We start from the raw sequence: 72,089 nt of genomic DNA, 5'->3' as shown, positions 1-72,089 counted from the left end.
GGCAGATGAAATATAATGTGGGAAAATGTGAAGTCATCCACTTTGGGAGGAAAAATAAAAAAGCAAAATATTATTTGAATGGGGAAATACTACAAAATGCTGCAGTACAGAGGGATCTGGGTGTCCTCGTACATGAAACACAGTAAGTCAACATACAGGTGCAGCAGGTAATCTGGAAGGCAAACGGAATATTGGCCTTTATTTCCAGGGGGATGGAGTATAAAAGCAGGGCAGTCATGCTACAACTGTACAGGGTGCTGGTGAGACCACTCCTGGAGTACTGCGTACAGTACAGCATTGGAGGCAGTTCAGAGAAGGTTCACTCGGTTGATTCCGGGTATGGAAGGGTTGTCTTTTGAGGAAAGATTGAACAGGTTGGGTCTAAACTCATTGGATTTTAGAAGAATGAGAGGAGATCTTATTGAAACATATATGATTCTGAGGGGACTCGATAGGTTAGATGCTGAGAGGATGTTACCCCTCATGGGGGAATCTAAAACTAGGGGACATAGTCTCAGAATAAGGGGTCGCCCGTTTAAGACGGAAATTAGGAGGAATTTCTTTTCCCAGAGGGTCATGAATCTTTGGAATTCTTTACCCCAAAAAGCTGTGGAGGCTGAGTCATTGAATACATTCAAGGCTGAGTTGGACAAATTTTTGATCAGCAAGGGAGTCAAAGGATATGGGGAAAAGGCAGGAAAGTGGAGTTGAGGTAAAAATCAGATCAGCCATGATCTCATTAAATGGCGGAGCAGGCTTGAGGGGCCGAATGGCCTACTCCTACTCCTGCTCCTATCTCTTATGGTCTCTTATGGTCCTATGGTCATCGCTCCCCTCCTCAAAAACCCACCCCTCTATCCTTGCAAACCACCACCCCATCTCCAACCTCCCTTTCTTCAAAATGTCATCACCTCCCAAATCCGTGCCCATCATTCCTGCAACTCCATGTTTGAATCCCTCCAACCAGGTTTCCTCCCCTGCCACAGGACTGAAACGGCATGAAGCAAAGTCGCAAATGCCGTCCTATGTGACTGCGACCATGGTAAACTATCCCTCCTCATCGTGTCTGCGGCCTTTGACACGTTTGACCACACCATCCTCCACCAACGCCTCTCCTCCGTCGTCCAGCTGGGTGGGACTGTGCTCGCCTGGTTCCATTCTTATTTATCCAGTTGTAGCCAGAGAATCACCTGCAATGACTTCTCTTCCCGCTCCCGCACCGTTACCTCAGGAGTCCCCCAAGGATCTATCCTTGGCCCCTCCTTTTTCTCATCTACATGCTGTCCCTTTGCGACATCATCCGAAAACACGTCAGGTTCCACAAGTACGCTGATGACACCCAGTTCGACCGCACCACCACCTCCCTCGACCCCCCCACTGTCTCTGATTTGTCACACTGCTTGTCCGGCTGAATGAGCAAAAATTTCCTCCAACTAAATATTGGGAAGACTGAAGCCACAAACTCCGCTCCCGAGCCGCCAACTCCATCCCTCTCCCTAGCCACTGTCTGATGCTGAAACAGACTGTTCGCAACCTATTTGACCGTGAGATGAGCTTCCAACCACATACGCGCTCCATCACTAAGACCACCTCCTTCCACCTCCATGACATCACCTGTCTCCGCCCCTGCCTCAGCTCATCTGCTGCTGAAACCCTCATTCATGCCTTTCTTACCTCTGGACTTGAGGTCTTGAATTCCCTATTCCAATGCTCTCTTGGCTGGCCTCCCATCTTCCACCCTCCATGAACTTGAGTTCATCCACAACTCTGCTGCCCGTATTGTAACTTGCGCCAAGTCCTGTTCACCCATCGCCCCTGTGCTCGCTGACCTACATTGGACGCTGGTCTGGGAATGGCTCGATTTTAAAATTCTCATCCTTGTTTTCAAATCCCTCCGTGGCCTCGCCCCTGCCTTTCTTTGTAACCTCCTGCAACCCTACAAACCTCCAATTCTGGCCTCTTGCACATCCCCAATTTTAATCGCGGCACCATTGGCTGCCGTGCCTTCAGCTGCCTCGGCCCTAAGGTCTGGAATTCCCTCCCTAAACCTCTCGGCTCTCTACCTCTCTCTTCTCCTTTAAGATGCTCCATAAACCTACCTCTTTGACCAAGCTTTTGGTCACCTGTCCTAATACCTCTTTATGTGGCTTGATGTCAAATTTTGTTTGATAATGCGCCTTGGAAAGTTTTACTGTGTTAAAGGCGCTATATAAATGCAAGTTGTTGTTGTTTAAATTAAGGGTTTAAAATAATGTGGAAGGTGAGGGATTACTTTTAATCTAAAGGTAGTATTTTTTTTATTCGTTCATGGGACGTGGACATCGCTGGCAAGGCCAGCATTTGTTGCCCATCCTTAATTTCCCTTGAGAAGGTGGTGGTGAGCCGCCTTTATGAACCACTGCAGTCCGTGTGGTGAAGGTTCTCCCACAGTGCTGTTAGGTAGGGAGTTCCAGGATTTTGACCCAGCGACGATGAAGAAATGGCAATATATTTTCAAGTCGGAACGGTGTGCGACTTGGAGGGGAACGTGCAGGTGGTATTGTTCCCATGTGACTGCTGCTCTTGTCCTTCTAGGTGGTAAAGGTCGCAGGTTTGGGAGGTGCTGCTTGGTGAGTTGTTGCAGTGCATCCTGTGGATGGTACACACTGCAGCCACAGTGCGCCGGTGGTGAAGGGAGTGAATGTTTAGGGTGGTGGATGGGGTGCCAATCAAGCGGGCTGCTTTGTCCTGGATGGTGTCGAGCTTCTTGAGTGTTGTTGGAGCTGCACTCATCCAAGCAAGTGGAGAGTATTCCATCACACTCCTGACTTGTGCCTTGTAGATGGTGGAAAGGCATTGGGGAGTCAGGAAGTGAGTCACTCGCCGCAGAATACCCAGCCTCTGACCTGCTCTTGTAGCCACAGTGTTTATGTGGCTGGTCCAGTTAAGTTTCTGGTCAATGGTGACCCCCAGGATGTTGATTGTGGGGAATTTGGCAATGGTAATGCCATTGAATATCAAGGGGAGGTGGTTAGAAATGCATTGAGAATTTCTCTTATCCATGAGATAATGGTCAGGAAATTTGTTTTTCACTGGAAACTGGCGCAAAGCGGGTGGGTTCTCAATGATAAGGCTTTCCGGGAATTGGACCTCATCTACACAACACCGGCAACCTGCGGACGCCAATCAGACGGTGCCCTGGGATCTTTTACGTCAATCTGAGGGGGCAAACGGGGCCTCAGTTTAACGTCTCATCCGAAAGACGGCACCTCCGATGGTGCAGCACTCCCTCAGTACTGCACTAGATGTGTCAGCCTAGATTTTGTGCTGAAATCTCTGAATTGGGAGTTGAACCAACGACCTTCTGACTCAGAGGCCAGAGTGCTACCACTGAGCCGGTGCTGACACCTTCTTATTCTACATTCGGGAGTATTCTTTATTTTGTCATTGTATAAACAGTCACGGTGGAGGTCCTCTATGTTGGGTTTACTGAATTGCAGAAAACCGTAAGAGTGACCAGACCTCTGACCTTTGGAGTTGGATTTAAAGGCCAAGACTGGACCTGGAAGCATAACCACTCAATTCAATGACAATCGAACAGCCATGTAGACATCTGAATATGTATCAAGTGGCTCTCTTTTTCCAACATGTTGCTCCTACACTAAAATAATAGAGAAGATCTTCTCTTCAACATCCTCAATCGCTTTTTTCTTAGGTGGAAAGGTATACATTATTGTATTAGGACAGAGGTTACCTGAGTTTAATTAAGAAGTAATGTAAAAAGGGAAAAATACACAAATTCAGAGAAGCTCCATACCAAACCAATCTGCAAATTGGAAGATTAGAAGAGCACACAGTTTCGTAATTAATTTTTTTTTGATCATTTCACCTGCAATGTTGATAACCAGTTTCAAAGTGTATGTTGTCTGGGTACAATTGTTAACTGCTTTGGAATGATTGATAGAGTTTCATTGGCATCTGATGGTTCCTGACAATGCTCGATGTTGGCTCCGCAGTTGGTGACAGAGACTTCGGCCTTGATTTTAAAGTGGGGGGGAGGGCGGTGCATGCCAGTCCCATTGCGGGCGACGTATCCGGGGAGCCCGGGGATGTCAACATCAGCGTATTTAAAGAAGACCCCGCTTACTTTCTGCGGGTGTCTCGCTCACCTGCTCAAAAGAACAGCTTAAGAACGGGACACGGTGGGAAGGGATCAGAAGGGGTAAGTGACTGGCTTCATTTTAACTCCCTCCGCCTGGCGGAAACCAGGCTGCGGGGGGACGGGGGTTGGGGGGGCATTTAAACTCGGGGCCTTCTGTTCTCTAACATCTGCACTCTCGAAACCTCCCCCGCCCTCCGAACTCCTCCTCCTTGTTAGCTCTCTCTCCCTTCCTTATCTTCTCCTACTTCCTGCTCAGTAGGTTCTGCCCCACTGTAGAACACTTTGGGATGTTCCATTATGTGAAAGGTTCTATATAAGTGCAAGTTGTTGCTGGGTACCTGAAGCTCTCACAAGTAAGTTGTCACTTATGCACGAAACACTTAGAAAGAATGAATGTCCTAAAGTGTTTCATGGCCAGTTCATTATTATTTTTTTGACGTGTTGTAACGTGGGGACATGTGCACAGTGAGGCTGCACAAGCAGCAATGAGCTGAATGACCAGTTAATTTGTTTTTGGTGGTGTTGGCTCAGGGATTGGTGGCCTGGACACCAGGAAAACTATACTGCTCTTGTTCAAATAGTGCCAAGGGATCTTTTACGCTCACCTGAGAGAGCAGACGGGGCCTCGGTTTAACATTCAATCGAAAAGACAGCACCTCTGACAGTGCAGCACTCCCTCAGTACTCCACTGGAATGCCAGCCTAGATTGTGTGTCCAAGTCCTGGATGCCAGTCAATATGGATACGGCACTGATGACCAGTGCAACTGAAATGTATTCAAAACAGAACTTCCTTGAATGATCTGCAAATGAATCTGAACGAATAACGCTACAAAAAAATAACTTTGAAACAAGCATCTGTTGCACAAAACAAAACAGCAACTCGACAAACAGGAAACACCGATGTTGAGGGTTCAGCTTCAATTTTTTTTCCAAATTCAATTTTTCATTATCAGGGAGATGGTTTTCAGTTTTGGCCTAGCTGGTGAGTGAGCTGTGCTCAACAGGAGCTAGTGAACTGCGGGAGAGGTTGGGAGTGTTGATCTGACAGCTTGTTATTTTAAAGCAGGAGACCAGCCACAGGGAAGTACAGATTTCTATTTGATGTAGAACTGGTTGTTTTTCCTCTCCAGTATATTGTTTTCCAAATTTGTCCACCTTTGCAGCCTCAAAATCAGTTCTCCTGAAATCTGCAGTATTCATTTTCTGTGTCTCCCCACTCCCTGGTACTCTCATTGGTGCTCCGCTGTTCCCCAGCCGCGGTGGGTTCCAGTCCCACTCCAGAGACTTCAGGAAATAATCCGGGCTGACGCTCCCAGTGCAGTACTGAGGGAGTGCTGCACTGTCGGAGGTGCCGTCTTTATGAGGAGACGTTAAACTGAGGCCCCGTCTGCCCTCTCAGGTGGACGGTAAAAGATCCCATGGCGCCATTTGTAAGAAGAGCAGGGGAGTTCTCTCCGGTGGGGTTAGAAAAAGGTCAGAGCACTACCACTGAGCTAAGTTCGATACCTTTGCGGTATTTATTACACGGATAAATCTGATGACATGGAATTTAACCGTTCAATTTAATACAAATTGAGTCCGTGGAATCATTAACAAATGGGGAGGGAGCCACCTCCTCCAACCATGTATCATGTCCCGTAATCTCTGCTCTCTGATATCAGATTCCTTCTCGTTCCTGGGTCTCTCTACCAGCCATTCTTTAAGGCACTAATGTACCCCGCACTCTGGAACATTCTCCCTAAATCGCTCTATCTTTCCATCTCCCTCACTGCTTTCGAAAGCTTTCTAAAAAAAACATTAGCTGGGAGATTTTAACTCTGCCCACCGAGGGGGCTGGAGGTTAAAATTTGCTCATGGGACTCACTTGCCAATGTGCCACTTTCTTCCCTCACGTTATCCGATTTTGACCTGCTCTTCTGAGCAAGCAAGAAGGACACCTCCCGGAAACCAGCTGCGTCCTTCTTTAAATATGCAGATTGGGCTCCGATGACATCATCGAGGCCTGACTGCTATTTTAACCATGAGCCTGCGTGAAGAAGCGGTTGTGGCTTTCCCACCAGGCCAACCCTAGCGGGAAGAGGAGCCGGGGCCAGAAGAGGTCCAAAGAGGTCGTTTTTCTTTTACTTATTGGACTTTCCCTCCGGGCACCACAAGGAAATTTTAGGCCTCCCCTGCCCCAGGTTTGCCTCCCCCCCCGCCGACCCCCACCGATCACGAGGCCCTCTTGAAACACCCCCTCTCTGCAACGTACCGCGGACCGATGCTGCGACATTGCTAGCGAGCTGCTGTTTCCCACCGGTTTTGGATGGGAAACCAACCAGGGACAAGCAAATGAGGCTTGGAAGTTAAAATTGTGGGGGGGGGGGTGGGGATGTCGCATGCCATGGTCCCTGTCCGTCCTACTCCCGTCTCGAGTTAAAATTGGGGCTATTCTCTTTGTCTCTACTTTCGCTAACCACACCTCCCCTACCCCCACTCTATTCTGTTTCCCTCCTGCTCAGTGTCTAATTTTTATCCTCCACCATATCAAGTACTTTGAGACGTCTTTCTGTACATATGGAACATAGTAGAAATGTTCACCTTTCTAAATGAGTCTAATATTGTTTCTGCTGGTGGGGAAAAGGGAAATGGGAAAGTCATATATTGGAGGGGGGGGAAGAGTCAAAATGAATCTCCTAATGACAGAAAGAAGTTCTCAAACAGAGCAAATTGAGGCTGCACATGCAGATGTGCCTCGATAGTGTTTTGCAGCCTGGCTAGAATTCGTCAATAAAATGAATTCAGCCTCCCGGAGACAGTCAGGGATGGAGTTGACAGCAGGCAACATCTAAAGTACGTCGAGGGGGCTGCCGAGGCAGAATATCTGGTACAGGGGGATGTTGCTACATGCTGCTGGAGGGAATTGTCATTATCAAAAGCATTTGCGCCCATGGAGAAGCTGGTGGCGGAGCTCCTCGGGATTGAAGGTGCAGAAGGTAGAAAGAGCCCAGCTCCAGTCGGCCTGAGGATTCTGGTGAGTCTTTCAATTTAAAGGCGTAGGCACACCTTTAAAAAATAATTGCCGTGAGTTAGAATGAAAAGCACAGCATTTATCACCATGTAAATATGAAATTAGATGCTTTTCTGGGTAATGTAATAATCCATCACATAACTAATATATTTTGCTTTTCTTCATAATCTTTTTCAAAATAGATAAATGCCAATGATTGACTTACATAGTTTTGTAGATGTTGCAGAATAGTCTGTCATCACAAGGTAGCTTCAAATGGCCCATTTCATCTCTTCCATCCAGAATACTAATTCTACCATTTTCCAATTAAAGTATCTAGCTGCTTTTGGCCTTTTATGTATCACCCTTTCCCCTTCGTCTCCCCATTAGTGCCAGCGTGATCGGCTGCTTCGACCCCACTCTCTGGAACTCCTTTCCTAAATGCCTTCCACGCTCCATTTCTTTCTCCATCTTTAAAATCCTTCTCAAAGGCCGTCTTGCCTCACTCTCACCTCTGAGTCAGAAGGTTGTGGTTTCAAACCATACTCCCGAGACTTGTGAGCATAATCTGTCAAAGGTGCTGTCTTTCAGATCAGACGTTAAACCGAGGTGAAGTCTGCCCTCTCAGGTGGACGTAAAGGATCCCATGGCACTATTCGAAGAAGTTTCCTGGTGTCCTGGACAATATTTAGCCCCCAACCAACATCTGAAACACATGATCTGGTCATTTATTTTATTGCTCTTTGTGGGACCTTGCTGTGTGCAAAATGGCTGCCATGTTTCCTACATTACAACAGTGACTAGACTTCAAAGGTACTCCATTGATTGTAAAGTCTTTTGGGATGTCCTGAGTTTGTGAAAGGCACTATATAAATGCAAGTTCTTTCTTTTCAACCAAGGCTGCTGCTCCTAAGCCCTCTCTCCGTGGCTTTGTGTCCGTTCCCCGACCACTTGTGAAGCACTTTCAGATGTTATTTTCGGTGATGGCGCTATATAAATGCAATGTGTTGTTGTTTCGTAAACGAGTTTGGTGTTTGGCCTCAACCACCCTTCCTGACAACTCGTTCCAGTTGTTGATCACCCTTTGTGTGAAGAAATACTTCCTGTTGAGGGTCTTAACTTGTAAATCTGTGCCTTCTTGTCTTTTTGTGCTAGAAGATCTGTAAGAATTGTTACAAGTTTAATGTCGTTTCTGTGCTAACCATCTTATATCCCTCTGTAAGATTATAGAATATTACAGCACAGAAGGAGGCCATTCGGCCCAACGTTTCTGTGCCGGCTCTTTGAAAGAGCTATCCAATTAGTCCCACTCCCCCGCTCTATCCCCATAACCCTGCAATGTTTTTTCTTTTCAAGTATTTATCCAATTCCCTTTTGAAAGTTACTATTGAATCTGCTTCCACCACCCTTTCAGGCAGTGCATTCCAGATCATAACAACTCGTTGCATAAAAAAAAATGTTTGGGTCCCCTCTGAGACATCCCTTTTCAAGAACGAAGAGAGTCAGTGCTCCAATCTGCTCTGTGTTTTTAGGCCTCTTGACGTTCCTCATGTCACACCGTAACACCAACAGCTGCAACGAGCCGCAAGGAATCCACCACTGATGACCACCACCGACCTGGGCAGAACAAGATTCCTCCGGTACTCACACAGCCTGCAAGTTGCAACTAGACAGTCTCCAGGAAATGACATAAGGCAAGCAAACCACAAGCACAAGGATTATTTCATGGTACAACGAGAAAGGAGTACTTCAGCCAACATTGTAACAACAGCTTGCATTCATATAGCACCGTTAACGTAGAAAATGTCCCAAAGTGCTTCAACAGAGGCGTAATCAGAAATAATCAGACTGCAACTCAAAGAAGGAGATCTTAGGAGGGGTGACCGAAAGCTTGGCTAAAGAGATGGGTTTAAGGAGGGTCTTAAGGGAGTAGAGGGAGGGGGAGAGGTCCAAAGCATGGAGCCTAGGTGGGTGAAGGTATGGTCGCCAATGGTGGAGTAAAGGGAGTCGGAGCTGTAGAACAGGCCAGAGTCAGAGCAACAGAATTTTGGGAGGGGGCATGGGTGGTGGTATGATTGGATAGGTAAGAGAGGAACCAGCTGGATAATGGGGGAGAGGTATTGCAGGAGGGTGGTATGGTTGATCATGTCATTGGTGGCAGAGAGGACAAGGAGGATGAGGAGGATTAATGTACCATGGTTACAGACTACAGAGGATGTCATTTGTCACTTTGGCTAGGGCCATTTCGACGGAAACCTGGTTGGAGAAATTAAAATATCGAGTTGTGGGAAAGATGGGCATGGATTTTGGAGGTGACAACACAAGGAAATCATGGCCTCCCATGCCCCCAGTGTTTGATCCCCCTCCACTGACCGTGATCCCCTTTGGAACCCCAACCACTTACTTTAGTGTCAGTGACCATTCCCTCGGGTCCCCTCCTGCCGCCGGATTTGGACTGGAGTCAGACATCCAACATGGAAATGAGGCCAGGGAGTTAAAACCGTCCGGGTTTCATGCCGCCGAAATCATGAGGCTTTTCCGCCCACCCAATTCGTGCCCCGTGTTAAAATCAGGGCTTCTGTGTCTGTACATACACAGCAATGTTCCAAGACACAGCAGAAAGGTATAGTGGCCAGTGCGAGTTATTCGGTGTGCTTGACATCTGCTGACCAGCTTAGTGTAACAAGGACATAGGACCATTCTGGAGGCTTAAGTCTTGCTTTGAGTCGGTCTAAATGTTGTCAGTGTTTAATGCTGAAATTTATGACTGAAAATTGCATCTTGACATTTTTTTTCCCTGTCATCCAGTTCTTAATTATTAGTTTAATTGGTTTTTAATGATTCTGGTGGTAACGATTATTGTCAGGCACTCGTGCTGAGTGGAATCTCAGAACCATGGATAATTACACTGCAAGGATATTTCCTATGCAAATTTCTTTTTCTCCAACTCCCATTAAGTTGACCGCAAGGAAAATCTAGGGCTTGGCCTTCTTCCCCAGTTAGGAATCAGTCCCAACTTTACTCTCCTTCTGGCTGATCTGTCCACTTTCCATTTTAATTCAAGGTAATTAAAATCACTTACCAGTTACCTTTCTTTAATGTACTTCAGTAATGACTTGCACTCATACTGTGCAGGAAGATGTCTCAAAGCACTTAACGAGATGGAGGAATGGGGGCTGTCGTCAACACGTGGAATCGATGCAGTTATATTACAGATTGCCTTGCTGGACTTTCTCTTTCTCCAAACTTGTGGCTTTCTCTTCCACCTCAGAGGGCATGTATCATGGGAGGGTTCCACTTATCTGATCGAACCCACCTGCTTTCCCATCTATTGATTTAAATGAACAGGCAATTTGGGTGGACTCCACTAGACACGCATGATCCTTTCCTCCTGATTTTCCTCTGTGTAAGAAAGTTATACTAAACCTTTATAAATCACTGGTTAGACCTCAGCTCGTTCTGGACACCACGCTTTAGAAAGGACGCAAGAACCCCGGAGAGGGTGCAGTGGAGATTTACTGGAAATGATACCAGCGACGAGGAGTTTCAGTTTTCTGGAGAGACTGGAGAAGCTGGGATTGTTCTCCTTAGACCAGAGAAGGTTAAGCAGAGATTTGATAGAAGTGTTCAAAATCATGAGGGGTTTTGATAGAGTAGATAGGGAGAAACTGTTTCCACTGGCAGAAGGGTCAGTAACCAGAGGACACAGGTTTAAGGTGATTGGCAAAAAAGCCAAGGGTGGGGGGGACGGGGAATATGAGGAGAATTTTTTTTACTCAGCGAGTTGTAATGATCTGGAATGCACTGCCTGACAGGGTGGTGGAAACAGATTCAATAGTAACTTTCAAAAGAGAATTGGAGCGCGACTTAAAAAGGAAATATTTTCAGGGCTAGGGGAAAGAGCGGGGCGGGGCGGGGGGGTCTAATTGGTGGCTCTTTCAAAGAGGCCAAACGGCCTCCTTCTTTGCTTTATATGATTCTATATTGCGCTCCCAGGTGGTTTATTCACACCCAAGCAATTTACTTTTATTTAAGATGAATTTGCGTCTTCTTTGAAATAGTACAGATTGAAATTTAATGTGAGTTAAAAGTAAGTCACAGAGGGCATCAAATCCTCAGGAGATCTCATTTTAACTGTGATCATTCCTCACCAATGTAAAATGTTCCATATTAATCAGATCAATATCACTTTAGATTTATTTCTCACTTATGTTCTGCCAAGGGGAAAGAACGGGGGAGTGCGACTAATTTGATGGCTCTTTCAAAGAGCCATCACAGGCACAAAGGGGCCAAATGGCCTCCTTCTGTGCTGTATAATTCTAAGTAATACGTTCGGTTAACTGAGGTCTACAGATCCAAAGGTCCCAAGTTGGATCCCTGGTCTGTGCTTAATTCACAGACTGGGATGATAACTGACCTCAGGGCTCCTGGGTTAGGGAGGAGAAAATTAGTCAGGGCTCCCACTCTATCCCTATCACAGTGACCTCATTGGAGAGTCATTATGTGTAGAAATCGGGTGAGGACAAGATAAGGCTTGATCAAAAAATTAATTCTCGCTCCCACCCCTCCACCCCCCAAATCCCCCACCAATTGTTTAGTAAGTAGAGGCACCACTAGATGTAATACTGACCCATACAGACCAGAAAGGTCCCAGATTTGGTTCCTGCTTGGTGCAGAGTTGGCTGATCTCAGCCAGGACAATAGTTCAGCCACTACAATTGGCCTAATTGTCTCCGACAAGGGAGGAGAAAATTCAACCAAGGTTCTCACCCCTGACTCCTGTCCACTAGCTCGTGCTCGTGGGTACAAGGGTGGGCATTGGGTTGCAATGTCCTTCCTGGTCAAAAACACTTCTGTCCCAACTCACGCACGAAGGATTATTAATTGGGAGAAGTGCAGGGTGCTGGAACCATGCACCACTGCAAGGCAACTTCTCAGGCGAAGACAAAGGAGGAGACGAAGGGAAAATTAGGATGGAGATAAGTTCTTCTCTTACTTTGAATCTTGTGCATTGGACCAAGGATACAGGGAGAATCTCTCTCCCAGGACGAGGAGAAACTTGGTTGCCCGCTCAAGTCATCATGTGTCAGCCTGATTACTGAAAAGGGCAGACTTGACTGCTCAGGTTATACAACTGCAAATGAAGCCTTTGTGGGATCAGTCAACCTGGAGATTCACAGCAGCAAATTGATGGGATTTGCTATTTGTTTCCGGATATAGGAAATTGATCCACTCTATATGGTTTCAGGCATCTTGACAGAGGCGACTAAATGAAGAACTGAAACTTAAATCCATCGAGCTTCATGCAGTAACTCAATTACTATTTCATTCCCTAGCTACTCTGTTAGGCAGCACCGTTTATTGTTCCTATAAACTTATGGTTCCCAGTAACTAATATTGTTTTCAAAAAAAAATCAGCCAGGTTTCCAGCTCCAGCTGTGCATGGACTCCACCGAGAGAACACATCTGCATAGGCATGGAGGACAAGATCAGGCTCGGCTGTGATACCAAGCTACCTGTCAACGCCCGCTGTCCCACCGCTGAGCTCAGCACGGGCCAGGGTTCGGGCCTCAGACCTTCTTGCTCTGCCTGGCTCATTACCGCAGCACACGATGCATTGTCAGTTACCTTGCCAGCGACCTTGAGTGTCCACTTGGCCCAGTTAGTTGCACTCTTGCTGCATCTCCAACCTCCCTTTCCTTTCCTTGAATGTGTTGGATGCCTCCCAGATCCGTGCCCATCTTTCCCGCTAATTCCATGTTTGAACCTCTCCAATCAAGTTTCCACCCCTGCCACAGCACCGAAACGGCCCAAATCAAAGTCTCAAAAGACATCCTCTGTGACTGTGACTGTGGTGCACTATCCCTCCTCATCCTCTCGACCTGTCAGTAGCCATTAACAAGATTGACCACACCATTCTCCTCCAATGCCTCTCCTCCATTGTCCAACTGAGTCAGAATGCCCGCCACTGGTTCCACTTTTGCCCATTCAGTCGTAGCCAAAAAAAACTGCTCAAATGGCACCATCCCACCCCCGCATCGTTACCTCTGGTATCCCCCAAGGATCTATCCTTGGTACCCTCCCATTTCTCATCTACTGGCTGCCACTCGGCAACATCATCATCCGAAAACACAACTCTACCTCACCATCACCTCTCTCAACCCCTCCACTGCCCCTGTGTTGTTAGACTATTTGCCCGACATCCAGTCTTGGATGAGCCAAAATTTCCTCCAATTAAATGCATAGAATGTACAGCACAGAAACAGGTCATTCGACCCAACATGTCCTTGCCAGTGATTATGCTCCACACGAGCCTCCTCCCTCCCTACTTCATCTAACCCTATCACCATACCCTTCTATTCATAGAAACATAGAAAGTTACAGCACTGAAGGAGGCCGTTCGGCCTATCATGTCCATGCCGGCTGAAAAAGAACTATCCAGCTGAATCTCACTTTCCAGCACTTGGTCCGTAGCCCTCTAGGTTACGGCACTTCAAGTGCTCATCCAAGTACTTTTTAGATGAGTTGAGGGTTTCTGCCTCTACCACCCTTTCAGGCAGTGAGTTCTAGACCCCACCAACCTCTGAGTGAAAAAATTTCTCCTCAGCTCCCGTCTAATCCTTCTACCAATTACTTTAAATCTATGCCCCCTGGTCACTTTTTTAAAATTTGTTCATGGGATGTGGGCGTCGCTGGCGAGGCCGGTATTTATTGCCCATCCCTAATTGCCCTTGAGAAGGTGGTGGTGAGCCGCCTTCTTGAACCGCTGCAGTCCGTGTGGTGAAGGTTCGCCCACAGTGCTGTTAGGAAGGGAGTTCCAGGATTTTGACCCAGCGACGATGAAGGAACGGCGATATATTTCCAAGTCGGGATGGTGTGTCACTTGGAGGGGAACGTGAAGGTGGTGTGGTTCCCATGTGCCTGCTGCCCTTGTCCTTCTAGATGGTAGAGGTCGCAGGTTTGGGAGGTGCTGTTGAAGAAGCCTTGGCGAGTTGCTGCAGTGCATCCTGTGGATGGTACACACTGCAGCCACGGTGCGCCGGTGGTGAAGGGAGTGAATGTTTACGGTGGTGGATGGGGTGCCAATCAAGCGGGCTGCTTTGTCCTGGATGGTGTCTAGGTTCTTGAGTGTTGTTGGAGCTGCACTCATCCAGGCAAGTGGAGAGTATTCCATCACACTTCTGACTTGTGCCTTGTAGATCGTGGAAAGGCTTTGGGGAGTCAGGGGGTGAGTCACTTGCCGCAGAAGACTCAGCCTCTGACCTGCTCTTGTAGCCACAGTACTTATGTGGCTGGTCCAGTTAAGTTTCTGGTCAGTGGTAACCCCCAGGATGTTGATTGTGGGGGATTCGTTGATGGTAATGCCATTGAATGTCAGGGGGAGGTGGTTAGACTCTCTCTTGTTGGAGATGGTCATTGCCTGGCACTTGTCTGGCGCGAATAAGTATCAGCCCAAGCCTGGATGTTGTCCAGGTCTTGCTGCATGCCGGCTCAGCCTGCTTCATTATTTGAGGGGTTGCAAATGGAACTGAACACTGTGCAATCATCAGCGAACATCCCCATTTCTGACCTTATGATGGAGGGAAGGTCATTGATGAAGCAGCTGAAGATGGTTGGGCCCTGGACACTGCTCTGAAGGAACTTCTGCAGCAATGTCCTGGGGCTGAGATGTTTGGCCTCCAACAACCACTACCATCTTCCTTTGTGCCAGGTATGACTCCAGCCACTGGAGAGTTTTCCCCCTGATTCCCATTGACTTCAATTGTACTCGGGCTCCTTGGTGCCACACTCGGTCAAATGCTGCCTTGATGTCAAGGGCAGTCACTCTCATCTTACCTCTGGAATTCAGCTCTTTTGTCCATGTTTGGACCAAGGCTGTAATGAGGTCTGGAGCCGAGTGGTCCTGGCAGAACCCAAACTGAGCATTGGCGAGCAGGTTATTGGTGAGTAAGTGCCGCTTGATAGCACTGTCAACGACACCTTCCATCACTTTGCTGATGATTGAGAGCAGGCTGATCGGGCGGTTATTGGCCGGATTGGATTTTTCCTGCTTTTTGTGGACAGGACATACCTGGGCAATTTTCTACATTGTCGGGTAAATGCCAGTGTTGTAGCTGTACTGGAAAAGTTTGGCTAGAGGTGCGGTTAGTTCTGGAGCACTAGTCTTCAGCACTGCTGTCGGGGCCCATAGCCTTTGTTGTATCCAGTGCACTCAGCCATTTCTTGATATCACGTGGAGTGAATCGAATTGGCTGAAGACTGGCTTCTGTGACGGTGGGGATATCGGGAGGAGGCCGAGATGGTTCATCCACTGAGCACTTCTGGCTGAAGATGGGTTCAAACGCTTCAGCCTTGTGTTTTACACTCACGTGCTGGACTCCGCCATCATTGAGGATGGGGATGTTTACAGAGCCTCCTCCTCCCGTTAGTTGTTTAATAGTCCACCACCATTCACGACTGGATGTGGCAGGACTGCAGAGCTTTGATCTGATCCATTGGTTGTGGAATCGCTTTGCTCTGTCTATAGCATATTGCTTCCACTGTTTAGCAAGCATGTTGTCCTGAGTTGTAGCTTCACCAGGTTGGCACCTCATTTTTAGATACGTCTGGTGCTGCTCCTGGCATGCTCTTCTACACTCCTCATTGAACCAGGATTGATCCCCTGGCTTGTTGGATAATGGTAGAGTGAGGAATATGCCGGGCCATGAGGTTACAGATTGTGCTGGAATACAATTCTGCTGCTGCTGCCCACAATGCCTCATGGATGCCCAGTTTTGAGCTGCAAGATCTATTCTGAATCTATCCAATTTAGCACGGTGGTAGTGCCACACAACACAATGGTGTCCTCAGATGCGAGGACGGAACTTCATCTCCACGAGGACTGTGCGGTGGTCAGTCCTACTGATACTGTCATGGACAGATGCATTTGCAACAGGTAGATTGGTGAGGATGAGGTCAAGTAGGTTTTTCCCTCGTGTTGGTTCGCTCACCACCTGCCGCAGGCCCAGTCCGGCAACTATGTCCTTCAGGACTTGACCAGCAGTGGTACAACTGGAGCCACTCTTGGTGATGGACATTGAAGTCCCCCACCCAGAGTACATTCTGTGCCGTTGCTACCCTCAGTGCTTCTCCACATGGAGGAGGACTGATTCATCAGCTGAGGGAGGACGGTAGGTGGTAATCAGCAGGAGGTTTCCTTGCCCATGTTTGACCTGATGCCATGAGATTTCATGGGGTCCAGAGTCAATGTTGAGGACTCCCAGGGCCACTCCCTCCTGACTGTATATCACTGTACCGCCACCTCTGGTGGGTCTGTCCTGCCGGTGGGACAGGACATACCCAGGGATGGTGATGGAAGAGTCTGGGATGTTGGCTGAAAGGTATGATTCTGTGAGTATGGCTATGTCAGGCTGTTGCTCGACAGCTCTCCCTATTTTGGTACAAGTCCCCAGATATTAGTGAGGAGGACTTTGCAGGGTTGACTGGGCTTGGTTTGCCTTTGTCATGTCTGGTGCCTAGTGGCCCGATGGTTCATCCGGTTTTATTCTTATTATGACTTTTTTTTAAAGCGAGAAACTGAGTGGCTTGCTCGGCCATTAAGAATTAACCACATTGCTGTGGGTCTAGAGTCAAATATAGGCCAGACTGGGTGAGGACAGCAGGTCTCCTTCCCTAAAGGGCATTAGTGAACCAGATGGGTGTTTACTACAATCTGGTAGTTTCATAGCCACCATTACTGATACTAGTATTTTAATTCCAGATTGTATTTAATTAATTGAATTTAAATTCCCCAGCTACCGTGGCGGGATTTGAACTGCGGATTATTAGTCTAGGCTTCTAGATTATCAGTCCTGTAACTTAACTATGATGCTATCGTATCCTGACCCCTCTGGTAAGGGAAATAGGTCCTCCCTATCCACTCTAACTAGTCCCGTTATAATTTTATTATACCTCAATTAAATCTCCCCTCAGCCTCCTTTGTTCCAAAGAAAACAACTCCAGCCTATCCAATCTTTTTTCATGGTTAAAATTCTCCAGCCCTAGAAACATCCTCGTAAATCTCCCCTGTACCCTCTCTAGTGCAATCACATCTTTCCTGTAATGCGGTGACCAGAACTGTACGCAGTACTCAAGCTGAGGCCTCACCAATATTTTATACAGTTCTAGCATAACCTCCCTGCTCTTATATTCTATGCCTCAGCTAATAAAGGAAACTATCCTGTATGCCTTTTTAACCACCTTATCTACCTGTCCTACTACCTTCAGGGATCTAATCCTTTCTCCCTCATGTGTTTATCTAGCTTCCCTTTAAATGCATCTATGCTAGTCGCCTCAGCTACACCTTGTGGTAGCGAATTCCACATTCTAACCACTCACTGGGCAAAGAAGTTTCGCCTGAATTCCCTATTGGATTTATTAATGACTATCTTATATTTATGGCCCCTAGTTCTGGTCTCCCCTGCAAGTGGAAACATCTTGTCTGCGCCTACCCTATCAAACCCTTTCATAATCTTAAAGACCTCTATCAGGTCATCCCTCAGTCTTCTCTTTTCCAGAGAAAAGAGCCCCAGCCTATTCATTCTTTCCTGATAGGTATAACCTCTCAGTTCTGGTATCATCCTAGTACATCCTTGTTGCACCTTCTCAGTACTCCAAGTGTGGTCTAATCAAGGTTCTATACAAGTTTAACATAACTTCCCAGTTAAACATTGGGAAGACTAAAGCCATTGTCTTCGGCCTTTGCAATGAACTCCATTTCCCCGCCACCGATTCCATCCCTCTCCCTGGCCACTGTCTCAGGTTGAACAAGACAGTTTGCAACCTCAGCATAGAAACATAGAAACATAGAAAATAGGAGCAAGAGTAGGCCATTCGGCCCTTCGGGCCTGCTCCGCCATTCAAAATGATCATGGCTGATCGTCTAACTCACTACCCTGTTCCCACTTTGTTCCCATATCCCTTGATCCCTTTAGCATTAAGAAATATATCTATCTCCTTCTTGAATATATTTAATGACTTGGCCTCCACTGCCTTCTGTGGTAGAGAATTCCACAGGTTCACCACCCTCTCAGTGAAGAAATTTCTCCTCATCTCGGTTCTAAATGGCATACCCCGTATCCTGAGACCGTGGCCCCTGGTTCTGGACTCCCCAGCCATCGAGAACATCCTTCCTGCATCTAGTCTGTCTAGTCCTGTTAGAATTTTATATGTTTTGATGAGATTACCTCTCATTCTTCTAAACTCTAGTGAATATCGCCTTAGTCGACCCAATCTCTCCTCATACGTCAGTCCTGCCATCCCAGGAATCAGTCTGGTAAAACTTCGTTGCACTCCTTCCATGGCAAGGACATCCTTCCTCAGATAAGGTGACCAAAACTGCACACAATACTCCAGATGTGGTCTCACCAAGGCCCTGTATAACTGCAATAAGACATCCCTGCTACTGTACTCAAATCCTCTTGCAATGAAGGCCAACATACCATTTGCCTTCCTAATTGCTTGCTGCTCCTGAATGCTCGCTTTCAGCGACTGGTGTACAAGGACACCCAGGTCTCGTTGCACCTCCCCTTTTCCCAATCTATCACCATTCAGATAATAATCTGCCTTTCTGTTTTTACAACCAAAGTGGATAACCTCACATTTATCCATGTTATACTGCATCTGCCGTGTTCTTGCCCACTCACCCAACTTGTCTAAATCACATTGGAGCCTCTTTTCCTCCTCCTATTTGACCGACATTGGAGCCTATTTCATCCTATTTGACCGAGCTGAACTTCCGACCTCCTATCCTCTTCATCACCAAGAACTCCTACTTCCATCTCTGTAACATCACCCATCTCCACCCTTGCCTCAGCCCATCTGCTGCTGAAACCCTTATCCATACATTTGTTACCTCTAGACTTGACTATTCCAATGCTCTCCTGACCGGCCTCCCATCTTCCAGCCTCCATAAATTTGATCTCATTCAAAACTCTGCTGTCCGTATCCTAATTCACACCAAGTCCCGTTCACCCATCACCCCTGTGCTCGTTGACCTACATTGGTTCCCGGTCCAGCGACGCCTCGATTTTAAAACTCTCATCCCTGTTTTCAAATCCCTCCGTGGCCTCGGCCCTCCCTATCTCTGTAACCTCCTCCAACCCAACAACTCTCCGAGAACTCTGCGTTCCTCCAATTCTAGCCTCTTGTGCATCCCCCACTTCCTTGATCCCACCATTGGTGGCTGTGTCTTCAGCCATCTAGGCCCTAAGCTCTGGAATTCCCTGCGCATGAGGTCAATATTTATCCCTCAACCAACATCACTAAAAAATAGATTACCTTGTCATAATCTCATTGCTGTTTGTGGGACCTTGCTGTGTGCAAATTGGCTGCCGCGTTTTCGTACATTACAACAGTGATTACAATTCAAAAGTACTTCATTGGCTGTAAAACGTTTTGGGACATCCTGAGATTGTGAAAAGTGCTTTTTAATTGCAAGTCTTTCTTTCTTTCTTTCATTGTTGTTTATGGGATTTGGCTGGCACAAAATGGCTACTGCAATAGTCACTGCACTCCAAAAAGTAATTCACTCTGGGAAGCACCTTGGGACATTTCAGCAATGTGATAAGGCACTGGATAAATACTTCCTTTTTGTATTTCTTTTAAGAATCCATTGATCAAATTGAAGGATTAACTCTGAATGGTGAAATACCACAGGCCCTTGATTGTGTTGCTGTGTGGTAGCACATTCCAGCTTGTGTTGTCTTACATATACGGAACATGAGACAGAACAAGTACATCAAATAGTTGGCATCATGTATATTAGCAAAGAAAGTGAGAACAGCGGATTACGATTCCACCAACAGAAATAGCTGTCTCTTTGATCCATTTATATCATAGTGTTTGAGGTTGGCTATGATCTCACTTTAAACTGGCAATGAAAGGATCTCATTATGGGTGTGTCCTAATTGGCTCTAGATAACTATGAATGTAATAACTTGTGAATTGTAACTCAGTTTATTGAAGGCAAAACATTTAAATATAGAAATTCTTCCTTCATGCTACTGAGAGTCCTCAGTTTCCCACGACGACACCAGGAGTGTAGCGGTTGTGCTGTGTCTCTGCAGTTCCTGGGAGTTTCCTGGTTTGCCTTGTAAGGGGCAACAACCTCCATCTGCAGGAGATGACAGGAGGCCCGGAGCCATGGGCGGGGATACCCTAATTCGGGAGTTCCTGTTCCTGAACCTCGGTCAGGACCCTGCACTGTAGTGGTCGGCCAATACGGCGAGAGAGTGGAGGCTTGCTGGCTCCCACAAGGGCCTATGTGGGTCCCACCAGTGGGCGGCGAGGCCAGGCAAATGGCCTGGACCACAGAAGAGGCAAGATTGGCCCCCCCTTACTCAAGGGGATGACAGGACCAGTGCTGGGCTGGGGTGGGGGGGGGAAATGGTTCCTGGGCAATTTCCCCCCTCCCCATGGGTGGGGGCAGAATTTCCTACAAGGTTTGCCAGGCAGGCGCCAGAGAAGTGCCCCAAGTGGCATTTACACCCGTTTGACTTACACAAATGAGGTCCCCTCCCACTGACACCTGAACTGCTGGGGTCAGCGTTTGGAGGCCACTGTTCGGCATGGTCGCATCGTAAGTATTTTCCTTTTGTATTTTTTTCAGATGCCATCGATAAAATTGATTGGTGAATGATAGTATCACAGGCCCTTCATAATGTTACCGAGTGAAGTTACCCTTTGGTATCTCAACCATTTTTAATGTATGAGCCTGGACAATGGGCGTCAGCAGACTATTCAACCATAAGGGGTATCACAGTCATTCTAGTCTTCGTCTAATGTTCTCAAACACCCACCAACTTCCAGTAGGAGTCCCAGCATAGTAATCAGGAGCAGATCCTTGAAAAGTTTGCCCCTCCCTAACCCAGGGCAGGTGAAGTCATTTGTAGTGCATCAACTGAGATCAGCATAGCACCAGGAATCCAACTGCGGACCATCTAGATGTCTGTAGCTCAAATACAGTGGCCTAGAAATTTTTGTCCGCTGTTCGGACTACTTAGGCCCCATTATAGCAGGCAGGGCAGGAAGCTTGCACACATTTCGGGCCAGATGTGCGCCACCTGCTATATTGGGCAAGGACAAAAAATATGCATCCTTTAGATAAGGTAGCGCATTGTAGACTCAAGACGAAGGTCAGAACATGTGGAGTTAGGGGACAGTTAGCAGAATGGATAGCAAGCTGGCTACAAAACAGCAAACAGAGTGTTGGGGTTAAGGGTAGCTACTCAGGCTGGCAAAAGGTGGGAAGTGGTGTTCCACAGGGATCAGTGTTGTTTACAAATTACATTAATAATTTGGACTCGGGAATCGGAAGTGCAATTTCAAAATTTGCGGACGACACCAAATTGGGGGGTATAGTTAATACTGAGGAGGATTGTGTCAAAATGCAAGAAGACATTAATAAACTTGCAGAACAGGCGTGTAATTGGCAAATGAATTTCAATATAGATAATTGTGAGGTGGTGCATTTTGGTAGGAAGAATAAGGAGGCCACATACTGCTTGGATAATGAATCTAAATGGGGTAGAGGAGCAAAGGGATCTCGGGTTACAGATACACAAATCACTAAAAGTAGTGATGCAGGTTAATAAGACTATAAAAAAGACAAACCAAACACTGGGGTTCATTTCGAGAGGGATAGAATTGAAAAGCAGAGAAGTTATGTTAAACTTGTACAGAACCTTGGTTAGACCACACTTGAAGTAATGTGAACAGTTCTAGGGTCCATATAATAAAAAGGATATGGAGGCACTGGAGAAGGTGGAAAAAAGATTCACTAGGATGATACCAGAACTGAGAGGTTATACTTATCAGGAAAGGCTGAACAGGCTGGGCCTCTTTCCTCTAGAAAAGAGAAGGTTGTGGGGTGATAGAGATAGACGTCTTTAAGAAAATGAAAGGGTTTGATGGGGTAGGCGTGGAGAAGATGTTTCCACTTGTGGGATAGTCCAAAACCAGAGGTGATAAATATAAGATAGTCACTAATAAATCCAATAGGGAATTCAGGAGAAACTTCTTTACCCAAAGAGTGGTGAGAATGTGGAATGTGCTACCACAAGGAGTAGTTGAGGCAAATAGCATAGATACATTTAAAGGGAAGTTAGATAAGCACATAAGGGAGAAAGGAATAGAAGGATATGCTGATAGGGTTTGATGAAGTAGGGAGGGAGGAGGCTCGTGTGGAGCATAAATGCCGGCATAGACCAGTTGGGCCGAATGGCCTGTTTCTGTGCTGTAGACTTAACGTAACTTCACCCACGCCTGAAACAAGAGTTAAGCCCTTTGCATATGTACATAAGGGGGCTTAACGCCTGTTTCAGGCTCCAAGATTGGTTTGCCCTGAGGAAACCAGGCCTAGGATTCGCCTGCTCGGCCCAACCAAGGAGGTAAGTAACTTACCTGAATGTGGAGCTGGGAGGAGCAGGAGCGATCCTCCTATCCCCACATTAAAGGAAGTGATTGCCGCCACTCCTGGGCCCGACTCACAATCTCCCCTGCTCCCAGGCCCGACCCACAATCTCCCCTGCTCCCGGGCCCGACCCTTGATCTCCCTCCTACGACCCCTGGCTCCCCAGGATTCATGAACCCCCCCAATCCCAATCCCATGATATCCAGCCCCGTGACCCCAACCTGACCCCCGGACCCGACTTCGACTCGAAACCCAACCCTGACCCTGACCTGCTCCCCGGATCTGACCCCCGGCCCCTAACCCCTGACCCTGATTCCCCAACCCGAGCCCCAGTCCTGGGGGACGTGGTGCGGCATCGGCTCCAATTATAATGAGGCCTGAAGCCCAATATCAGCGGAGCCTCGAGCCTCATCCTGCAACTCCCACCGTTCCCAAAAATGGGCGTGCCCGAATTTCAGGGCCAGTGTGCCTTTACTAACTGAACAATCAGGGGAAACGGCCAAGACATTTCTTGATCACTCTTTGAGTATTTACTTCTTCACAGTTAATAACCGATCTCAAAGTAACATTTTGAAAGCCAACACAAAATATATTACACTTGACAGATGCTCAGGTTCTTCCGACTTGCAGAGATAATGGCTCCCACATCCTGAATAAATGACGAGGTGGGCAGTTAAGATTGTGCAGGAGGTTTTGCTGAGTAAAATTGGTGGCTTGGATGTATACCATTATCAAGTTATGGGTTTCAGATTTACGAGGTTAGAGATAGCCAAGGATTTGCCTGATGCATTTAATAATTTGCTGGCTTTATTGTGCTATCAGAATTACTAGAGACCTGTTGTACTTTTCATTTATAACCATAGAATGATGCAGCACAGAAGGAGGCCCATCGTGCCTGTGAAAGAGCTATCCAATTAGTCCCACTCCCCTTCTCTTTCCCCATAGCCCTGCAAATTTTCCCCTTCAAGTATTTATCCAAATCCATTTTGAAAGTTACTGTTGAATCTGCTTCCAATACTGCTTTCAGGCAGTGCATTCCAGATCAGAACAACTCACTGCGTAAAAACATGTCCCCTCATCTCGCCTCTGGTTCTTTTGCCATTTAACTTAATTCTGTGACGTCTGGTTACCGATCCTTCTGCCACTGGAAATGGTTTCTCCTTAATTACTCTATCAAAACCCTTCATGATTTTGAACACCTCTATCAAATCTGCCCTTAAACTTCTCTGTTCTAAGGAGAACAACCTCAGCTTCTCCCCGTAACTGAAGTCCCGCATCCCTGGTACCATTCTAGTGAATCTCCTCTGCATTTGGTTAACAGAATTGGATTACAAAGTCATTTTATAAATTTATATGTTTATTTATTTTACGTGGTGATCGTGTTGGGAGATGGAACATTTTTCCAAATGTGGTACCTAGCATCAGTGTCAGGCATAGTAAAGCTCCCCTCTATTCTGCTCTGACTTTGTGGCTGAATCCTAATTTCAAAGAGGCACTCTCCACTACAGGGTGTTTCCATTTCCCACACAGCTTATGGCCTCTCTGAGTAGGTGGTCGATCAGCTAGCAATTGGGTTGAGATTGTGAAAGATCATTTGAAGCTTGACCTTGCCAGCTAGCAGAAGTAAGAGCCTTTCTTCCTAACCGTCTTCACTGGATTGAAAACCACATCTCAATGATATCAATACAGTGTGCAAACTCATTGTGCCATACAGTCTGTCATTTCTTTTCTGCCTGATTAGATCATTCAGGTAGTGCATAGTCAGTAAGTGGGAGTTCCTGTCAATCAATCAATTTTTAAGCGTTCACCCGCTAATTAATGATGGGACTTTGGCTCATTAGTAGAACTCTTGCCTCTGGGTCAGAAGGTTGTGGGTTCATTTATTGCTCCATGGATGTCCAGCACATAATCTAGGCTAACACTGCGGTGCAGTACTGAGAGAGTGCTGCAATGTCAGAGCGCTGTCTTGCGGCTGAGACGTTAAACCAAGGCCCCATCTGCCCTCTCAGGTGGATGTAAGAGAGCCCATATCACTACTTCGAAGAAGAGCAGGGGAGTTCTCCCTGGTGTCCTGTACAATATTTATCCCTCAACCAACTTCACTAAAAAACAGATTATCTGGTCATTTATCACACTGCTGTTGGTGGGATCTTGCTGTGTGCAAATTGGCTGCTGCGTTTGCCTACATTACAACAGTGACCATCTCCAACAAGAGAGAGTCTAACCACCCCCCTTGACATTCAACAACATTACCATTGCCGAATCCCCCACCATCAACATCCTGGGGGTCACCATTGAACAGAAACTTAACTGGACCAGCCATATAAATATTATGGCAACAAGAGCAGGTCAGAGGCTGGCTCACCTCCTGACTCCCCAAAGCCTTTCCACCATTTACAAGGCACAAGTCAGGAGTGCGATGGAATACTCTCCACTTGCCTGGATGAGTGCAGCACCAACAACACTCAAGAAGCTCGACACCATCCAGGACAAAGCAGCCCGCTTGATTGGCACCCCATCCACCACCCTAAACATTCACTCCCTTCACCACCGGCGCACCGTGGCTGCAGTGTGTACCATCCACAGGATGCACTGCAGCAACTCACCAAGGCTTCTTCAACAGCACCTCCCAAACCCACAACCTCTACCACCTAGAAGGACAAGGGCAGCAGGCACACGGGAACAACACCACCTGCACGTTCCCCTCCAAGTCACACACCATCCCGACTTGGAAATATATCGCCGTTCCTTCATTGTCGCTGGGTCAAAATCCTGGAACTCCCTTCCTAATAGCATTGTAGGAGAATCTTCACCACACGGACTGCAGCGGTTCAAGAAGGCGGCTCACCACCACCTTCTCAAGGGCAATTAGGGATGGGCAATAAATGCCGGCCTCGCCAGCGACGCCCACATCCCATGAACGAATAAAAAAAAAACACTTCAAAAAAGTACTTCATTGGCTGTGAAGTACTTTGGGACATCCTGAGGTCAAGAAAAGTGTCAAATAAATTTTCTTTTTGAGGAAGGCCATTTGACCCACCTGCTAGTCCATCCAGAAGAACATACAGTCGCCCTATCACAGCATCCAATTGTCTCCAGTGAACGATTCCAAGGTTTCCGCCTCCACTATCCCTTTCTAAGAAGAACTAAAAAGAACAGATTTTACAATGAGTGTTCTTTCTGAAATAAAAAAAAAACTCCCCACTGGATTCAAAGAAAACATCTTAAAAAGAAATGAAATTTAAGGAAGAGCTGACTGGCCTCTTGGTTGGTGCTGTCTGTCGCCATTTGTATGGCTGGCTGCTGAGAGTGCCACGATACCTCATTAATAAAGCTTTCACTCTGAAGAGAGGAGCACGCTTTATTTTTTAAAAAACGATGTTAGATTATGCCAGTGAATGTAGGGTATTTTGGAGGGGAGGCCAACTGGCTTCTTCTCAAGTTGCTCAATCCAAGTTGGCTGCGCCTCCCTCTCTTCAGCAGAGTGACAGATGCTAGAACCTATCACATCTGTTGGTTTACATGGTCCCCTGTAACATGGAGGAGGTATTTTATATACCCACATGTGCTGTGACCTGATCAGTTGGGCTCAAATGAACATTAAAGCTGCTTTTAAATCTCATCTGATCTCTGAATTTCTTCCAGTTTATCTGGAATGGTGTCGGACGTATTTCATGCGCCTTTGGGGACATAGCGCCCGCCCCCCCCGATATTGGACCTTTCTGCCCCCAATTTACGCTTGAAAAATGAGTGCAAAGAGCCCAATTTCCCCCATGCCCACAATCTCTGAGTGGTTAGTGCAGTGCAATAACCACTTCAATACCAGTATTCTGATTGCTGCTACAGTGTATAAGGTTTCTTTTCTTGTTCTCTGACCCTCTCGTTGCTGTTTTCAATGATACACATCTATTAATGTTGCAGCTTCATATACTGCACCACATTGCACAAGGTCATCACTGAGTCTTCATATGTTCTGGGCAATTAATGAAGCAAACAGTAAGGTGAGGTGAGCCGCAGTGGAAATGTACGTGTAACGTGATAAAAGGGTAAAATAAAGAGAGCGTACATTTTCAGTTTGAGGGATGATCGTAAGAAGATTACTTGCAATTGTTCAGTTATTAAGTTGCTAATGAATCGATTGGATTTGGAGAGTGACCTTGAGCCTTGTCGGTTTGGGCTCAACTGTGGTGTTTGCCGCTCACCATCCAGACCCATATATAGAGATTGCACCTTGGGGTGAGGCGCTGAAGGGATGTGGGTGACTGTGGAATGGAGCTTCATAAAACCTTCAGGAAAGAAGGGGAGAAAAGTGATTGGAAGACAAACAGAGAGAGACTTACATTTATGGTGCGCTTTATTGGGTCTCTTAAAAAGCTTCAAGTACACCGAAGTGTTCTGAAATGCAGTGGCAGCAGCCCATTTTGTGCACAGGAAAATTCAAGAAACAATGAGACAAATGGCCAATTAATCTGATTTTGGTGGTGGTAGTTGAGGGAGGAATGTTGGCCAAGTCACCTGGAGAATTCTCTGCGCTTCCTTCAACACTGCTGAACAGGCACTCGGTTTAGCATCTCACTTGAAGACTAGCACCTCCAACGCCGCTGCACACCTTAAGTACGTTGCTGAAATGTCAGCAGAAATTATGTGGCCAAGTCCTGAGTGCCTTTAAGGTAGTAAAACATCCCAAGACGCTTCATAATAGCGATTTTCAAACAAAATTTGACACCGAGACACATAAGGAGATATTAGGACAGGTGACCAAAAGCTTGGTCAAAGAGGTAGGTTTTAAGGAGCGTGGAGGGGTTCAGGGAGGTAATTCCAGAACTTAGGGCCAAGGCAGCTGAAGGCACAGCCACCAATGGTGGAGCGATTAAAATCGGGGATGCGCAAGAGACAAGAATTGGAGGAGCGCAGAGACCTCGGAGGGTTGTAGGGCTGGGGGAGGTTACAGAGATAGGGAGGGGTGAGGCTATGGAGGGATTTGAAAACAAGGATGAGAATTTTATAATCAAGGCGTTCCTGGACCGGGACCCAACGTAGGTCAGCGAGCACTGGGGTGATGGGAGAACGGGACTTGGTGCAATTTAGGATACGGGCAGCAGAGTTTTGGATGAGCTCAAGTTTATGGAGGGTGGAAGATGGGTGGAGAGCATTGGAATAGTCAAGTCTAGAGGTAACAAAGGCATAGATGAGGGTTTCAGCAGCAGATGAGCTGAGGCAGGGGCGGAGACAGGAGATGTTAAGGAGGTGGAAGTAATCGGTCTTGGTGATAGAGTGGCTATGTGGTCAGTAGCTCATCTCAGGGCCAAACCCACCACCTTCTAACTCAGTGGCGAGAGTGCTGTCAACCGAGCCACAGCTAACACTGTAGGGAATTCCTTATATCCTGTGATTCTTGGACACTCGACCAATAGTCAAGCAAACAAAGTCACCCTCACTCACAGTGGTTTCGTTAATCAAAAGTAATTATTTAATGATGTTATCATTCATAGAAGCATTCATGAAGCAAATTTAAACCATACATATGACTTTTCTCTATAAAATCCCATTATATACTTCACAATAATTCACAACGTTATTATGTAATGATTTAACAATTCATACACACATCAGGCAAATCATTAATACATATACAACCTTTAAACCAAGGCTTTTGTTCATTGGGCCTGAAGGTTGATCAGCTCTTCAGTCCTTGAGCTCTTCTTTTTCTTACATGATATTCGACTGCAGTGTGCGTTTCTTGTGACTGCCACGTGGTGAAGAGACTGTTCTTTTCTCAAAGTCTTCTTTTTATATTGTTTTTTTACCAATAGGATGTAGGATTGGGGAGTGTCATTCTTTTTGTCCAATCGCTCCCTGTTGCTATGCCTCAATCATTAACATACCTCAATGATTGACAGTTTAGGCTTTGATCATGTGACTGGAGGCCCGTTGATGTAGAAAAGACCATGTGCTCGAACCATGGAATGTAAAAGGCCCCTTTACTGTCTCTGTTTATGGCCTTTCATGTAGAGACAGTCCCTTTTGTTTCTATGCACAGACATTCTTAATGATCCTCACGTCTCCAATTTTGATTGCTCCAGTAGCTTCAAATCCATTCCTCATACCATTTGACCATATGCTGGATGCAATAATAGTTGATGTTTTACAAATTCCAGCTCTTTGAACAGACTACCAGATAGGAATGAAAGGGCCAATGCCTTTTCACACCTATCATTGCTTTCTCGATCCAAAGCCTTTGATGTGTGCCTTTTCTTACATTACCCTCTGCTGTGTTAAAAAGCTTATGTTTCCAAAAGCCTATGGGGGAAAAAAAAATTGGATAGGGCCTATTATTGGGCGGGGGTGGTGCGATCCGCTATTACCCCCGTGCCCAATGGCCCCTGCGCAGGCGGGACAAGACTTTCGTGAGGCCTGAGGATTTACCTTTAAGCAACGTTCCGAATCAGTGTTGACATGAGGATTCAATTCAATTTGCACTTTCCACCAGGAGGGGGAGCCCCAATCTCTTAAAGCCAGGCTGTCTCTTAAAAATCTCTTAAAGGTAGTTGGTACCTGTTATTTGCTGAAAATAACAGTCTGCTGTCTCCACGAACGGAAATCAGACATTGCATATGCAAAACACAGATGCAACTCCCGTCCCTATATTTACAAACTGATGAGTTATGTTAAGACATTGAATAAAGGTTGAGCACTACTAAATCCCACATCCTCCAATCTGCAGGCCAGATCTCACCAATCTGCCGATCTGAGTTTGTACCTGGCCTGCAAGAGTCCGTGCACCAAGGTTCTCTGCTGATGCACTAGACGCCTTGGTGCAAGAGGTGGACAGAAGGAGGGACATCCTATATCCACAGGGGGGGTGGGGGGGGGCAAGAGGCCCTCCAGACATATATCCAAAAGGCAGTGGGAGGCAGCGGGGGACGAAGTCAATGCCGGCGCACAGCATCATGAACATGGATATGGTGCAGGAAGAAGTTCAATGCTTTGAGTGGTCTAGGTGAGTGAGGTCAACTGTCAAGTGGCATCTCCTACCAACTGCACCAAGCACTACACCTCCCATCCCCCACCTACCAATAAACTCTTTTCATCAGTCTGAACTCTTCCAATCAGATGCTTCCTCTCACCCTAACACATTACCACTGTTTCAAGCCGCCCACCCACAATTCACAGGCCATATACACTGGCAGCTATTCAACCATGACAGGTACATCATCCAGACACAGGTCCCGCTTTCTTGCAGGAGAAGGTGGCGCATATCAGGAGGCAGCAAGTGGCCGTGGCATTTAGCCCCTCGAGCATGTCCGCCATTCAATGAGATCATGATGGACCTGTGACCTAACTCCATATACCCACCTTAGCCCCATATAGCCCCTTAATACCCTTGGTTCACAGAAATCTATCAATCTCAGATTTAGAATTCATAATTGAGCTAGCATCAGCTGTCGTCTGCAGAACAGTGTTCCAAGCTTCTCCCACCCTTTGTGTGTAGAAGCATTTTCTAACTTCACTCCTGCACGTCCTGTCTCTAAATGTTAGGCTATGTCCCCGCGTCCTAGTTTTCAAGTACAGGAGACCTCCACAAACAGTTACAAATGTCTCGGCAGCCAGAAGCAATAATCCAGCCACTAACCTGTAAATCCTGCATGGTCCCTTTAAATAGTACTGGTGGGGGTCCTCCAGGCACTCTAAGACACGTTCAGATGGTCGGGCTTATTACTATGCGTTAAGTTGAGCGTTAAGTCCCAAAATGGTGTCTATCACTTTAAAGCAGCGTTGCACACTGATTGTATCCATTTTCTCCTTACTTTACATGCTTCTGGCGTTCGGTATTTACACATGCGCTTACTCCTATACCAAGATGGCGTCCAGCGCACGTCACGCTGAAAACGTGCATGCGCAGCCAAGACGCCATCTTGGATGTTGGCGAGGCCATGTAGCGCCAAAACAACGGCCCAATTTAGTGCCCACGGTGTTCTGAAAGCTTATTTATTTAATAATCTAGATATCTATCCGCAGTACAACGTCCTCGATCCCGAAACTCATACTGCTCCAATGTCATCAGTGTCACTGAGGCAAAAACAGGATTTGTGAGGACACAATTTACTACATAATTGTGTTTGCAGGTTTTCAAATGTCTTTGTTTAAAAGGGGTGCAGTTAACCCTTTCCTTCAAAAGTCTTTGGTTAAAGGGGTTTTGAACCCCACATATAGTCTTTACAGTGGCATCTTGTGAACATTGCCTTGGGCTTACCGCTTCTGGTGATGTCAGGCTATACAGGGCACTAATGGCACCATTAGTATTACTTTTTGTCCAATTAATTAAGCTAATGTAATTCAGAAAACTAATACAAGTGGTGCAATTTATACCAAGTAAAACTCATCTCAGTGGCATAAGGCCAGTATCGCTGGCTATTAAAGCAGTTTTATTGAATAGCACACTAATATTGCAGCAGCTAAAGTCTATTATTATTAAAAATTTAATGGCGTGCTGAATATTTTAGCAGCCATATTGAGCATTTCATGGTTTGCTCCTGATTTATCTGACATTACTGGAAATATGTCACTAATGTTATAGTGTATTAGCCGTAAACACATTTGCTGGGGTGATTTGGGTTTGTGTTGACTATCTTTGTGATCTCCTCCAGCCCTACAACCCTCCAGGAACTCTGTGTTCCTCCAATTCTGGCCTCATGTATCCCCCACTTCCTTCAGCCCACCATTGGCAGCTGTGCCTTCAGCTGTGCCTCTAAGCTTTGGAATTCCCTCCATAAACCGCTCTCTACTTCTTTAAGACACACCTTAAAACCTACCTCTTTGACCAAGCTTTTGGTCACCTGTTCTAATACCTCCTTATGTGGCTCGGTGTCAAATTTTGTCTGATTACACTCCTGTGAAGCACCTTGGGACGTTTTACTATGTTAAAGGCGCTACATAAATGTGCGTTGTTGTTGTTGACGATTTGTGTTCTTTGTGTCTCTGAAGAGCTCATTGAAGGCGGTGAATTTGTACTGAGGCATGGTTCCACAAGTATCTCTGCACTTTGCCTGACTGATCATGCAAAGGCCTTCTAACATCTGTTGGCAGGTTATTTGGCCAAAGTACGTGCACATGCATACTCCCTTTTAAATTCATTGTCAGGGCGTGGGTGCGGTGCTGGGACTTCTTACTGAGTGATTGTTTTTAAAGGACATTAAGAGTCAACCACACAGTGTGGGACTGAAGTCATATGTAGGCCAGACCAGGTAGGGCTGGCAGGCTCCCTTCCCTAATGGACGTTTGTGAATCAGTCAGGTTTTTACAATCAGCTGGTCAATTTTTGTGGTGACAGCCCACAGATTATCAGATTTATTGAATTCAATTTGAACTCATGACCTCTGGGTTGCTGGTCCAGTCGCCATGACTACTAAAGTACCATAACTCAAAGGGTAGTGATCAGGAGTGGAAACCCTGCCTGACTTTTCCTCCCCTCCTCTCTAACTCAGGGCTGCTACTCTTTAGGTCTGTGTGGTTTTACTGCTCACTTTGCTACCAGTTAACATCAAAGAAAAGATGCTCTACATTTCTAGTAGAGTGACTGAAACATTAATTGTAACATGTATGCATCTGGAACAAACCCATTAAAACCCCAGGCAGACTCCTACTAATCTCAGCTCTTAATGCATTTCATTTGGGCTGTCTATTTAATACCTGTATTTCCTATTCTCCTGGGGCATCTCGGGGTTGAGGTGAGTATTCGGACCAACAAGTGACAGATTCTCATTGTAATGAGCTCTCCCAACGTACAGCTCATTTGGAAGTTCAAATTTTTCCATTGACATCTTGCTCAGTTTCAGATTTAGAACTTCAATAATTCCTCATTAACTTCCTTAGTTTTTGTTGACGGTCTCATCTTTACATCAATATCTGTCGCGTCATTACATTGTTGAGGGGTTTCCATTTAAAGATTCAAATGGGGATATAGTGAAGTGATTTGGTTATTACTTGTTAAGCAAATCATCTTGATTATTGGGGTCTAAAGAAGAAATCCAGTCGGTTCCCGTGGGCTGCAATGGCTTTTATTTTCTCTTTGAAGGAAATCTCAACATTTCCATTTGAAGGATTCAGTCTTTCTGCCTGATAAAGGCTAAGGTTTTGGGCAGGGGGCCCTTCATTGGATCTGACCCAGGAGACATCAGCCCGTCTTTTCCCCCCTCTCCAGATGCTGACTGATCTGCTCTGCCTTTCCAACATTTTCTGTTTTGAATCCATTTAAAACATTTGGGATGAACGTAAAACTGCTGGAAATACACAGCCTCTGAAAAGAGAACGGGCGGGTAAATGTCATGGATACAGACCCGTTGTCGGAATTGCTTTTTTGACCCTCCCCAGTTCTGAGGAAGGGTCTCTGCTGGAAATATTGAACAGTCCTGTTGTGTAATTTTCAGCACGTTTTGTTTCTTAATTCAGAATTGCAGCCTTTTCCATATTTAAAAAACAATCTTTTCTCTCAATCCTGTTCTAATTCTGCCCTGACAATATCCCTGGCAACGTCACGTGACGCAGTCTCAAACATCAGTAAGCCTTTAAGCTCAGCTGGTAAAGCTAATGATTGTCTGTTTCTCCTTCTTTCTTCACCAGTTGACTCCCTGTTTCTATCTGTCTTTTTGTACTCTACATGTTACTGTCACTCCACAGGTGACACCTTATTTTGGGGTAGAAATTAGTCCGGGCCTGTTATCGGGCCCAGCCTCGGTGCTCGCCTGAACCAAGAGCCCCGAGTTATCGATAGAGATTGGTCCTCAGGCCTCACTTGCCTACTCGGGGTGAGCCACTGCTAGGGCCTCCGCAGGCAGCCCGCTTGATGAGAAAAAAACAATTTCGGGCCTGTCAGCCTCACCGGCAAAGGCCCACAGATAAATGTAAGGAATCTTACAACACCAGGCTATAGTCCAACAATTTTATTTGAAAATCACAAGCTTTCGGAGGCTTTCTCCTTTGTCAGGTGTTGGACTATAACCTGGTGTTGTAAGATTCTTTACATTTGTCAACCCCAGTCCATCACCGGCATCTCCACATCATGCCCACAGATAAGACCTGGGAGGAAGGTGGGGGGCGGGGGTTGGAGCGGGTTCCGGGAGGAGGGGGAGGGCGATTGCGATATCTGCGGAGCACTCTCCTGCTCCTCATGGCTCCATAGGAAGGGTTTTGCTTTTTAATTTTTAAACTTACCTTCAGTTGGAGGCCACTGGGGCCGCTGAAGAAACCTGAGCGAGGTAGGCCCACTGCCTGCCCCGCTCATAGGTAACTCATTTTGCAAAGGGGTCCTTCAACAGGCATTAGGCCCTCTGTTAACATATTCATTAACATATAGAACGGACTTCTGGGCATTGGGCTTGTTAAAAAACGAATCGTGTTCCAATAAAATCCATCTCTCGAAATAAATCAAGGATATTTGTGACAAGGATATTGTTTTTAAATAAGAACAACGTGTATAATTGACGTATTGGACAGGCTGTCTGTGCAACTCATAAAACGGATCTTACAGCTGTAATATAGCTCGACGTTTGGCGTGGTTATTAAAAATTAAACCATAGCCAAACTTTGGCTTGACTTGCAATGCGTCCAACTCAAGTACGGCAGACTTTTGTCAATAACTTTCACTGCTCGTAAAGTTACCGTAAAGGTCATCCTGTCAGTCTGTCACCGAAACCTTTGCACTGGCCAATTGTAATGGAAATCTGCCCTTTCATTTTATCCCCGTCTATACTCTGATTTAGAAATTTTTATTTGATCGAGAAAAATGTAGCTGCCAATTGATAGACTGTAAGCTGTCAAAAAAACACGTGTGACATTAGCCTACTTTCCTTACACTCGAAGGAAGTGCAGCATTCTGCCTACTTATCCATAGAATTTAGACTGAACTTTAAGCATCGCCTACCATCACTTCTTGATAGGCTTTGGGGGAAGAGCTCATCGGTGCACTCCTTGTAACAAAATTTTAAAAAGTGTTTATAAAGAACAAGTTTACTGTTCTGCTCCAAATAACTAAAAGCTATCGTCTCCATTTTAAAGTTTCCGAACTCATGACATGCCCATTAAAATTCCCACGGGCGCTATTTTTACACCCGTTAGTTTGAAACAGATCATTGCCTGGGTAGAAATAGTGTCAGTGTAGTGCAGGCATGCTATGCGTTTGTGCATGAATTTTGCCATCTGTCTCCTAATACATTATTTTTGGCCCATTTTGTCAGGTTTGTGCAGACTGAATTGGTTTTACTTGTTCCGATGAAGGGTCTCACCCAAAATATCAACCTATCTCTTCTGTTTCAGATGCCAATTAATCTGTGCAATCTACCCTTGATCGGCACCCCACACACCAGCTTAAATATACACTCCTTCCACCACCGGCGTACCGTGTCTGCAGTGTGTACCATCCACAGCATCCACTGCAGTAACTCGCCAAAGCTTCTTCGGCAGCACCTCCTAAACCCGCAACCTCTACCACCTAGAAGGACAAGGGCAACAGGCACATGGGAACAACACCACCTGCACGTTCCCCTCTAAGTCACACACCATCCTGACTTGGACATACATCAGCCGTTCCTTCATTGTCACTGGGTCAAAATCCTGGAACTCCCTACTTCATGGCACTGTGGGAGCACCGTCACCACACGGATTGCAGCGGTTCAAGAAGAAGGCCCACCATCAACTTCTCAAGGGCAAGTAGGAATGGGCAATAAATGCCGACCTTTCTAGCAACGCCCGTAACCCAAGAATGAATTTTAAAAATGGGTCATTTAGTGTTAAAGAAATTTAAATTCTCAGATAATTTGAATTAAATGGATTGAATCAAGAGTACAGTGTATTCCATGTACATTCTGTTACTTTTTATAATTTATACTATTGTAAATATTTAACTATTTTGTAATATTTTCTTCTCTTCTCCCCCTCAGCCCCAATCCATACTATAAGAAGTCGGGTAGCGGCCTAGTCCGTCCCTTCTCCAGATCCGTCCTATTCTAAAACAGACACGAGGGGATAGAGGGATGTGGAGGCCGGGTGGGAAGAGGTAATTGGAGTGGGGGGAGGCTCGTGTGGAGTATGAACATCGGCACAGGCCAGTTAGGCCTAATGGCCTATTTCTGTGCTGTAGATTCAATGTAATTCTACGATCTGATGGTTTCTATTGAATTACATCTGAAGATGGTGTGCACACACTCTGCCTGATCCTTTTTTCCTTATTTCATGTTACTACCTCCAGATTGTGCCAGAGTGCATCATTTTTCACCCCTATATCGTTCATGACTGGTTCGCGCTTAACAAATGAAAACAGAACATGACGACACCACTTTTGTTTCAATCACGAGATAAAGGCTGTGTTCACACAGCATTGACTCTGCTCCCTGTTCTGTTTTATTTCTTCATGCTTTCGTTGGGGTAAAAAGAGAAATGTAACGGCCGACTTGGGGTTTGATGGATTCAATAAAGGTGCAGACGAGAGGCCAGTTTTTAGTTTTTTCTTTTTGCCTGAAATATTACCAGGGCTGAACACCAGACCACTTCTCATGGCCGAGTTCATCCACATACATACAAGTGGCGGCTTGCTTCTAGTACAATTCTTGTTTGTCAAAGTGTTGGGCTTTGCTGACTGTTTTCAGCAGGACAGGCATTTTTTATCGAACACTGCTCATAATCACGGCCACTGGTTATCGGGGCTTGTGGAAAAATGGACAGAACGTGATTCCCAAAACACTACCGGAATTCCATGTAATATGAACACAACTTGACTTACATTGTTCATCGCAAACCAATGACCCTGTTCTTAATTGATCGCTTGGCTCTATATTCAAACCCTGGTACTCCCTGCCTAACAGCACTATGGGAGCACTTATACAGACGGACTGCAACGGTTCATCATCACCTCCAAGTTCCCCTCCAAGTCACACACCATCCCGACTTGGACATATATCGGCCGTTCCTTCATTGTCGCAGGGTCAGAATCCTGGAACTCGCTACCTAACAACACTATGGGAGAACCTTCACCACACGGACTGCAAGAAGAAGGCCCACCACCACCTTCTCAAGAACAACTAGGGATGGGCAATAAATGCCGGTCTTGTTAGTGGCGCTCACATCCCCAGAATGAATTTAAAAAAGAATCACCAGAACAGGGAGGAGTTTCTGTGCTCAGATCCTGATGATGCAAGTGCATGACCAAATTCCACTGACAGCTCCAGAACTCTTAAACTCTGGTAGCTCACAAAGTGTCGCTGAAGACAAACCTGGCATTTTCATAGAGGTCCTCCCGACCGCCGCCGTGACTTTGGCGGACGAGCTGCACAAACCCTGGAGTAACGGTGAAAACGGCCGGTTACACAGTTTCACCAGGGTTTATGCCGATCTTCAGCCAAAGTTACGACACGAGATCGGGAGAGCCCCAGCAGAAATTCTACCCCGAAGTGCTTTATCTCCTGGACTAGTTTCGATCAACGAAGAGGGTCGGAGAGGAATTTCACAGATTTTTTTTCCCCAAATGGACCTGGGCTTTTAATCTGGTTTTACGCCTCTCCCAGAGGATTACATGGTTTGAAGTGGGGTGGGGACTGTATGTATTGCGATGCTCAAGATGTCCCAATTGTGTGGGACAGGCTGGATGGACAGAGGGTCTTTTCCTGTCTGTCATTGTTCGTATGTTCATAGCATACGAACAATGGGCTCAAACGTAGAAGCATTAGCTTCTGCCCTAATGTGAAGTGTTTAAAGACAAGCTGTTCCATTCCTCTATGTTGGCTTTGATGAAGACAAAAATATATTCTCCCAACAACAATAACAACAACTTGCATTTATATAGCGCCTTTAATGTAGTAAAATGTCCCAAGGCGTTTCACAGGAGCGATTATCAAACAAAATTTGACACCGAGCCGCATAAGGAGGTATTAGGGCAGGTGACAAAAAACTTGGTCAAAGAGGTAGGTTTTAAGGAGCATCTTAAAGGAGGAGAGAGAGGTAAAGAGGCGGAGAGGTTTAGGGAGGGAATTTCAGAGCTTAGGGCCTAGGCAGCTGAAGGCACGGCTGCCAATGGTGGAGTGATTAAAATCGGGGATGCGCAAGAGGCAAGAATTGGAGGAGCGCAGAGATGTTGGAGGGCTGTAGGGCTGGAGGAGGTTACAGAGGGGCGAGGACATGGAGGGATTTGAACAAAGTGTGATTCTTGTTGCCTTAGTTCTGGGTCAGGTAGATGTGTCAACCTTGTGAATCAAGGCGACTGACTCAACTGTAACTGCCCAAAATGCAAAGTTCTATGTTGGGGGGTTTTGGACGCAAGAGAAGACATTCAACCTATTCTTCTAACTAGTCCTTGATACTATCCCTAGTCCTACAAACTACTACTACTCTCCTTTACCCACAGATGTTGGTTAGAATGTGGGATTCTCTGCCACAAACCCTTGTTGAAGTAGAATCTGTAAAAGAAAAAGGGAATTAATCAGTTGCTCAAAAGAGAGAACTACTAAAGGTTGGCATTGCACTCAGGAAGTCTAGATCAAGTGTAGTCCTCAGGTGAAATGGGGTTAAAGGTTGAGGTTAACGGGACCATTTTAAGATCATACATTCTGTCCTTATTTTAATATTTCCATTATAAATTCTATCAATCTCACTGACAATGTGACTACTTTATCGAGGCACTCTCCATTACAAATGTGGATGTAAGAATTTATAATGGGACAAGTTAACAAGAAGTGTGCACAGATGTAAGATTTTTAGTATTACGGATGGGGAGCGAACAGGAATGAAGGATTAACTCGGTGGCTCGTGCAGAAAAAAAACCCACTATGAGCCACTGTGAGGTGAGAGTCCGCTGAAAGTCCTATCTTTACTACCAGCCTCCTGGTGGAAATGTCCTTCATCTGTCTGAATCTGAGGATTGTCAAGGCCCAATTTCAGTGTATAAAAAGGAGTGTTGGATCTGTCTGACCTGGCACATTTGTTTTGTATATGGAACCGGCTGAACTGTCAAACTCTGAATTGCTCTGAATCCACCTTTTGAATTATAGAAATTAAAGAAAGATAGAACTTGCATCGATATAGCCCCTTTCATGGCCTCAGGACATCCCAAAGCACTTTACATCCAATGAAGTATTTTTGAAGTGCAGTCACTGTTGTAATGTTGGAACGCAGCAGCCAATTTGCGCACAGCAAGGTCCCACAAACAGCAATAAAACGAATGACCAGATAATCTGTTTTTTGTGATGTTGGTTGAAGGATAAATTTTGGCCGAGTCACTGGGGAGAACTTTCCTGCTCTTCTTCGAAATAGTGCCGTGGGATCTTGAGAGGACAGACAGGGCCTTGGTTTATTACAGCACAGAAGGAGACAATTTAGTATATCATGCTTGGGCTGGTCTTCAACTGAAGTTATCATTAGGCCGAGACCCTGTCCAACTCGGAGCCAGATGGTTTAAATGGCAAAAGAAGCTTCGATTCAGGGTCCTGTATGCTCAAAAGAAAAAGCGTGATGCAGCCCTGCCTCAGCAAGTTCCCATTGCCCACTAGCTCGTTCACCACCCATTCGATGAGCTGCACCCAGTTTATCTTACCCACCATCACTGACCCAGTGGCCAAAGTTAAACTTACAAAGGAAGAGAAAAGATCTACATGCGTACGGTAGTTTGTTTAAACATCACCCACCTACAGCGAAGCGACAGACAAGGAAAGTCTGATGTGTTTGTATAAGAAAATGTTGCATCAAAGGGCAACAACCCTGACCCTAACCCTGACCCTGACCCTAACCCTAACCCTGACCCTAACCCTGACCCTGACCCTGACCCTAACCCTAACCCTACCCTAACCCTAACCCTAACCCTGACCCTGACCCTAACCCTAACCCTGACCCTGACCCTAACCCTAACCCTAACCCTAATGCCTTGTCTTTTCTATTTGCTGGTTCGAGTGACAGCCCTACAGTATAAATGGAGCTCTGTTTCTTTCTCCACAGATGCTGCCTGACTTGCTGAGTATTTCCAGCATTTTCTGTTTTTATTTTAGTATAAATGGAGCATTTGCATCAAGCAGCAGGGAGATCGGTATTGGAATCATGCACAACTTCAAATGAATCTGTTTTGTACACTGAGCGGGTGAAATTACCCTCAGTGTATTTATAAATAAAGCATTAAGAAGAAAGATAGACTTACATTCATATAGCACCTTTCACGTAGCAAAGAGCGTAGTCACCGTTGCTATGTAGGCAATCGTGGTGCATAGCACAGAAGATGAATAACCCACATAATCAGTTTAGCTGTTGGTTGAGGGATGGATATTGGCCAGGACACCAGGAGAGCTCCCTGCTCCTCTTTGAAAATGGGATCTTTTATGCTCACCTGAACTGGAGGCAGGGTCTCGGGTTTGACATCTCATCCAACAGGTTGCACGTCCGGCAATGCAGCACTCCCTCAGTACAGCACTGAAGTACCAGCCTACCTTATCTGCTCAGGTCCTGGAATTGGGCTTGCAATGTACAACCTTCTGATTTGGAAGTGAAAGTGTGACCACTTACCCACGCTAACCTTTAGCATTTCTGTGCCGCATTCTTCCCATCATACTCTTTCGTCCTTCCCCCTAACCCCAATTTTCATAGGTTCACCAACCCAATCCTTGGTCATAGCAACAGTACATTATTGAAGGGACAGCAAACTGCTCCACATTTGAGCATTCAGCAGTCAGTGGAAGCGAGGACCATGCTTTTAAGCAGGAGCTTTACCGAAAGCACAGTTGATAGGTGAAATGATTACATTTGACATACAGCTGTACTGAGTCGCTGACAATACTTGACTCCAAAGTTAACTTAATTTTCTTCTCTTTTATTTTCTGCCACCACGATGTAATATCTCCTCAAGCTTTGTTTTCAGATTCAGTTATTCCTGGTATCCATCAGGCTGTAAAAAGTCTAGGCTGAGTGGGGTGGGGGGGTCCTTCATTTTAGTAACAGCTCTGTGTTACAGAACGACCTGCATCTGACTGCAGAATGGGGAATTTTCACGCCCTGGCAGCTGTATCCAGTTGTTATGAGGTTACGCTCGTAAATGTTCCACATTTAGAAACAAAAAAAAACGCATTCTGCATTTTCTGCCTCCTTTTTCTTTGCAGACTCCTTTCTCTGCTAATGTTCCTCCCGGCCTCTCCTCTCCTGAATGCAGTGAGGTGGGGGGGTGGTGGTTTGGGGGGATCTAAGACCTGCCTGAAATGGTGTCTGCACGAGTCCCGAGCCATTTTAAGGCCAGGGTTAGCTGCAGGAGCCAAGTTGGATAGATGGGCTGTGGGAGGGCAGGTAATTGGTTGGCTCCCACACTGAGCAGGCCGGCAGGTCAGGTCTTTTGGGGGGGCAGGGGGAAGCAATCCCAGAGTCGGCGGGGTGGGGTGGGGGGGTGATTGAAAACAGGCCAGCAGCAGGCTGGAGTTATTTTTTTTGTGGGGGGGGGGATGAGCCCGGGAGGATCATTCCTGCTCTTCCTCGGTCCACCAAAAGAAAAGAGTTTCTCGAGCCGTTTTTTTTGGGCCTGCTCCGCCCATTTGGACCCGACCCTGTGCCCATACAACCGGCCTAGGACCCTGATTTATATATTCAAGCTGCTTCAGGCGGTTGGGCTTCTCACACATTTACAGGCCCACCTGAAAATTGTATCAGACCGGCCACAGGCATCAATAGGACGGCTGAGGTGCCCCCACCCCCCAACAAATTTCAATTGCCGGCTGCTCGTTTTTCAGGTGCAAAACGGGCAGTTGGCAGTTGAAAATCACTGCCATTGGCTCATTGCTGAGGTAGAGTTCCATGGATGCCAGTTACCTTGTGGTTTACTTTCCCAAGTGACCAATCTTCATTGCGAACTCTAATAGTCAATGCCAGCAGTCTATTTGACTGCAATGGCATCACAGTCGAGTCTGATCTTGTCCTTGTCCGAGTCTACACACATGCACTTCTGACAGGGGCAGTGATCAAGACCCCTTGGTCACTTTTTGCCCTCCCTAAGTCAGGGTTGGTTGGGTCAATTGTAACACCCTGCTGGCATCCCGGCTGAGATTACCGAACTCAACACAGACAGGATATCAATTTTTTTTATTCGTTCATGGGATGTAGGCGTCACTGGCAAGGCCGGCATTTATTGCCCATCCCTAATTGCCCTCGAGAAGGTGGTGGTGAGTCGCCACCTTGAACCACTGCAGTCCGTGTGGTGAAGGTTCTCCCACAGTGCTGTTAGGAAGGGAGTTCCAGAATTTTGACCCAGCAACGATGAAGGAACGGCGATATATTTCCAAGTCGAGATGGTTTGTGACTTGGAGGGGAACGTGCAGGTGATGTTGTTCCCTTCTGCCTGCTGCCCTTGTCCTTCTAGGTGGTAGAGGTCGCGGGTTTGGGAGGTGCTGTCGAAGAAGCCTTAGCGAGTTGCTGCAGTGCATCCTGTGGATGGTACATACTACGACCACGGTACGCCGGTGGTGAAGGGAGTGAATGTTTAGGGTGGTGGATGGGGTGCCAATCAAGCGGAGTGCTTTGTCCTGGATGGTGTGGAGCTTCTTGAGTTTTGTTGGAGCTGCACTCATCCAGGCAACTGGAGAGTATTCCATCACACTCCTGACTTGTGCCTTGTAGATGGTGGAAAGGCTTTGGGGAGTCAGGAGGTGAGTCACTCGCCACAGAATACCCAGCCTCTCACCGGCTCTTGTAGCCACAGTATTTATATGGCTGGTCCAGTTAAGTTTCTGTTCAATGGTGACCCCCAAGATGTTGATGGTGGGGGATTCGGCGATGGTAATGCTGTTGAATGTGAAGGGGAGGTGGTTAGACTGTCTCTTGTTGGAGATGGTCATTGCCTGGCATTTGTCTGGCCTGAATGTTACTTGCCACTAATGAGCCCAAGCCTGGATGTTGTTTCAGGTTTTGCTGCATGCGGGCACGGACTGCTTCATTATCTGAGAGGTTGCGAATGGAACTGAACACTGAATACATCAAATGTGGGATTTTACTGACCTGCTTGTTATTTCACCAGCTTGGCTGTTGGACAGCCCTCTGTGACTTTTTGGACAAGTTGGTCTATCCATTTTTAAATGCGGGAATGAATATGATTAAAAATGTATGAATTTACTGAAGGCCATATTAGACAAATATGGTACAGTAGTGTAGTGGTTATGGTACTGGACTAATAACCCAATAATTGTACATTCAAAATCCCATAGCAAATTGTACAACTCAATACACAGCAGGCCAGTCAGGCAAGTTAATGTTACAGATTTGCAGTGGTTTTGCTTTTTTTAAACCAATAAATCTAGTAATGTTTAGGTTGGCACCTGAAAAACAATCGATCATAAAGGTCCAACGGATTGTTGTAGGAACCCAACTAATGCTCTTTAGGGATGGGAACCTGCCACATACTGACCTGATCCGGCCTACATTAGGTGGTCGACTCTTAAGAGCCTCTGAAGTGGCCTAGCAACAGGAAGCAAATCAGTGGTAAGTCGCGGGCGCAGCACACAGAGGAAAACTGGCAGGGGTGGATGGTCCACCAGTACAAGAGCCCGCCCGATTTCCCATCCATTTAAACTCACGGACAGAAAATCAGATGGGCTTCCTTGTGGCTATGTGATCCTCTCCAGCCAGCTTCCCTTCATGCTCTGCACCCCGATGATCTAATACACCCAGGTTAAATGAGTGGGAAACTGTACCCTCCCATCTCCCCCCTCCACACAGCCTTAGTTTTGAGCCAAAGTTCTCTGGGTGTAGGTAGGTGAGGTGCGTCCTTCCAGGAGAATTTGTGTGCTCTCCATATTGGCCTCACAGAAACTCTACCAGTGTGGATATTTCCATAGTTTGGTTTGGAGCCTTTTCAACGTGGTGACTGCCCGTGTCAGATAAACGATTGACTGTCAGTATTAACACTGAGTATTACTAGCCTTGATGCGCCTCCCTAAACCATTCATGTATGATTAGAATGTGGAACTTGCTGCCACATGGAGTCGTTAAGGCGAATAGCATATATGCCTTTAAGGGATGCCTTTAAACGGAAGCTAGATAAGTACATGAGGGAGAAAGGAATAAAAGGATATGCAAATAGGGTCAAATGACGAGGAGTAGGAGGAGGCTCTTGTGGAGCAGAAACACCAGCTCTGTCCAGTTGGGCCAAATGGCATGTTTCTGTGCTGTAAATTCTATGTAATTCTATGTAACAATAGTTTTCACTGATCACTAGCATCTGGTTATTGTGGGCAGTGTCAGTTTGAGGAACAGGCCCAACAACACTTAATTGTCAAAATATAGTGGAAGAGGCTCAGCGGATAAAGGCATTTCCCAGTGTGCTACTGAGAACGGGAAGGTTGCAGGTTTGATACCTGGTCTGTGCTAAGTCATCTGATTGCAGCCGGAGTAGCAATGGGGACATTTAAATTGGCCATGGCATTTCTTGGGTCAGGAGGAGAATACTATTTAGAAAAGGATTCCAACTTCTTCTTGCTGTTCAGTCTACCTCGGCTTCCAAAAAGAGTTTGACAAGGTACTGCACAAAATGTTTCTCTACAAGATCGAAGCCTCCAGTATCAGTGGTAATATATTGAGCTGGATTGAGAACTGACTGGAAGGTCGTTGGCAGAAAGTAGTTATAGATGGATTTGGATCTGTTTGGAGACTGGTCACCAGTGGTGTCCCACAGGGATCAGTACTGGGACCATTGCTCTTTACTATTTTTATTAATGTTCTAGATGTAGGCGTTGGGGGTACGATCTGCAAATTTGCAAATGATACCAAGAGCTGTGCGAGTGTCAGGACTGTAGACAACACTCGACTGCTTCAGGCAGATCTTGATGCGTTGAGGGACTGGGTTCAAGACTGGCAAATGATGTTTAATTTGGAGAAGTGCAGTGTTATGCATGTGGGCTGAGCAAATGCTCAACATATATACTCCCTTCCGGGAAAAGCATGAAAGCAGGTGGAGAAAGAAAGAGATCTGGGCTTTCTAGTGCATAGATCTCTAAAGGTTCATGAGCAATGCTGTGAAGCAATAGCCAGAGCAAATGGGGCGTTGGGGTACATTTATAGGACAATTGACTGTAAGACAATGCAAACTATTTTCACCTCATACAAGATCTTGGTCAGGCCTCATGTGGAATACTGTATCCAGTTTTGGTCTCCTCACATGGTGGGTGATATTGAGGCTTTGGAAAGGGTGCAGACGAGGGCCATTAGTCTAATTCCCAGCTTAAAGCATCTTAGTTATCAAGATTGGCTAAAAGAGTTGGGACTCTACACTTTAGCGAAGTGTAAACTTAAGGGTGATCTGATTGAGGTTTATAAGATGATGAAAGGAATAGATTGTGCTCCAGTTGACAGTTTGTTCCAATTAAAGACATTAGGGAGGACCAGGGGTCACAATTTTAAGTTGTACAAGGCCAGATCTGGGTTAGATGTCAGGAGGTGGTTCTTTCCCCAGAGAATAGTGGACCTCTGGAACAGGCTGTCGGCTCCTGCGGTGGACGCCGATTTGCTGAAATCCTTCAAGTGAGAGCTGGACCTGTTTCTGGCTGGGGTGGAGATTACCTTTTACAAAAGATAGGTAAAGCACAGAATTATCAGGGCCAGAGTGATCCCCTGGACTAGTGATCACCAAAGGGGTCAGAGAGGAATTTTGGGGGATTTCTTTCCCCCAAATTGGCTTTTTATCTGGGTTTTTATCTGTTTTTTCACTCCTCCCAGGAGATCACGTGGTGTGGGGTGGGGAGTGTATGTATTGTGATACACAAGGTATCACGATTGTGGACAGGCTGGATGGACCAGAGGGTCTTTTCCTGTCCGTCATTGTTCATATATTCGTATGATCCCTCTTGAAGAAGATGGCACTTGTGAATATTGTATAATACAGGATAAAGCAAAGAAGAAAATTTATTTTTGACATTCTGACAACTTATAACAGCCATTTTTTTTACATTTATTTTTATTCTTCAATTTTCTCTTTGTTTTTTTCAATTTAACTCCTTCTCTGCCAAAATTAGACTCCAACAAGTTACAGCTCTATGGATAGTTGATCTCCTATGTCTCAATAACCTTCCTTCATCATGGCCAAGCCTGATTGTATCATCACCTGATATCCTCCATACAAGCTCACTCGGAGTCACTGGACAGCGATCAGGAGCAGGTACACTACCTTGTGTTCAAATCCCTACATGGCCTTGCCCTTCTCTACCTCTGTAACCTCCTCCAGCCCTACATACAGTGAATTTGTTCACTAAGCAAATCCAGTCGTATCGCCAATGTGCGTTTTAAGGTGCCAGTAACAGAGCAGCAAACAGTTCAAATTCTAAAAGTTCTAAAACTGTCAATGGATATAAAAATCGGAGGAGTTGTAAAACGGGCTGCTGATTCGCATTACACTCTTGCACAAAGTCAAAATGATCCCCAAGGTTTCTTAACATCGCAGGACAAATGATTCTCATTTCTCACTGTTCTTAGATTTGTAAGGGACATGGACAAAGAGCAGGGAATTAGGAATAAAAAGATAAAGGGCCTACGTCTGTTCCTATGTTCTTAGATCATTGTGTTTCCACGTTGCTTATCCTGGTGCCTTCCTGTTTTAGTGCACACTTCCATTCTAGAGGTGTGCAATTAGCTGGTACAATTCTCTTCTTTCTTCATGTCTCTTGCTTTCCCGCTAAGTAAGGAGGAAGGAGAAGAAATAATGCTGTAATGCCGACATACTTCTGTTATAGGCCTCCAGATCCTTCCAACAACGACTTAACCCGATTAAGCGCTCGGGTACAATTCTAGTATTTGTTCCAACGTTCGTGCTTAGGCCACTACCCTACTGTTTCAAATCCCAGAGGAAGGTAAGACAGCTTCTGTGTAGAATGTGTGATTAATGGCATCTGCTAATTTGGGGTAGGGGAGGGAGCGAGAGGTGGGGAGTGGGGGGGGCGCGGGGGTGGGAGGTAGTTGGCAGGCGTCTAATTTCAGATTTAGCCGTCTTTGAACCGTTTCTTTCGAACCTTTTTACCAACTAAAATGAAGCAAGACTCTGAGCTGAGAGAAAACTGCTGTTCTGCTTTCTTGGCTGAAGATCCTGGCTGATGACAGCGACAGGATATGAAATGGAAAAGGATCTGTTTAAATTAAAGCTAGCGGGGAAATGAAGCTAACAGGCTGAATTAAAAGTTAATCAGCTGTCAGCAATATGACAATGATCCACTACCAAGTTCCACAAAATCAATTATTTTATTTAGCATCTTGCGTCTATCCAGTGTGAGTCTGGCTGACAGTACCCACTGCGCCATCATCTTATAATCCCTTCCTAACAGAGAACCAGATGGTTCATTAACATTGTGTTGACCAATCATTTGAAAAATCTTAATATACATCAAACTAATCTCCTGTACGATGTGCCACTCAGCTTGTATACTGACATTCCTTAAAATGTAAGGATTCACCAATACATATCTTTGACCTATTATTCAGCTGTGACCAGTTATACCTCAAGGTCTTCAGCGTCTGATTCAAGAGCGACTTTGTACCCAAACAAATGGTCATAGAGTGATAGATAGATTTTGCGACTTAGATTAAAAGGGGAATTTTAATCGTTTCTTTTTATTTCGCATTGTATAATGCCAATTCACTGGAGTTCCCTGTATCCCAGTTCCGCTGCGGGTTACTGCAATTACCTTGGAGTTAAGGGTTTGAAGGAGGGAGCACGTGGGCAAATTATCATCAGCCCTCATGATTCACCGCGCGTCGCTCACTCCCGACAATCCGCAGCATCTGGCCCATGTTACACACGCTCTTCAGGCGAAGCCAGGATTTACTGGGCGGATTATGCGTTAATAACTTGCATTTGCCAGCCGTCTCCTCCTCCTCTGTGCATGTGTAAACTGCTCTTGCACTTTCTGTACAAAGGGGAACGCCAGCCTTTTTGATGGTTGTCAGGAAATGCTATTTATCATTCGTCAGCTGTTTCTCACAGGGATCCAGTATATCAAATAAAAACCATGGGTGCTTTTAGCTGCTTCAAGGAAATGTTCCTTGGCAAGAGGATGAACTGCGTGACAGAATCATTTACTGTGATATGTTATAATTGTGCTGTGTTAGACTGCTGCTCTTCTAATATCTCGCTTCTCTCTAGAATTACAGACAGATGTTACACAATCAGGGTATCTCTGTGGTGAGAAAACATCCAGTGGTTTCTTAGGCAGCCCTCTTGACAGGTAGAAAACATGTTTAAAAGGTTAAAAGATGAAAGCTTGATAGCACAAAGTCTGGGATCTCATGGGAGCTTGTAAATACAGGGGTGGACGTTATGCTACGGTTGTATAAAGCTCTGCTTAAACCGCATCTGGAGTGCTGCATTCAGTTCTGGGCACTGCGCCTCAGGAAGGATGTATTGGCCTTGGAGGGGATGCAGGGCTAAAAGGGTTAAATTATGAAGACTACTTGCACAGACTAGGCTTGTATTCCCTTGTGTATAGAAGATTAAGGGGTGATCTAATTGAGGTGTTTAACATGATTAAAGAATTTGACAGGGTAGATAGAGAGAAACTATTTCCTCTGGTGGGAGAGTCCAGAACAAGGGGGGGGCATAACCTTAAAATGAGAGCAAGGCCATTCAGGGCTGAATATAGAAAGTTCAGAGGGGAAGTGAAAAAGGAAATAAGAGGGGCAAAGAGAGAGGATGAGAATAGACTGGCGGCAAACATAAAAGGGAATCCAGAAGTCTTCTATAGGCATGTAAACAGTAAACGGGTAGTAAGAGGAGGGGTGGGGCCGATCAGGGACCAAAAAGGAGATCTACTCATGGAGGCAGAGGGCATGGCTGAGGTACTAACTGAGTACTTTGCATCTGTCTTTGCCAAGCAAGGAGATGCTGCCAGAATCTCAGTAAAGGAAGATGTTGTTGAGATACTGGATGGGCTAAAAATTGATAAAGAGGAGGAACTAGAAAGGCTAGCTGCACTTAAAGTAGATAAGTTACCCGGTCCGGATGGGATGCATCCTAAGTTGCTGAGGGAAGTAAGGGTGGAAATTGCGGAGGTACTGCCCATGATCTTCCAAACATCGTTAGATACGGTGGTGGTGCCAGAGGATTGGAGAATTACAAATGTTACACCCTTGTTCAAAAAAGGGTGCAAGAATAAACCCAGCAACCACAGGCCAATCAGTTTAACCTCGGTGGTAAGGAAACTTTTAACGAAGATAATCCGGGACAGAATTAGCAGTCACTTGGACAAATGTGGATTGATTAGGGAAAGCCAGCACGGATTTGTTAAAGGCAAATTGTGTTTAAATAACTTGATTGAGTTTATTGATGAGGTAACAGAGAGGGTTGATGAGGGTAATGCGGTTGATGGATTTTCAAAAGGCATTTGATAAAGTGCCGCATAATAGGCTTGTCATCAAGACTGAAGCCCATGGAATAAAGGGGGCAGTAGCAGCATGGATACAAAACTGGCTAAATAACAGGAAGCAGAGAGTAGTTTTTAGGACAGGAGGGAGGTATACAGTGGTGTTCCCCAGGGGTCTGTAATAGGACCACTGCTTTTCTTGATATACATTAATGACTTGGACTTGGGTGTACAGCGCACAATTTCAAAATTTTGGAAGTGTAGTGAACAGTGAGGAGGATAGTGATAGACTTCAAGAGGATATCGACAGGCTGGTGAAAAGGGCGGACACATGTCAAATGAAATTTAACACAGAAAAATATGAAGTGATACACATCAGGAGGAAGAATGAGGACAGGCAATATAAACTAAAGGGCACAACTCCAAAAGGGGTACAGGAACAGAGAGATCTGGGGGTTGTTGTGCACAAATCGTTGAAGGTGGCACGGCAGGTTGGGAAAGCGGTTAAAAAAGCATCTGGGATCCTGGGCTTTATAAATAGAGGCATAGAGTACAAAAGCAAGGAAGTCATGGTGAACCTTTATAAACTGGTTCGACCACAACTGGAGTATTGTGTCCAATAGTTGTATTGGTCTGGGCACCGAACTTTGTGAAAGATGTGAAGGCCTTAGAGAAGGTGCAGAGAAAATTTAGAATCATAGAAACGATACAGCACGGAAGGAGGCCATTAGGCCCATCGAGTCTGCGCTGGCTGTATGCAAGAGCAATCCAACTAGTCCCACCCCTCCGCCCTTTCCCCGTAGCCCTGCAAATTTTTTCCATTCAAGTACTTATCCAGTTCCCTTTTGAAGGCCATGATTGAATCTGCCTCCACCACCCCCTCAGGCAGTGCATTCCAGATCCTAACCACTCGCTGTGTAAAAAAGTTTTTCCTCATGTCTCCTTTGGTTCTTTAGTCAATCACTTTAAATCGATATCCTTTGGTTCTTGACCCTTCCACCAATGGGAACAGTTTCTCTCTATCTAATCTGTCCAGACCATTCATGATTTTGAATACATCTATCAAATCTCCTTGCAACCATCTCTGTTCCAAGGAGAACTTTTTTAAAAATTCATTCATGGGATGTGGGCGGCATTTATTGCCCATCCCTAATTGCCCTTGAGAAGGTGGTGGTGAGCCGCCTTCTTGAACCACTGCAGTCTGTGTGGTGAAGGTTCTCCCACAGTGCTGTTAGGTAGGGAGTTCCAGGATTTTAATCCAGCGACGATGAAGGAACGGCGATATATTTCCAAGTCGGGATGGTGTGTGACTTGGAGGGGAACGTGCAGGTGGTGTTGTTCCCATGTGCCTGCTGCCCTTGTCCTTCTAGGTGGTAGAGGGCATGGGTTTGGGAGGTGCTGTCAAAGAAGCCTTGGCGAGTTGCTGCAGTGCATCCTGTGGATGGTACTCACTGCAGCCACTCTGCGCCGGTGGTGAAGGGATTGAATGTTTAGGGTGGTGGATGGGGTGCCAATCAAGCGGGCTGCTTTATCTTGGATGGTGTCGAGCTTCTTGAGTGTTGTTGGAGCTGCACTCATCCAAGCAAGTGGAGAGCATTCCATCACACTCCTGACTTGTGCCTTGTAGATGGTGGAAAGGCTTTGGGGAGTCAGGAGGTGAGTCACTCGCCGCAGAATACCCAGCCTCTGACCTGCTCTCGTAGCCACAGTATTTATATGGCTGGTCCAGTTCAGTTTCTGGTCAATGGTGACCCCAAGGATGTTGATGGTGGGGGATTCGGCGATGGTAATGCCATTGAATGTCAAGGGGAGGTGGTTAGACTCTCTCTTGTTGGAGATGGTCATTGCCTGGCACTTATCTGGCGTGAATGTTACTTGCCACTTATCAGCCCAAGCCTGGATGTTGACCAGGTCTTGCTACATGTGGGCTCGGACTGCTTCATTATTTGAGGGGTTGCGAATGGAACTGAACACTGTGCAATCATCAGCAAACATCCCCATTTCTGATCTTATGATGGAGGGAAGGTCATTGATGAAGCAGCTGAAGATGGTTGGGCCAAGGACACTGCCCTGAGGAACTCCTGCAGCAATGCCCAGGGGCTGAGAAGATTGGCCTCCAACAACCACTACCATCTTCCTTTGTGTTTGGTATGACTCCAGCCACTGGAGAGTTTTCCCCCTGATTCCCATGGACTTCAATTTTACTAGGGCTCCTTGGTGCCACACTTGGTCATATGCTGCCTTGATGTCAAGGGCAGTCACTCTCACCTCACCTCTGGAATTCAGCTCTTTTGTCCATGTTTGGACCAAGGCTGTAATGAGGTCTGGAGCCGAGTGGTCCTGGCGGAACCCAAACTGAGCATCGGTGAGCAGGTTATTGGTGAGTCAGTGCTGCTTGATAGCACTGTCGACGACACCTTCCATCACTTTGCTGATGATTGAGAGTAGACCGATGGGGCGGTAATTGGCCGGATTGGATTTGTCCTGCGTTTTGTGGACAGGACATACCTGGGCAATTTTCCACATTGTCGGGTAGATGCCAGTGTTGTAGCTGTACTGGAACAGCTTGGCTAGAGGCACAGCTAGTTCTGGAGCACAAGTCTTCAGCACTACAGCTGGGATGTTGTCGGGGCCCATAGCCTATGCTATATCCAGTGCACTCAACTGTTTCTTGATATCACGTGGAGTGAATCGAATTGGCTGAAGACTGGCTTCTGTGATGGTGGGGATATCGGGAGGAGGCCGAGATGGATCATCCACTCGGCACTTCTGGCTGAAGATGGTTGCAAACGCTTCAGCCTTGTCTTTTGCATTCACGTGCTGGACTCCAGTCTATCCACGTAACTAAAGTCCCTCATCCTGGAATCATTCCAGTAATTCTTTTCTGGACCCTCTCTAAGGCCTTGTGGCCGAACCAATAAAGGTTCATCATGACTTCCATACTTTTGTACTCTGTGCCTCTATTTATAAAGCCCAGGATCCCGTATGCTTTTTTAACCACTTTCTCAACCTGCCCTGCCAACTTCAACGATCTGTGCACATAAACCCCCAGATCTCTCTGTTCCTGTATCCCTTTTAGAGTTGTGCCCTCTAGTTTATATTGCCTCTCCTCGTTCTTCCTACCGAAATGTATCACTTCGCATTTTTCTGCGTTAAATTTCATCTACCACGTGTCCACCCATTCCGCCAGCCTGTCTATATCCTCTTGAAGTCTATCACTATCCTCCTCACTGTTTACTACCCTTCCAAGTTTTGTGTCATCTGCAAATTTTTAAATTGTGCCCTGTACACCCAATTCCAAGTCATTAACATATATCAAGAAAAGCATTGTTCCCAGCGCAGACCCCTGGGTAACAGCACTGTACACCTCCCTCCAGTCCGAAAAACAACCATTCACTACTGCTCTCTGTTTCCTGTCCTTTAGCCAATTCTGTATCCATGTTGCTACTGCCCCCTTTATCCCATGGGCCGCAATCTTGATGATAAGCCTATCAAACCCCTTTTGAAAGTCCATATACACCACGTCTAGAATAATTCCGGGGATGAGGGATTTTAATGAAGTGGATAGACTGGAGAAGCTGGGGTTGCTCTTCTTGCAACAGAGAAGTTTGAGAGGAGATTTGATCGAGGTATTTAAGATCATGAAGGGTCTAGACAGAATAGATCGAGAGAAACTCTTCTCATTGGCGGAAGGATCAAGAGCCAGAGGACATAGATTTAAGGTGATTGGCAAAAGAACCAAAGGTGACACGAGGAAAAACTTTTTTAAGCAGCGAGTGGTTATGATAAGAATGCGCTGCCAGGGTAGGTGGTGGAGGCAGATTCAATCATGGCTTTCAAAAGGGAACTGGATAAGTACTTGAAAGGAAAAGAATTGCAGGGCTATGATGATACGGTGGGGGGTAGTGAGACTAGCTGGATTGCTCTTGCATAGAGCTGGCACGGACTTGATCGACTGAATGGCCTCCTTCTGTGCTGTAACCTTTCTATGATTCTATGCTGCCTGGAAACACTTCTTCACACAATGGGTGGTGGAAATCTGGAACTCTCCCCCTCAAAACGTTGTTGAGGCTGGGGGTCAATTGAGCAATTCAAAACTGAGATTGATAGATTTTTGTTAGGTAAGGGTTACTGAACCAAGGCAGGTAAATGAAGTTAAGATACAGATCAGCCATGATCTAATTGAATGTCAGAACAGGCTCGAGGGGCTGAATGGCCTACTCCAGTTCATATGTTCCATGCCAAACTTCCCAATATTTATTATGTTCCACTCCTAAGGTCTAAATGGAGTGGACCTTGTGGGAATGCTGTGTGGCACTTTTTACAAGGGTATAATGAATATGAATCTTGTGCTCTTGAAGGATCATTTAATTGTCTAAGTTTTGCTTTGAAAGTAAAGCAGCACAGCAAAATAGTGCGGATGCTGGAAATCTGAAATAAAAACAGAAAATGCTGGAAATACTCAATAAGTCAGGCAGCATCTGTGGAGAAAGAATCAGAGTTAACGTTTCAGGATGATGACCTTTCATCAGAACTGGAATAAGCTGAAGATTAAACAGTTTTTAAGCAAGTGCAGAGCCAGGGAAAGGTGGGGGGGGGGCGGTGGTGGAGGAAGGGGAGGGGAGGAAATAACAAAAGGGAAGGTCTGTGATAGGGTGGAGGGCAGGAGTGATTAAGTGACAAAAGGGATGATGGTGCAAGGCAAGGAGGGTGGTAACGGGACAAGTAAAAAAAACATAAGACGGGTCTAGAGGAGTTGTAAAGGGCTACATCAGAACCATTATATAATCATCATAACCAGCTACCTGACTGTGTGCTTCCCACCACAAATTCCCCGCTCTGCGAATCCCATGTTAAAACACCAAAAGTCATAACCATTGGACCCAACACAAAGCTTCTCTTAAAGGGTCCCCTCCTGCTAGAGATAATGGGGGTGAAATTGGACATGGGCGAGGACGCAAAATGTGAGGTGTTGCATCGGGTGGTAGAAGTGTGGAACTCTCTCCCACAAACAGCAGTAGGTGCTCGCTCAATGAATCATTTTAAATCCGAGATCGATAGATTTTTGCTAGCCAAGGGTATTAAGGGATATAGAGCCAAGGCGGGTAAATGGATCTCATTGAATGGCGGAACAGGCTCGAGGGGCTGAATGGCCTACTCCTGTTCCGCTGTTACACGCCCCGCCTGACGTTCAATTCCATTGACTTCAATAGAACGGAATATCGGGTGTGTTGTAGAATCATAGAATGATACAGCATGGAAAGTGGCCATTCGGCCCATCCGCCTGTGCCGGCTCTTTGGAAGAGCTACCCGATCAGTCCCACTTCCTGCTCTTTCCCCAGAGCTCTGCAAATTTGTCCTTTGCAAGTATGTATCCAATTCCCCTTCTGAAAGTTACTATTGCCAATCGTGTAATAGTCGGCAAAAGCGATTCTGCCTGCTCTGCGTCCCCGCCCAAGTCCAATGTCCCCCCCCCCGCAACATAATACATCTTGCTGTACAAAAGAGTTGGCGCGAATATTTTTGCAAATCTTCCTACGGTGGTTATTGACTTCAAACAGCGCTGTCTGTATTGGAGTGCTACAGTGTGTGAATGTAACACTTTTCAGCCTGATGTTATTCTGCTCATTACTTTCGTGTCTGTCATACTGTTGCTTCACATCGAGTATGATCGCTTTGTTGTTGTTCTGCTTCTGTGAGCATTAGAATATTTATTCTAATCCAATTCATTTCGAACAACTGAAGTTTGAATTTATTTGGCTGTTTAATCTGGCATTCGGCCTCATGATAATGCAAAGCTCTGCTTAATTGATGGAAATACTGATACCTGCCGAGTTTGCTCTCTCCAACCCACTGTGCATTCGCCTACTGGTTACTTATTTCAATAAGAACAACTAATATAAAGTACCAGACCATTGGCAGCTAGTGTTGTGTTAATAATAACTTGAATAGGAAATTGTAATTTTACATAACAAGAAGCTGTTCACTTGGGTTTATTTTTGCAAACGTTATTTTGCCTTACAATTGTCGTTTTACCTCCCTGGTTTACTCGTTCATTCATTCATTTACGTTGGGTATATTGGCCTTGCAAGGAGTGCAGCGCAGATTCACCAGGATGTTACCAGGGCTCGGAGGGTTAAATTATGCGGAGAGATTACATAAACTAGGCTTGTATTTCCTAGAATATAGAAGATTAAGGGGTGATTTGATTGCGTTTTTTTAGGATTTTGGAAGGAATTGATAGGGTAGATAGACAGAAACTTTTTCCACTGGTGGGGGAGTCTAGGACAAGGGGACATAACCTTAAAATCAGAGCCAGGCCATTCAGGAGAGAAGTTAGGAAATACTTCTTCACGCAAAGGGTGGTAGAAGTGTGGAACTCTCTCCCACTAAAAAGCAGTAGATGCTCGCTCAATTAATAATTTTAAATCTGAGATCGATAGATTTTTGCTAGCCAAGGGTATTAAGGGATATGGAGCCAAGGCGGGTGGATGAAGTTAGGATACAGATCAGTCATGATCTCATTGAATAGCGGAACGGCCTCGAGGGGCTGAATGGCCTACTCCTGTTCCTATTTTGTGCTAAGGGTTCTACCAGAAGAGAGTCAGAACTGAGTCAAACAGTCCTGTATTCCAAGGTGCTTCTCTTACACTTTCCAGCCATGATGCCAGCCTATTGTGTTCTCCCTGTAACCGATGTTCTGCACTCGCCCCCCCCTCTACTTACATTGACCCATCAATCCCTCTCCTTGTGTCTTCTTGCATTTCGCATAACTGACTTTCAACCATATCTACCCTTGTGACAACAATAGAGGAAATTGGGCCAAAGTTCATAAACTGTCAGGCACAGAGCCAAGATTACTAAAGGAAATGAGAGGAAGAATGAAGCGCTCGGTCTAAAATCTCATTGGTGCAGTGGGTAGCACTCTCACCTCTGAGTTAGAAGGTTGTGGGTTCAAGCCCCACTCCAGATACTTGAGCATAAAATCTAGGCTGATACTTCAGTGCAGTACTGAGGGAGTGCTGCACTGTTGGAGGTGCTGTCTTTCGGATGAGACGTTAAACCGAGGCTCCATCAGCCCTCTTGTGGAGTGGATGTAAAAGATCCCATGGCACTATTTTGAAGAAGAGCAGGGAAGTTCTCCCCAGTGTCCTGGCCAATATTTATCTTTCAACCAACATCACTAAAAAACAGCTGGTCTGGGCATTTTTCACATTGCTGTTTGTGGGGCCTTGCTGTGCACAAATTGGCTTCTGGGTTTCCTACATTACAACAGTGACTACACTTCAAAAGTACTTAATTGGCTTTAAGCACCCTGAGGTTGTGAAAGGCATTAGATAAATGTAAGTCTTTCTTTCTTTCTCATGGTGCATGCATGAGCTGGAGCATAGTAATATGATTGCAATCTTCAAAACAGAGTACAAGCATGGTGATTCAATTAATATTAGTGTGGGTCTTTTACAAAGCAGGATCATCTAATTAAACTCAAGTGATAGCCAAAATGGGTTGATGAAAATGAATGTAACTAACAAAGTTATGGAAACTTTCTGAGATGAAAGTGATGCAATATATATTATCTATTCTGACTTTCAGGAAGATGTTACAGAACTCTCACAGCGAAGGAGATGACTCAAGAGATAAAGTTGGATAAAAGATTGGCCTGACAATAGGAAACAGAGGGTGGTGGCTGTAAATAGCTTATTCCATTAGAGTATTAGTCATCAGCTTGAGAGAATTAGATGCTGTATTATATCACTTCATGGCTACCAAAGAAACTTGGCAGAAATCTGTTGGCTCAAAAGCCTTTTAGTGCAAGTAAGAGCAGCAAGTTCTGATCACTGCGAGCCCATTTCCAGGCTTTCTTTGTGACAGGATGCTGCAGTGGGTTAAACATTTACTGGGGCTACATCTCTGAGACCTGGGTTCAAGACAAGCCCACATTGAGGGGATGAAATCTCTTCCATCTACAGCCTGTAAGGATCCTTTTTGAAATGGGTTTCGGCAGTACCAGTTCTTAGTGGTCATGGCCCATAACTGATGCTCTTCCTCAGAAACACTGCATGATAGATGGCATGAGAAGTAGGAAAATGTGGACCAAGAGGTGGTCTACTCAAGTTGGGGATGAGGTATATTGGTAGGATAGAGCGAAGGGAGCTTCACTCTGCAACTAACTATCATATACTTGACTTTAGAGTGTTTGATGCTGGTAATAGATGCCTGAAATGGAAAAGTGTTCCACACCCCAGTACTTGCATCCTCTAATGAAAGTTAAAAAACAAATCTTTATGACTGCTCTCTCCAACACTGATACTCCATCCTAACAGAGATTAGGAACATGGAATTGGTCTCCAAGATGACCAAAGAGTTGAACACTGTGATATCAATGCTATCAAGCAAAGTGTTTATGGGATGGTGAGAGATCAGTTGAAAATGAGGCTTAAGTCAACCTTCTCCAGTCAGTTGGGGGATAGTTGTAAACATCAATAATCTGGGCAACCATTGCTACCAAAACTTCCTGTAGGACCTGCAACAATAGAACCTGACCTAAATTATTCAGGACGTTCTGAAGCAATGTTTTTATTAGTAAGGACATTAACCTTATCATTTTTACTGTGGTATGTAAATTCTCTGAGACATATTAGATTTTTCTAGTGAGTTTTCAACAATCAAATTACAGAGATGATCCATTAAAAGACCAAGAGATTAAAAAAAATCTCTTTTGCATGGCAAACAAATGTCCATCTATAAAAATCAGAAAATGTCGGAAACACTCAGCAGGTCAGGCAGCATCTGTGGAGAGAGAAACAGAGTTAACGTTTCAGGTCGATGGCCTTTCATTGGAACTCAACTTCAGGTCTCTCTCCCACAGATGCTACCTAACCCGTCGCAGGCTGACACTCCAGTGCAGTACTGACGGAGCACTGCACTGTCAGAGGTGCTGTCTTTCAGATGAGACATTAAATCGAAACCCTGCCTGTCCTTTCAGATGGACGTAAAAGATCACATGGCACTATTTCGAAGAAGAGCAGGGGAATTCTCCCTGGTGTCCTGGCCAATATTTATCCGTCAGCCAACATTAAAAAACAGATTATCTGGTGATTATCACATTGCTGTTTGTGGGACCTTGCTGTGTGCAAATTGGCTGCTGCATTTCCTTCATTACAACAGTGACCACACTTCAAAAAGTATTTAATTAGCTGTAAAGCGTTTTGGGACATCCTGAAGTGGTGAAAGGCATTATATAAAGGCAAGTCTTTCTTTCTTTCTGATTCCTTGTGAGAATTCCTATTTATGAAGCAGCTGCCACACCCCTGAAGTATTCCTGTAAATCATGACTTTCATCATCAGAGTGATCCTGTGCCAGAACAAATGTTTCCTTCAAACGAATGTTCCCATTAACCACATGCTCATTATCTGGCTTGGACCGTAGTGCATTTCCATATTAAATATAAGTATCAGAGAAAAAAAAAGTTGTGGGATGTCAGTCCGCTGAACAAGGCTTATCTTTGCTTAATGGGTCATAGTTAATGCTTAAAGGCTGTAATGTTTTATGAGCTGCTTAGACCAAGAATGCATAACTCTGAACTGACAGTTATGCTGAAGTTTGTATATGATATTAGATTTACGCACCCATGGAAGCACATGCTACATAAAGTAACATCTGTAATGATTAATCTGCTCCTTAATTCTGAGAGACTTTTTAGGGCTTTTCTATTAGATTTATGTAGTTGGAGGAAACGGCCAAAGATTAATATTGCATTGATCAACTTTAATCAGATTTTGTAAGGAAAAGACCGTCAACAGTTCAAAACTTACATGGGAACCATCGAGAAACCATCAGAGATTGTCATTCAAAAAACAGCCTTTCTGAAGTGGTGACACATTTATTAGTGCAATTTAGCTGTAACTATTTTTTTTTCTTCCTCACTAAATGTTATTGTGATAACTTGGATGTTCCTTGAGAGGGTTTAATTTGCTGTGATGGTGCAGTGCGTGGTATAAAATCCACTTCAATGCAATTTCACATCACATTGCACGGCACTTATCAATCATGTATGTGAAAGGATTTTTTTTTAAACTGCACGTGTTGTGATTTGGAATGAAGAGTGAAAGATGTAATCGAGACTTTTCTTTTTTTTAAAAACTTCGCTTTTCTTCTGCGTAGTACTGTGGGAGCGCTGCTCTGTCAGAGGTGCCGTCTTTCTGATGAGACGTTAAACCGTGGCCGCATCTGTCCTCTCAGGTGGATGTAAAAAAAATCCCACGGCTCTATTTCGAAGCAGAGCAGGGGAGTTCTCCCCGGTGCGATGGCCAATATTTATCCCTCAACCAACATCACTGAACGAGATTATTTACATCGAAATACATTCAATGTACAGCACAGAAACAGGCCATTTGGCCCAACAGGTCCATGCTGGTGTTTATACTCCATCCCTACTTCATCTAACCCGATCAGCATATTCTTCTATTCCTTTCTCTCTCATGTGTTTATCCAGCTTCCCCTTAAATGCATCTATGCTAGTCGCCTCAACTACTCCTTGTGGTAGCAAGTTCCACATTCTAACCACTCTCTGGGTAAAGAAGTTTCTCCTGAAACTATTACCTGCTCATTATCACATTGTTGTTTGTGGGACCTTGCTGTGCGCAAATCAGCTGCCGTGTTTCCTATATTACAACAGTGACTACACTTCAAAAAGTGCTTCGTTGGCTGTAAGTGCTTCAGGATGTCCAGAAGTCATGAAAGGTGCTATATAAATGCGATTCTTTCTTTCTTTCTTTTCTTTCTTTCTTGTCAAAACACAATAAATAGTGTTTTATATCAGATGAGATGTTAAATCAAGGCCCTGTCTGCCTGGTCCAGTAGTTCAGATGGTACTGTTCAAAGAAGATTAGTGAGTTCTCCCCATAACCTGGCCAAAATTCCTTTCTTAACCAAGGAAAAAATGGTCAGTCAGCTCACTGTTGTTTGTGGGATCTTGCTATGTTCAAAATGGTTTGCCAACATAACCACAGACACCGCATTTCCAAAGTAATGAATAGAATTATAGAACGATACAGCGCAGAAGCAGTCCATTTGGCTCATCAAGCCTACACCGGTGTTTTTCTCCACACAAGCCCAGTCTAATCCCACTCTCCCACACGCTCTCCGTGCCCTTTAATATTCCTCTTTTTCAAGCAACTTATCCAACTCCCTTTTAAAAGAATTTACAGATTCTGCTTCAACCACGGTTTCTGGCAGAGAATCATTCCACATTCTAACCACTCTGTGTGTCAAGAGGTTTCTCTCTAACCTTCCCTTTAATTCTTTTAGTGGTTACTTTAAATCTCTGCCCTCCCATTACCGTCTTGCCACCAGTTCATCGTACTTTACGCACCCATGGAAGCACATGCTACATAAAGTAACATCTGTAATGATTAATTTGCTCCTTAATTCTGAGAGACTTAAGAAGGGTTTTCAGACATTTCCGAGAGACCTGAGAAGATGTTAGATAAAGGCAAGTCGGAATTTCAAGAAAATTTAAATGATTTGATTTTCATTTTTAACTGTGCAACATTTTTGGTATCGTCTCATAGTACAATTCATGCACTTAATTGACAGATGCTGTCATTGAGTGGATCAGAATTAATTATTGACCATAAAAGAACATTAAAATAAGCATTACTGCTCTGGCAGTTCCCCAGTTTTTTGCCTTTCACTTTTTTTTCAGTGGGAATGAAGCAAAAAATCAGATACTTGACTATTTTCTCTGAACCAGTGAAGTGGCCGCTGAGTGCTCCCAGTGCTACAAAAAACAACCAGTTCCCAACAAGAGCCCCCTCAGGGGAAGCAAAGGAATCAGATACTTGGCAGGACGTCAGGAAGCATAAAGTCCTACAGTTTTTTTTTCCCGCAGACTAATGATAGAAGCATTAAAAAACATAGTCGCCCACAAAGCTAATCAATTAATCATCAGGCAGATGCAGCATTTAGTAATAACTGCAGATGTCATTAGTTTTCGCACTGGAAGTTGCATGTTTCTCTTTCCTCCTACTCTCAGGTACTGAGAATGTTAGTGCTACAAATGATGTGCTGTAGAAAAGCAGCTATACCTCATGGTAAAACACCACGACTTTCTCTGCTGGCGTTTTCGGGCAGTGTTTTGTCACTGTGTTGAACCGTCTTCTGAAGGTTGACTGAAAACTACAGTGATATGGAAGGGGAAATCACTCCCAATGTTTCTGCAAATAGAATCTTTCGGCTGCTCCATTTCGTGTAAAGTATGTTGGTATGTCACTGTTATGTGTGGGTGTTGGTATTAAAGCTGAGGTGCACCCTCCTGATGTGGCCGAGCCGCACAGAGCAGGAAGGTCCCAACGTGGATCCCTGCTCCGTGCTGGGTTAGCTGACGCCTGAGCTGGTTGCGGGTCCTTTTCAAAAATGGCCTCACTCCTCCTCGCCCACTCCCCTTCCACCCAAGCGGCAAAGAAGAAAAACGGTAATGGTTTGCATTTATTTCTGTTGGGTCTCCAACGACCCTTGTTGGAAGTGTGGACTTCCAATTGAGTGCAAGCTTAGAGGGTGGTGCCTCATTCCGCAATGGTTAAATGGCCCGCAAGCACTCTGGGTCATGGTGAAGAATGGCCAGTTGGGCATGTACCAGAGGATGACCATGGAATTATATCCTAATAAGAGATCAATGCCTCCAGCAAAGGAGGGAATGAACAGAATAAGTTCACAGGAAAAAGGAGGGGGAAAAAAGAAGCTGTTGTGGTGGAAAAATAACGCTTGAAAATCTTTCAAGTGATGCATTAAGAATACGACTGAATTTGCTGCCAGGCTGCTCTATTGGCTCCCGCTACCCCAACGCCTCAAATTTAAAATTATCGTCCTTGTGTATAAATCCCTCCTTGGCTTCACCCCTCCCTATCTCTGTTATCTCCTCCAACCCTCCAACCCAAGGAATCAAAACCAGGATCTTCTGAAGGATGCAGCTCAGTTAGTGAGCCATCGAGGGAGCCTATGAATAAACAGCCTGCTGATTTTTGTGGCACTATTTGGGACACTGCAAATTCTGCTCTCCTCCCCACCCCCCCAAACACACCCCGCCCACCACCACTGCCACCACCATCAGTGAAGGATCCTTCAGTTACCACACCCCTCTCCTCTGGAATTCCTTTCTTAAATCTCGCTGCTCTCCTCCCAGAGTGCAGGGAAGTGATAGCCGGAAGCTCAACACAGAGCAGACACTAGACTAATTTTGATAAATTTGAAAGTACTAATTCAGCCTGTTATGGGTTTGGCTACAAGAAATGGGAGATGGAGAAGTTTGTACAGAACACCCATTCCAGAGCTTTCAGGGCCACTATGAAATTTTTCGAAGGCCTTGCTTCTCTTCTTGGGGTCACTTGCTATCCATTGCCCTGTAATGCGCTCTGAGACATCTCTTTGTACAAGCTGAGCCCTATCGCTCAGTACTAGGGGAGCGCTGCATGGTCGGAGGTTCTGGTTTCTTGATAAGACGTTGAACATCTGCCTGTTCAGGTGGGTGTAAAAGTTTCCATGACACTATTTGAAGATGGGCAGGGGAGTTCTCCGGGTGACCCAGTTTACATTTATAAGAACATAAGAACATAAGAAATAGGAGCAGGAGTAGGCCAATCGGCCCCTCGAGCCTGCTCCGCCATTCAATAAGATCATGGCTGATCTGATCCTAACCTCAAATCTAAATTCATGTCCAATTTCCTGCCCACTCCCCGTAACCCCTAATTCCCTTTACTTCTAGGAAACTGTCGATTTCTGTTTTAAATTTATTCAATGATGTAACTTCCACAGCTTCCTGGGGCAGCAAATTCCACAGACCTACTACCCTCTGAGTGAAGAAGTTTCTCCTCATCTCAGTTTTGAAAGAGCAGCCCCTTATTCTAAGATTATGCCCCCTAGTTCTAGTTTCACCCATCCTTGGGAACATCCTTACCGCATCCACCCGATCAAGCCCCTTCACAATCTTATATGTTTCAATAAGATCGCCTCTCATTCTTCTGAACTCCAATGAGTAGAGTCCCAATCTACTCAACCTCTCCTCATACGTCCGCCCCCTCATCCCCGGGATTAACCGAGTGAACCTTCTTTGCACTGCCTCGAGAGCAAGTATGTCTTTTCTTAAGTATGGAGACCAAAACTGTATGCAGTATTCCAGGTGCGGTCTCACCAATACTTTATATAACTGCAGCAATACTTCCCTGTTTTTATATTCTATCCCCCGAGCAATAAAAGCCAACATTCCGTTGGCCTGTCAATCAACACCAAAAACAGATGAACTGGTCATTCATCCAATTGCTGTTTGTGGGACCTTGCTGTGTGCAAATTGGTTGCCACACTTGCCTACATAACAACAGCAATTCATTGGCTATGAAGGGCTTTGTGACATCCCAAGAACATGAAATATGCTACATAAATGCAAGTTCATTCTCTTTCTGCAGAAATGTAAGATGTTGTCTGTCTTCTCCTCGAATTAACGGAGAACCCTTAGTTCTCACTCACTGTATATTGACGCCTCTCCTGAGGACCCGGCTGCTGGGAATATTGGATTGGATCCTACTGAGTGAATTTGTGTTGTGCTGTGAAAACGCGGTTGAGGCCAGTGTGTTCCCTGCGTTATAATTTTAACAATTCAATACAATGTTATTTTATGTGACAAAAAGGGTAACCTCAAATTCCACGGAAAATCTTTATTAAATGAAAAGAGCAGAGAAATGTCGATTGTTCCCCACAGAGCCAAATCGCTGAAGTTGATACTCTTCTAAGAGATCCTGCCACTCTGATGAATAACTGTTGTTGTCAAGGGCAACAGCAAGATTCAGAAAAGTGGTAACTTCGGAATACAAAAAAATAACAAAACCTAAGAGATGTCACACACCTGACACATCCAGTTCCCAAGATGGTGCAATGTGATTTCCAAAAGAACATCTGAAGTTTTGTAAAATTTTAGCTGAAAGTCAGAAAGAGTAGGCAGTCGCTAGCTCAGCGTCTCAATTTTCACTTGACGCTTTGTGCTTGCTCTTAAGCTGAAATGTCTGAGGCAGCTCAAGGCACTTGTACATCGCAGGGGGCAATGCTTCAGTTCCACACTCCCAGCACTGCTCCTCTCTTCCCCCTCTCTCTCTCCCATCCCTACGAGTGATGCTCTCCATCAGACTCTCTGAGATTAAAAAAGACTTGGAGGGGGAGAAATTCAACTCATGGCCTTCCGTTTTGTGCCTAAAAAAAACAGGTGTTGAAAATTGGGATGGGGGCACCTTGGTCACTCGATTGGCGCCCTAGGCCTGCCTAATGCCATATTCGGGCGGGCCTGCGTGTGAGTGCCCGCCTGAGACAAAACTCAGATGCAAATGGGCGCCACGCAGGCTCCACCCATTTGTAGCAGGCCTCAAGTGGCCTAACCAGCGGCCCTTAAAGAGATCGTTGCAGGACGCAAAAAAAAAGGCCGCAAAACTTTTTGAAAGTTCTATTTTTGTGGAGCCAGATGGAGCAGGAACGCTCCTCCTGGCTCCGCAAAAAAATACCGCGGGCCTCTGCCAGCTTGGGCATCACCTCCGCCCCCCCCCACCCACTACCCACCCGCGACCATCCAGCGAGAGTGCTGGCTCAGCGTCGGAGCCCCGAACCCCTAGCCCTTTAGGCACCCGCAATTCGCCAATGAGGCCCAAGGCCGAATTTAGCCTGGGCCTTAGGCGGTCACGGACCCGCGCGCCAAGCAATCGCTCCATGGACCTGCAGCCCGCCTTTGGGCCCGAGTCGAGTTTCTCCCCCTTGGACTCTGCCTCTGCAACAGGAAACCGAGCTGGGACCTTTCAATCTCTGAGTACAGCCGAATGGCGAAAGAAAAGTGCATTGGCTGAAATTTTGATGCAACCTAAAAAGCGTTTGAGCTTTTCATTTTTGTAGATAAATAGTCAAGTGACATGTTGCGATGTGATCATTTCAAGTCATTTCAAAGGGCTGATTTTCCTCTTTCCTAGTTGGACGCTACATAACATTAAATAAATTTAAAACAGAAATAGACAGTTTCCTAGAAGTAAAGGGAATTAGGGGTTATGGGGAGCGGGCAGGAAATTGGACATGAAGCTGAGTTCGGATCGGTCAAGGCCCTGTGGGTGGCGGAGCGGGCCCAGGGGCTGAGTGGCCGGGTCCTGCTCCTACTTGTGTTCTTTAGATTTGAGGTTAGGATCAGATCAGCCATGATCTTATTGAATGGTGGAGCAGGCCTATTTCTTATGTTCTTATGTAAAGCATCGCATGGGCGGAGCGCATATAGGAAAATCAGGCAGGAAGAGTCGACCGCCTCCATATCAGCCCACTGGCTATTTAAATCAATGGATGGGAAATTGGGTGGGCTACATTGAAGTCTGGAAATTTTAAGCCCGAGCAATGTTGCACGAATGCATTCTCATGACGAATTCCTCTGTCTGCTATTTCAACAGAAACAGGAGGAGGACAGGAAAATCCGGACTATCATCATGTCAACTTTAATCATCTGTCACAAAATCAGAAATGCTGTAGAGGAAATTTTGTGTCCTCCATTTCATAGCTGGAGTTAAGAAGTGTGAACTTGATTGATAAATGCAAGGTTAATCTGTCCATTGATAGATCATCTTTTCCGTCAAGCATTTGATTAATCTTCGCAACCTTGGCTGTAATCTTTTCACAGTCAATCTTTCTTTATAGCTGCTTATTTTGTCAGATTGCTTCACCACTGTTTCACTAACCTTAGCTCTTTAATAGAAAGCGGATAGATCTCAGAGCAATCATGGTTCATCAATGAAGACATAAATACTTTTGAAATCATAAGCAATCCTCAGTGTGTTAAAATGCCTACCTTATGTCAAGAGGGCATGTGAAAGATTTTTGAACATTATTTTTTCCATTATTATATGAAATGCTGGACATCGCTGGCAAGGTCGACATTTATTGCTGATCCCTAGTTGCCCTTGAGAAGGTGGTGGTGAGCCTTCTACTTGAACCGTTGCAGTCTGTGTGGTGAAGGTTCTCCCACAGTGCTATTAGGTCGGGAGTTTCAAGATTTGACCCAGCATCAATGAAGGAACGGGCAATATACGCCCAAGTCAGAAGGTTTGTGATTTGGAGGTGATGCTGTTCCCATGCACCTGATATCCGTGTCTTTCTAGGTGGTGGAGGTCGCAGATTTCGGAGGTGCTGCCGAAGAAGCTTTCGTGACTTGCTGCAGTACATCCTGTGGCCAGTACACACTGCAGCCGCTGTGCGCCGACAGTGGAGGGAGTGAATGTTTAAGCTAGTGGATGGGGTGCCGATTAAGCGGACTGCTTTGTCCTGGATGGTGTCATGCTTTTTGAGTGCTGCACCCATTGAGGCAAGTGGAGAGTATTCCATCACACTCCTGACTTGTGCCTTGTAGATGGTGGAGAGGCTTGGGAGTCAGAAGGTGAGTCACTTGCCGCAGAACACCCGGCCTCTGACCTGTTCGAGTAGCCACGGCGTTTATGTGGCTGGTCCCGTTGAGTTTCTGATTAATGGTGACCTCCAGGATGTTGATGGTGGGAGATTTGGTGATGGTAATGCCATTGAATGTCAAGGTGGTTAGATTCTCTCTTATTGGAGATGGTCATTGCCTGGCAGTTTTGCGGCACGAACGTTTACTTGCTACATATCAGCCCAAACCTGGATATTGTCCAGATCTTACTGCATGTGGGCATGGGCTGCTTCATTATCTAAGGAATTGCGAATGGAGCTGAACACTGTGCAATCGTCAGCGAACAGCCCCACTTCTGACCTTAGGGTGAATCTTACTATCAAATGCGAAACCCTGTGGCCTACTTTCTGCCTGAGACACTAAGCGCACCTGAATGAAACCGCTTAGCGCAGAGCATACTGAAAGCATGCAGGTAAAGTATGTGCAAGGCTTATTAATGCTCTTTTTTTCTCATTCAGATGAGGCCCGTTCCCCTTAGGGTGGCTGGAGCATCTGCGAAACACTCCAGTCACTCAATGCCCACTAAGGGACTGCTGCAATAACTTTTTCGAAATTATTTTTACCCCGGTGGCACTGCCCTTCCAATAGGGCCCCCCAGCTTACCACCTGTTCAAATGTTGGCTTTGATCAGATGGCATTATCTCCACCCCCCCTCCCCCTACACCCCTCTAAACAAATTCCTGCTTCTTGAGGCACCAGGAGCTATTTACATGCTGCTGACACAGGCAATCCTATCCTTACCTACTCTGCATTTTCTCTCAGCACCCTTAGCAAGTCTGGCAATATTTAAATATTATAATGAGCTGAACTATGTTGAGCTGAGCTTTTAAAAAAGAATCATAGAAAATTTATGGCACAGAAGGAGGCCATTCGGCCCATCGTGTCTGCACCAGCTGAGAAACGAGCCACCCAGCCTAATCCCACTTTCCTGCATTTGGTCCGTAGCCCTGCAGGTCACGGCTCTTCAGGTGCACATCCAGGTATTTTTTAAATGAGTTGAAGGTTTCTGCCTCTACCATCCTCTCAGGCAGTGAGTTCCAGACCCCCACCACCCTCTGGGTGAAAACATTTTTCCTCATTTCCGCTCTAATCCTTCTACCAATCACTTTAAATCTATGCGCCCTGGTTATTGACCCCTCCACCAAGGGAAATAGGTCCTTCCTATCCACTTTATCCAGGCCCCTCATAATTTTGTACACTTGTAAAAGAGCAATGTGATAATGACCAGATAATCTGTTTTTTAGTGATCTTGGTTGAGGGATAAATATTGACCAGGAAGAACTCCCCTGCCCTTCTACAAAATAGTGCCTTGGGATCTTTTACATCCACCTGAGAGGGTAGACAGGGCCTTAGTTTAAGATCTCATCCAAAAGACGGCACCTCTGACAGTGCAGCACTCCCTCAGGACTGCACTGGAGTGTCATCCTAGATTTTGTAATCAAGTCTCTGGAGTGGGATTATGAACCCATATCCTCCTAACTCAAAGGTGAGAGTGCTACCAACTGAGCCATGGCCATGGAGAGAAGTAGCAAAGTGGAGGGTTTTAGGCCAAGAGTTTCAGAGAGCAGTGCTGAGGTGGCAAGCGGAGACCAAATGCCATGGTTCAAGGCAACCTGGAGAAGGTTGGTGAAACAAGGCCATAGAGGGATATGTAAACAGGATCAGGATAGCCTTTGTACGCCACGTGTAATGAAACTATTAAGTCCATTCTTGATGAAGAGGTTTACATCGCGCACAGATATTAAATCTACCCATGGGGTTTGCATCGCTGCAAACCAGTTGGGTTCGTGACTTCAGGCAGGCCTCAGTGCTAGACCAGAGAAATCGCGGCTGGGAATTAATTCCCTCAGAGCTGCTCCCGCCTTCTGCCGCAGTAACTTCGCCGGAAGTGCAGCGGAAATTTACGGCAGTGGAGCGGGAGCGGTTCCGAGGGAATTCCTGGCCCCCAAGTGAATATGCGCTCAATGTCCAGTCAGTGGTTTACCATTCCCTGTATCATTGTTTTAAAGTTTGTAGAATCCAATGAATTGTGTGATGGATGAAACTGTAGCGGCATCACGGGGTGTATTCACACTATAACTTCAGTGTTGATGTTGTTAAAGGTTAAGATCGAAGGAAATCATTTTACGCAAAAGAACCATTTTACGTTGCTTCCGTTTTGCAGTAGTTTAGTAATTAAAATCCTAGAATTAAAAGACTGAAAAGCAATTGACAGTAATATGTCTGTTGTACAAGGGTTAATTATGGACTTCTTCGAGGGCAGCCTGCATATGTTAACATTTAGATCTACTTTATCACACCAAACTGGAGACTCAATATTATTTTTGTGGTATAGCTTCTTTTATGCCTTGCTAACCCTAAATATCGATGTTTGTCTGCAACTTGAGAGCAAAAGATGTCAGAATAGAGACAAATATTTTGCAGTTCTGGATTATCTTGATCGAGATTTAGTACTGGAAATATGGGTGAAGGCTCACAGATGCAAAGGTCTATAGACTAGAAACAGTATAAATGAGGTGAGATCATAACCACAGGTGGGAAGAAATCGGAGGAGCAGTTTGAGCTTAACTAGTTTGTAACGTGCTGTTCTTCTACGACGGCGCCTCAGTGTTGACTGTGAGAATGTTGGCTCATTTAACCTTTAAGATGACCTCCAAGTGTTTCTGACTCCGTGTTTTGAACTCCTTATTAATAAAGGCAGAGGACCGCAGCCCTTGTCTATATACTAGAGCAAAAACACATTCCCAACAGTGTGAAGCTGTTTTGGTTCAGCATCAATGCTAACCTTACGGGGGTAGAAATTGGACCCTGTAGCACCCAACAGGGGCACAGAGGTCCAATTTAGGAGGCCAACCTCTCCCACCCAAATAATGTTGGAAACACATCCGACGCCATTTTGGGTCAGCCAGTCTAGCGGCGTCTCTGGCGTCAGCCCAAATCAGGCATTAGGACCCTGGCATATGCTAATGAGGGGCCTAACGTCTGATTGAGGACCCGTTCCTGGAATTGGGCTGCCCTCAGCAGCAGGCACCCGGGCCTGCTCCGTTCAACTTTTCCAAGAGTAGATGCAGCTTAACGAGTGTCCGCCATCAAACAGGTAAGGATTCGTGAGGGCGGCTACCAGCCCACGATCTCCCCCTCCCCGCCTGTCCTCGCCACCTCCCAGAACTTAAATAATGGCATCTGCCAGAGTTAAGGGGACCCAGAAGAGGACCCATATCAATGGGGCCTAGGGCCTACCTGTTCAGATGCAGGGATCATTCCCTGAATCCAGTTTAGGCCAGTTTAGCAGTGCTAATGAATTTCTACCCCATGGAGTGTAAATTGGGACTTTCCTCCAACAGGGACACTTGCTCCCCTGTCAGGTCAGACTCTAACTAGGGTTCTCAAGCCTCCCGGAATGACCAGGAGTCTCTCGAAATGGGACATGGTTCTCCAGGACGCTGCCTCTAGAAGCCCAGGAGATCATTGGATTTTTATGGCGATTATGTATGTGGTGATCATCGCTTTAAATTTCCCGCCGCAGTGCGTGTGTCGTCCCCGTCCCCCTCCCCCTCCCCCCCCCCGCTCCGTTACGTCACCAGCTGCTGCTCAGAGAAGCCTCTGGCTCAGTGACATCACTCGATCACCGCCGCAGAGAGAACAGGACCGTATGGAGTGCAGTCGGGAGGGGGCAGGAGAGTCGGGAATCGGGAGTGTCGACATTCAGGGGAGGGTCTGAAATCAGGGTGGGGGGTTTCTGAAATGGGGGCATCTCTGAAATGGGGGTCTCTGAAATCAGGGGGGGGGAGGGAAGAAATGAAGACTGGGGAATGGGGGCTCAGGGGATAGGGAATGGGGGCTCAGGGGAGATATAGGAAATGGGGGCTCGGAAAAGATGGGGAATGGGGGCTTGGGAGAGATGGGGAATGAGGGCTCCGAAGAGATGGGGATTCAGGGAGAGATGGAGACTGGGGAATGGGGACTTGTGGGGAGAGATGGGGAATGGGGGCTTGGGAGAGATGGGGGCTCGGGGAGAGATGGAGACTGGGGAATGGGTACTTGGGGGGGGGAGTGATGGGGAATGGGGGCTTGGGAGAGATGGGGGCTCGGGGACAGATGGAGACTGGGGAATGGGTACTTGGGGGGGGGAGTGATGGGGAATGGGGGCTTGGGAGAGATGGGGGCTCGGGGAGTGAAGGAGAAAGGGAAGAGAAGGGGACTGGGGCGAAAGAGAAGGGGACTAGGGGTCGGGTGATTGGGGCTCATGGGTTGGTGGGGGGGGGGACATTGTCTACAAAGCAGCAACAACATGGAGAGAGGAGCAGCCAGTAAAGTGGAAGAATCACGGGGGAAGGGAGGAGGAAGGTTCTTGAACTGAGGGCTGTTAGATCGTGGGATACTTCACCACATGTGGCTATTAATTGTAAACAATTTTACAACACCAAGTTATAGTCCAGCAATTTTATTTTAAATTCACAAGCTTTCGGAGGCTGCCTCCTTCCTCAGGTGAACGATGTGGAAAAACGATGTGGAAAAATTTTCCACAACGTTCACCTGAGGAAGGAGGAAGCCTCCGAAAGCTTGTGAATTTAAAATAAAATTGCTGGACTATAACTTGGTGTTGTAAAATTGTTTACAATTGTCAACCCCAGTCCATCACCGGCATCTCCACATTGTGGCTATTAAGGTAGAGACTAATACTTAATATGAAAGGGAAGGGAATGATTATTTGAAAAGATGGACTATAAAAAGATCTGAGCGTTACAGGAGAGAGCGCCAGTACTGGGGCCTGAAGGCCTCCTCCTGTGCTGTAATTTCTCGGTTTCTCCTCTTCACCTGCTCCAGGTGGCCTCCTGGTTTTTGGAACTTTTCGCACATCAGCTATTGGCGAGAAACCACGAGGAAAAACACTCAACTACCCGGGATCCAACCTTTATGCGGTAAATGCAATAACATGTGTAACAGTCACATGATCAGATGTCACGTGATCAGGCATTGCACAGTCAGGTGTCATGTGGTCAGAAAATCACGTGATCAAACCTCCAGGAATGCCTCCAACCAGAGTTGGCAACCCTAGCTCTAACACCAAATTCGGGGTTCACTTGCAGCATAACTGCAGCACCATTGGTGCAAAGCACATCTAATCCGCATCGATACTAGCAACCGTGTGAACGCACTTTTAATTACAACTGCTGAGTTGCAGCAGTTACAAGTCGTAGACACTTGCTTATTTCAATTGTAGATTAGCCTTCGGCTGCAGTTGCACCATCAATACCAGTCTGCGGTTGGGAACTACAGTGAGCACTTCCCAGCCCAGAAGCAGATAGTACACCTTTAATGTTTTGTGCGGGAGGGAGCTCACACTGAAGTTATACTTTCTGCAGCGTTCGGCCCGAGTAGTGTGAGTGGAGTAGAGAGGGAGCAGGGGACGAGAAGTAGGCCGGTGTTGGAGGGTGGGAGTGTGCATTCCTGGCTGGAGATCACTGAGGTGGGCAGGGGCAAGGCCAAGGAGAGATTTCAAGGTGAGGAAGAGAATCTTAAAAGTCGACTCAGAAAGCTTGGTGAGGATGGGGGAGACAGTGTGGGGGTGGGGGATGCAGGCGAGGACACGGGCCGTCACATTCTGGATGATTTGTAATTCAAGAATTGCGACGGCAGGGAGGCTGGCAAGGAAAGCTTTGGAGAAGGCGATAA

The sequence above is a fragment of the Heptranchias perlo genome, chromosome 9, assembly GCF_035084215.1.
Source record: "Heptranchias perlo isolate sHepPer1 chromosome 9, sHepPer1.hap1, whole genome shotgun sequence".
Classification (NCBI taxonomy): Eukaryota; Metazoa; Chordata; class Chondrichthyes; order Hexanchiformes; family Hexanchidae; genus Heptranchias; species Heptranchias perlo.
The sequence above is the reverse complement of the archived record's forward strand: the minus strand, read 5'-3'. Positions refer to the sequence as shown.